General features: G+C 46.4%; 3 protein-coding genes and 1 pseudogene across 3 annotated transcripts; 3 read left to right on the top strand and 1 right to left on the bottom strand.

The window, feature by feature from the left end:
- The first annotated feature begins 28,501 nt into the window (after positions 1-28,501).
- On the top strand, positions 28,502-30,399 carry LOC123451150 (nuclear poly(A) polymerase 4-like). Its single transcript, XM_045128155.1, has one exon. It carries the CDS (start codon positions 28,600-28,602, stop codon positions 30,235-30,237), a length of 1,638 nt encoding a protein of 545 aa, XP_044984090.1. The 5' UTR covers positions 28,502-28,599; the 3' UTR covers positions 30,238-30,399.
- Positions 30,400-40,224: 9,825 nt separating this feature from the next.
- Positions 40,225-41,300, top strand: LOC123451149 (protein GLUTAMINE DUMPER 2-like). Its single transcript, XM_045128154.1, has one exon. It carries the CDS (start codon positions 40,413-40,415, stop codon positions 40,878-40,880), a length of 468 nt encoding a protein of 155 aa, XP_044984089.1. The 5' UTR covers positions 40,225-40,412; the 3' UTR covers positions 40,881-41,300.
- Positions 41,301-61,827: 20,527 nt separating this feature from the next.
- On the bottom strand, positions 61,828-65,193 carry LOC123450241 (annotated as a pseudogene).
- A 2,276-nt stretch (positions 65,194-67,469) lies between these two features.
- Positions 67,470-69,364, top strand: LOC123447799 (transcription termination factor MTERF15, mitochondrial-like). The gene has a single exon (XM_045124475.1). The coding sequence runs from the start codon at positions 67,585-67,587 to the stop codon at positions 68,557-68,559; it is 975 nt and encodes a 324-aa protein (XP_044980410.1). The 5' UTR covers positions 67,470-67,584; the 3' UTR covers positions 68,560-69,364.
- The last annotated feature ends 2,725 nt before the right edge of the window (positions 69,365-72,089 follow it).

Genomic DNA, 72,089 nt, shown 5'->3' with positions numbered 1-72,089 from the left:
AAATTGTGTTCTCCCCGACTGTACACCGTTGCTACAGTTCGTCGTTTCGAGACACCATGTGATGATCGGGTGTGATAGACTCAACGTTCACATACAACGGGTGCAAAACAGTTGCGCACGCGGAACACTCGGGTTAAGCTTGACGAGCCTAGCATGTGCAGACATGGCCTCGGAACACATGAGACCAAAAGGTCGATCATGAATCATATAGATGATATGATTAGCATAGGGATGCTTACCACTGAAATTATGCTCAACTCACGTGATGATCGGACTTGAGCTAGTGTAAGTGGATCATGAACCACTCAAATGACTAGAGAGATGTACTTTTTGAGTGGGAGTTTAGCGAATAATTTGATTAAGTTAAACTCTAATTATCATGAACATAGTCTAAGTCCACTTTGAATATATTTGTGTTGTAGATCATGGCTCACGCGACAGTCACCCTGAATTTTAATACGTTCCTAGAGAAAGCTAAGTTGAAAGATGATGGAAGCAACTTTGTAGACTGGGCTCATAATCTTAAGCTAATCTTACAAGCTGGGAAGAAGGATTATGTCCTTAATGCTGCGCTAGGAGATGAACCACCCGCTACGGCTGATCAGGATGTTAAGAACGCTTGGTTAGCACGTAAGGATGACTATTCAGTAGTTCAATGTGCAGTCTTGTATGGCTTAGAACCGGGACTTCAACGTCGCTTTGAGCGTCATGGAGCATTTGAGATGTTCCAGGAGTTGAAGTTTATCTTTCAGAAGAACGCCCGGATCGAGAGGTATGAGACCTCCGATAAATTCTATGCTTGCAAGATGGAGGAGAACTCGTCTGTCAGTGAACATGTGCTCAAAATGTCTGGGTACTCAAACCGTCTAGCTGAGCTCGGGATTGAACTCCCGCAAGAGGCTATCACCGACAGAATCCTTCAATCACTGCCGCCAAGCTATAAAGGCTTTGTGTTGAACTACAACATGAAAGGGATGAACAAGTCTCCCGGCGAGTTGTTTGCGATGCTGAAAGTCGCAGAGCCTGAACTCCATAAAGAGCATCAAGTGTTGATGGTGAATAAGACCACTAGTTTCAAGAGAAACGGCAAAGGCAAGAAGGGTAATTCAAAGAAGAGCGGCAAGCCTGTTGCCAATCCGATGAAGAAACCCAAAGCTGGACCTAAGCCTGAAACAGAGTGTTACTATTGCAAGGGTATGGGTCACTGGAAGCGCAATTGCCCCAAGTATCTGGCAGATAAAAAGGCGGCCAAAGAAAAATCAGGTATATTTGATATACATGTTATTGATGTGTACTTAACCGGCTCTCGTAGTAGTGCGTGGGTATTCGATACCGGTTCTGTTGCTCATATTTGCAACTCGAAACAGGAACTGCGGAATAGACGAAGGCTGGCGAAAGATGAAGTGACGATGTGCGTAGGAAATGGTTCCAAGGTTGATGCAATCGCCGTCGGCACAGTTTCACTTCAGTTACCATCAGGATTAGTTATGAACTTGAGTCATTGTTATTTAGTGCCTGCGTTGAGCATGAACATTATATCTGGATCTTGTTTATTGCGAGACGGTTACTCTTTTAAGTCAGAGAATAATGGTTGTTCTATTTCTATGAGTAACATCTTTTATGGTCATGCACCCAATGTGAGAGGATTGTTCATATTGAATCTTGATAGCGATACACACATACATAACATTGAGACCAAAAGAGTTAGAGTTAACAATGATAGCGCCATATTTTTGTGGCACTGCCGCTTAGGTCATATTGGTGTAAAGCGCATGAAGAAACTCCATGCCGATGGACTTTTGGAGTCACATGACTTTGATTCACTTGACACGTGCGAACCATGCCTCATGGGCAAGATGACTAAAACTCCGTTCTCCGGAACAATGGAGCGTGCAAGTGACTTGTTGGAAATCATACAGACCGATGTGTGTGGTCCGATGAGCGTAGAGGCACGCGGCGGATATCCTTATTTTCTCACCTTCACTGACGATTTGAGTAGATATGGTTATGTCTACTTAATGAAGCACAAGTCTGAAACATTTGAAAAGTTCGAGAAATTTCAGAGTGAAGTTCAAAATCATCGTAACAAGAAGATCAAGTTCCTACGGTCTGATCGTGGGGGTGAATATCTGAGTTTCGAGTTTGGTGCTCACTTAAGACAATGTGGAATTGTTTCACAGTTGACACCGCCTGGAACACCACAGCGTAATGGTGTGTCCGAACGTCGTAATCGTACTTTATTAGAGATGGTGCGATCTATGATGTCTCTTACCGATTTGCCGTTATCGTTTTGGGGTTATGCATTAGAAACAGCTGCATTCACTTTAAATAGGGCACCATCAAAATCCGTTGAGACGACACCATACGAACTGTGGTATGGCAAAAGGCCAAAGTTGTCGTTTCTTAAAGTTTGGGGATGTGATGCTTATGTCAAAAAGCTTCAGCCTGAAAAGCTGGAACCCAAAGCGGAAAAGTGCGTCTTCATAGGTTACCCAAAAGAGACAGTTGGGTACACCTTCTATCTCAAATCCGAGGGCAAAGTGTTTGTTGCTAAAAACGGAGCTTTTCTCGAGAAGGAGTTTCTCTCGAGAGAATTGAGTGGGAGGAAGATAGAACTTGACGAGGTTGTCGAACCTCTCATCCCTCTGGATGGTGGCGCAGGGCAAGGGGAAACCTCTGTCGTTGCGACGCCGGTTGAGGAGGAAGTTAATGATAATGATCATGAAACTCCGGTTCAAGTTTCTGTCGAACCACGCAGGTCGACGAGACCACATGCTGCTCCAGAGTGGTACGGTAATCCCGTCTTATCAATCATGTTGTTGGACAACAATGAACCTACAAATTATGAAGAAGCAATGGTGGGCCCAGATTCCAACAAATGGCTAGAAGCCATGAAGTCCGAGATAGGATCCATGTATGAGAACAAAGTGTGGACTTTGGAGGTACTGCCTGAGGGCCGCAAGGCTATTCAGAACAAATGGATCTTTAAGAGGAAGACGGACGCTGACGGCAATGTGACCGTTTATAAAGCTCGACTTGTGGCAAAGGGTTTTTCACAAGTTCAAGGAGTTGACTACGATGAGACATTCTCACTCGTAGCAATGCTTAAGTCCGACAGAATCATGTTAGCAATAGCTGCATTTTTCGATTATGAAATCTGGCAGATGGATGTCAAAACGGCGTTCCTTAACGGTTTCCTTAAGGAAGAATTGTATATGATGCAACCCGAAGGTTTTGTCGATCCTAAGAATGCTAACAAGGTGTGCAAGCTCCAGCGATCCATTTATGGACTGGTCCAAGCATCTCGGAGTTGGAACAAACGCTTTGATGAGGTGATCAAAGCATTTGGGTTTATACAAGTGGTTGGAGAATCTAGTATTTACAAGAAAGTGAGTGGGAGCTCTGTGGCGTTTCTAATATTATATGTGGATGACATATTGCTGATTGGAAACAACGTAGAGTTTTTGGAGAGCATAAAGGATTACTTGAATAAAAGTTTCTCTATGAAGGACCTAGGAGAAGTTGCTTACATTCTAGGCATTAAGATCTACAGGGATAGATCAAAACGCCTGATAGGACTTTCACAAAGCACATACCTTGATAAAGTTTTGAAGAGGTTCAAAATGGAACAGTCGAAGAAAGGGTTCTTGCCAGTTTTACAAGGTACGAGATTGAGTAAGACTCAGTGCCCAGCAACTGATGAGGATAGAGAGCATCTTCCCACCGTCCCCTATGCTTCAGCCATAGGTTCTATCATGTATGCAATGTTGTGCACTAGACTGGACGTTAGCCTGGCCATAAGTATGGCAGGTAGGTTCCAAAGTAATCCAGGAGTGGATCACTGGACAGCGGTCAAGAATATCCTGAAGTACCTGAAAAGGACTAAGGAGATGTTTCTCGTGTATGGAGGTGACGAAGAGCTCGCCGTAAAAGGTTACGTCGATGCAAGCTTTGACACAGATCCGGACGACTATAAGTCGCAAACCGGATATGTATTTATTCTTAATGGGGGTGCAGTAAGCTGGTGCAGTTCCAAGCAAAGCGTCGTAGCAGATTCTACATGTGAAGCGGAGTACATGGCTGCCTCGGAGGCGGCTAAGGAGGGTGTTTGGATGAAGAAATTCATGACGGATCTTGGAGTGGTGCCAAGCGCACTGAATCCAATAACCTTGTTCTGTGACAACACGGGTGCCATTGCCTTAGCAAAGGAACCATGGTTCACAAGAAGTCCAGACACATCAAACGACGCTTCAACCTCATCCGCGACTACGTCGAAGGGGAGGACGTAAATATATGCAAAGTGCACATGGATCTGAATGTAGCAGACCCGCTGACTAAACCTCTTCTACGGGCAAAGCATGATCAACACCAGAACTGTATGGGTGTTAGATTTATTACAATGTAATTCGCATGATGATGTGAGGGCTAGATTATTGACTCTAGTGCAAGTGGGAGACTGTTGGAATTATGCCCTAGAGGCAATAATAAATATAGTTATTATTATAATTCCTGTATCAAGATAATCGTTTATTATCCATGCTATAATTGTATTGAATGAAGACTCATTTACATGTGTGGATACATAGACAAAACACTGTCCCTAGCAAGCCTCTAGTTGGCTAGCCAGTTGATCAAAGATAGTCAGTGTCTTCTGATTATGAACAAGGTGTTGTTGCTTGATAACTGGATCACGTCATTAGGAGATTCACGTGATGGACTAGATCCAAACTAATAGACATAGCATGTTGATCGTGTCATTTTGTTGCTACTGTTTTTCTGCGTGTCAAGTATTTGTTCCTATGACCATGAGATCATATAAATCACTAACACCGGAGGAATACTTTGTGTGTATCAAAAGTCGAAACGTAACTGGGTGACTATAAAGATGCTCTACAGGTATCTCCGAAGGTGTTCGTTGAGTTAGTATGGATCAAGACTGGGATTTGTCACTCCGTGTGACGGAGAGGTATCTCGGGGCCCACTCGGTAATACAACATCACACACAAGCCTTGCAAGCAATGTAACTTAGTGTAAGTTGCGGGATCTTGTATTACGGAACGAGTAAAGAGACTTGCCGGTAAACGAGATTGAAATAGGTATGCGGATACTGACGATCGAATCTCGGGCAAGTAACATACCGAAGGACAAAGGGAATGACATACGGGATTATATGAATCCTTGGCACTGAGGTTCAAACGATAAGATCTTCGTAGAATATGTAGGATCCAATATGGGCATCCAGGTCCCGCTATTGGATATTGACCGAGGGGTCTCTCGGGTCATGTCTACATAGTTCTCGAACCCGCAGGGTCTGCACACTTAAGGTTCGACGTTGTTTTATGCGTATTTGAGTTATATGGTTGGTTACCGAATGTTGTTCGGAGTCCCGGATGAGATCACGGACGTCACGAGGGTTTCCAGAATGGTCCGAAAACGAACATTGATATATAGGATGACCTCATTTGATTACCGGAGGGTTTTCAGAGTTACCGGGAATGTACCGGGAATGACGAATGGGTTCCGGGAGTTCACCGGGGGGGCAACCCACCCTGGGGAAGCCCAAAGGCCTTGGGGTGGCACACCAGCCCTTAGTGGGCTGGTGGGACAGCCCAAGAAGTCCCTATGCACCATAGGAAGAAAATCAAAGAGAAAAGAAAAAAAAGGAGGAGGTGGGAAAGGAAAGAAGGACTCCACCCACCAAACCAAGTAGGACTTGGTTTGGGGGGGAGACCTTCCCCCCTTGGCTCAGCCGACCCCCTTGGGGCTCCTTGAGCCCCAAGGCACGGCTCCCCCTCTCCCACCTATATATACGGAGGTTTTAGGGCTGATTTGAGACGACTTTTCCACGGCAGCCCGACCACATACCTCCACGGTTTTTCCTCTAGATCGCGTTTCTGCGGAGCTCGGGCAGAGCCCTACTGAGACAAGATCATCACCAACCTCCGGAGCGCCGTCACGCTGCCGGAGAACTCTTCTACCTCTCCGTCTCTCTTGCTGGATCAAGAAGGCCGAGATCATTGTCGAGCTGTACGTGTGCTGAACGCGGAGGTGTCGTCCGTTCGGCACTAGATCGTGGGACTGGTCGCGGGACGGTTCGCGGGGCGGATCGAGGGACGTGAGGACGTTCCACTACATCAACCGCGTTCACTAACGCTTCTGCTGTACGATCTACAAGGGTACGTAGATCACACATCCCCTCTCGTAGATGGACATCACCATGATAGGTCTTCGTGCGCGTAGGAAAATTTTTGTTTCCCATGCGACGTTCCCCAACAGTTAGCTCCGAAACGACCTATAGTTAGCTAGGGTTCCACCTAGATGACATAATTAGCTTAGTTAGCTCCTAAATGGTCTATTTAATAAAACATGACCTATACTTAGCTAATTATCCTTGAAATGACATAATTAGCTCCAAAAAAAGGCATTCTTAGCCAATTTAGCCCGAAGAAGGGGATAAGAGGAGAAGAAAGAGGAAAAATGAAAGGAAGGAAGAAGAAGAAGAAGAAGAGAAGAAGAAGAAGGAGAAGGAGGAGGATAAGAAGAAGGAGAAGAAGGAGGAGAAGAAGGAGAAGGAGCTCCTCCTTCTCCTTCTTCTTCCTCCTTCTTCCTGCTTCTCCTTCTCCTTCTTCTTCCTCCTTCTCCTTCTCCTTCTTCTTTTATTCTTCTTATCCTCTTCCTTCTCCTTCTCCTCCTCCTCCTCCTCCTCCTTATTTTACTTCTTCTTCTCTTTCTCTTCTTCTACGTAGCTTAGACTCATCCAAGAAAGGCTAAATTGGCTAATTATCCTACAAAATGACATAATTAGCTTAGTTAGCTCCAAAATGACCTATTTAATAAAAAATGACCTACGGTTAGCTAAGTTCTCTCCTAGATAAACTAGGAGTGTCCAACATGGAATTCACAAAGTTGGTCAGCGTGCGGTTTTTCCTCTCAGCAATCCCGTTTGATTGGGGCGAATAGGGAGGTGTCCTCTGATGAATAATACCGTGTTCATCACAGAACTCATCAAATATTTTAGAGAAATACTCGCCACCACGATCCGACCTAAGACACTTGACCTTACTATCTAATTGATTTTCTACTTCAGCCTTATAGATTTTAAAGTAGTCTAAAGCCTCATCTTTAGTTTGCAACAAATAAACATAGCAAAATCTAGTAGCATCATCAATTAACGTCATGAAATATCTCTTTCCACCTTTTGTCAACACACCATTCATCTCGCACATATCAGAATGTATGAGTTCTAGAGGTGCCAAATTTCTCTCCTCGACTGCCTTGTGAGGCTATCGAGGCTGCTTAGATTGCACACAGCTATGGCACTTAGAACCTTTGGCAACAGTGAAAGTAGGAATTAAACTCAAGCTGGAAAGTCTACTCATTAAACCAAAATTAATATGACATAAACGCGAGTGCCACACATTAGCATCCGAATCCACACTGCCACAAATATGGTTTACTGACTTATTACAAAAATCCGATAATGAAAAGCGGAACAGGCCTCCGCACTCATACCCTTTACTGATAAATTGTCCAAACTTTGACACAACTACTTTACTGGACTACAAGACTACCTTAAATCCATCTCTGCAAAGAAGAGATCCGCTAATGAGATTCTTGTTCATAGTAGGGACATGTTGCATGTTCCTCAGCTGCACAATCTTCCCCGAAGTAAACTTCAGATCTACCGTGCCAACACCACGAACAGTAGCATGTGATCCATTCCCCATTAAGACGAAAGAATCCCGTTCGACATGATAAGAAGTAAACATAGAAATGTCAGCACACACATGAATATTAGCACCGTATCAATCCACCAACAAGGAGATTGAAAAACTGAAAGAACATACCGTAAATTACCATACCCATCAGTATTGCTAGCGGTCACCATATTGACATTCTTGGCCTTCCCTTTCTTGTCTGCACGATCTGGGCAGTCCAGAGAGAAGTGGTCGGGCTCTCCACAAGTGTAGCACTTTAGCTCAGCTTTGTTCCTCATCTTCTTCTTCTTCTTGAAAGAAGTAGTCTTGGTGGGAATGTTGAAGGCAGGTTTTCTCTTGGCCTTGCTCTTGCCATGGTGATGGTTTTTCTGCACCATGTTAGCGCTAGACTAACCTTCACCACCTCTCTCAGCAGTGTCATTAGCCCGAGCCTTGTACTCAACATAAGGAGACGCTATCAGGTTTTCAACTGATATCTCCTATCTCTTGTGTTTGAGAGTTGTGGCGAAATTCCTCCACAAGGAAGGTAGCTTCGCAATAATGCAGCCAGCCACAAACTTGTCAGGTAAGTCACACTTAGAGTGCTCAAGATCCTTAGCAATGCACAATATCTCATGAGCCTCTTCGATTACAGAACGGCTGTTAGCCATCTTGAAGTCATGGAAGCTCTTGATGACCCACAAGTATAGGGGATCTATCGTAGTACTTTCGATAAGTAAGAGTGTCGAACCCAATGAGGAGCAGAAGGATCTGACAAGTGGTTTTCAGCAAGGTAATCTCTGCAAGCACTGAAATTATCGGTAACAAGTAGTTGTGTGGTGAGATGATTCGTAGCAAGTAGCAAGTAACAACGGTAACAAAGGTGCAGGAAAGTGGCCCAATACCTTTTGCAGCAAGGGACAAGCCTGGACAAACTCTTATAGGAGGTAAAGCGCTCCCGAGGACACATGGGAAATTCTGTCAAGCTAGTTTTCATCATGTTCATATGATTCACGTTCGCTACTTTGATAATTTCATATGTCGGTGGACCGGCGCTTGGGTACTGCCCTTACTTGGAAAAGCATCCCACTTATGATTAACCCCTCTCGCAAGCATCCGCAACTATGAAAGAAAAATTAAGACAAAGTCTAACCATAGCATTAAACTAGTGGATCCAAATCAGCCCCTTACGAAGCAACGCATAAACTAGGGTTTAAGATTCTGTCACTCTAGCAACCCATCATCTACTTACTACTTCCCAATGCCTTCCTCTAGGCCGAAATAATGGTGAAGTGTTATGTAGTCGACGTTCACATAACACCACTAGAGGAAAAACAACATACAACATATCAAAATATCGAACGAATACCAAATTCACATGACTACTTATAGCATGACTTATCCCATGTCCTCAGGAACAAAAGTGACTACTCACAAAGCATAATCATATTCATGACCAGAGAGGTAATGAGTAGCATCAAAGATCTGAACATATAATCTTGCACCGAGTAATCCAACTAGCATCAACTACAAAGAGTAATTAACACTACTAGCAACCTTACAAGTACCAATCGGAGTCGCGAGACGGAGATTGGTTACAAGAGATGAACTAGGGTTTGGAGATGAGATGGTGCTGATGAAGATGTTGATGGTGATGAGTCCCCTTCAATGAGAGGAGTGTTGTTGATGATGATGGCGATGATTTTCCCCTCCGGGAGGGAAGTTTCCTCGGCAGGGTCGTCCTGACGGAGTTCTAGATTGGTTCTGCTCAAGTTCCGCCTCGTGGAGGCGGCGAATCCTCCGAAAAGCCTACTCTTCATTTTTACTGGAATGAAACCCTTCTTGTAGCAAAAGAGGGGGGCCAGAGGGCCAAGTGGGATCCCACAAGCCCCCTAGGCGCTGCCAGGGGGAGGCCGCGCCTAGCAGGCTTGTGGCTTCCAGTTGGCGCCCCTCTGGTACTTCTTCAACCCAGTATTTTTTATAAATTCCAAAAAAAATCCACGTTGATTTTCACGGCTTTTGGAGTTCTGCAGAATAGGTATCTCAAACTTGCTCCTTTTTCAGGCCAGAATTCCAGGTGCCGGCATTCTCCCTCTTCATTTAAACCTTGCAAAATAAGAGACAAAAGGCATAAGTATTGTACCGTGAAGTGTAATAACAGCCCAAAAAGCGATAAATATCAACATGAAAGCATGATGCAAAATGGACGTACCAACTCCCCCAAGCTTAGACCTCGCTTGTCCTCAAGCGAAAGCCGAGATCAATAAACATGCCCACATGTTTAGAGAGAGAGAGGTGTCGACAAAACAAGATACGAACATGCAGGCATAATGATCATAATTAGAACAACAATACCATCATATAATCTCTCATGCTAAGGTGACAATTCCTTCACAAAGTAAAGTATGGATCAAGAACCTTACCGAGAATTAACAACCGATAGCCTTTAGTCATTGAAGCAATTGCAATTAATCACAACATCGGAAAGAGTCAAATAAGATCTTGTAAAACAAATCCACATACTCAATCATCTTTTTGTCTTCTACAATTGCTACAACTCACGTGGTACTCACGAGATCAAAGTTTCAGTCGAACACAGAGAAAGATAGGGGTTTATAGTTTTGCCTCCCAACTATTTACCTCAAGGGTAATGGCAAGAATAATAATTTATGAATAGTTACCTCCAAATTGACATATGAATATAGATCTTTCCCTAGCATATGACATTAGCCAAGATAAAGGCGAAATAAGGAATTGGTGAAGATCACCATGACTCTTTCAAGGGAAAAAAGTAAAGGTACAAGATAGGCCCTTCGCAGAGGGAAGCAGAGGTTGTCATGCGCTTTTGAGGTTTCGATGTGTGTCCTCTTAGTGTGAAGGAACGTCACTTTATATTGCCTCCTGTGATAAAGAACTTTATTATGTAGTCTGTCGCTTTTATGTCTTCCTCATCACAGGTTCGTACAAAACTTATTTTCCACACACTAATAGATCAGACATATTAAGGGAGCAATTTTTATTGCTTGTACCGATGACAACTTACTTGAAGGATCTTATTCAATCCATAGGTAGGTATGGTGGACTCTCATGGCAAAACTGTGTTGAAGGTTTATGGATGCACAAGTAGTATCTCTACTTGGTGCAGAAGTTTGGCTAATATGAGGTGGAAGCAATCGTCACATGCTAAGGGATATCTAGTCATATAAGATTGTTCGGAACCAAGCAAACACAATTCATTATGTTGTCTTCCTTGTCCAACATCTAATTCTAAGCATGTAATAGTTTAGTGAGTGTTCATAATCATAGATGGTGTCAAAGATGATATATTTATATGTGAACCTCTCCTTCTCTATCACTTCCTATTAGTTGCAACAGTGACCAAGGTCTACGTTTGTCTACCCTCAACAATTTTCAATCATCATTCCTTTTATATGTGAAGACATCACTTCCCATAAGATCATTACATGATCTTTCATGCTTTTATTCTTTTATCATTCTTTTGATCATGGCATGAGGCAAGGCCCTTAACTAAGACACTCTTTATTATATGGCTCACGAGCTTGAATACATCGGGGGTGACACAAAGCAAAACTCAAGCCTAAAACACTAAGAACTTTATTCTACTAGAGAAAGATAAAACCAAAAAGGATCGAACTAAGAAAAGGTAAAGGAAAAAGATGTGATGGTGATACGATACCGGGGCAGCTCTCCCAAGATTGGCACCAGCCAAGGGGATTGGCCATACCCATGCTTAGTTGTCTTCCTTTGGAGGTGATGGTGGTGGAGTTGTTGCAACATGGGTTTGATCCTCTGTCTTCCAAGGCATAGGTGCTCCATCATGGAAAGATGACCGAGTCTCCGGAATCCTCCAATCTGCAGCCAACCGTATTGATTTAAATATATACTCATACTCACAGATTTGGTTCTGCAGGTCATAGATCTGGGCTTGGAGGTGATCAATTCTGTCATAGAGACTGGAGAGGTGCTTCCCGATGTCATTGGCATCGATCTTGTGCTTGTTGGTGAACTCCGTGATCATCATGTGGTTGGCGTTGAGTCCACGCTCCACCATCCCTTGGCACTTGAAGACTTGTTGATCCATTGCTTCGAGCCTCGCCTCCATGCTTCTGGTCTTCTTGGGCCCCTTAACATCACGGATGTGCAGCATACCCTCACGCATCTCGATAGATTGAGGGTGTTGCAGCACTACTGCGACGTAGGTATTGATGACCTTCCCAAAGATCTTGTCCTTCAGAGCTTTTGGGGACGCCACAGCGATCTAGATATGTCTGCACAACAGCTTGAAACGAAAACAGAGGAAATTTGCGTGATACGAGGGTCAGACCCTTTGGGAGAATATATAATTATTTTTTCCCGACCAGAAGGAGTACTCCGCAAGAAAACGGAGTCCGGGAGGCACACGAGGTGGTCAAAAGCCCCCCAGGCGCGGCCAGGGGGTGGCCCACGCCTGGCAGGCTTATCGCCTCCTCGTGCGCTTTCCGGACTACTTTAAATTTTCCTATTTTTTCAAAAATTCCAAAACGGAGGAAAAATCCTACTGAAAAAGTTTTGGAGTTTGGTTACTTACCAAATCACATACCTCTTTGTTTTCGGAGTCTGAAACAAGCTGATAAATATCCCTTATGCACTCCTCCGGAGTTATGGTATTGATAATATTGCTTTCAACATTTATGGGAGTACCTGAGATATAATGCTTGATTCTCTGCCCATTTACCACTCTCGGAAAATTACCTTCCGTGTTGTTGATCTTGATGGCACCGGAACGATATATTTCCTCAACAATGTAAGGACCTTCCCACTTGGAGAGAACCTTGCCCGCAAAAAATCTTAAACGAGAATTATATAGCAAGACATAATCACCTACATTGAACTCACGCTTTTGTATCCTTTTATCATGCCACCTCTTAACCATTTCTTTGAACAACTTGGCATTTTCATATGCCTGGGTTCTCCATTCATCAAGCGAGCTAATGTCAAATAACCTCTTCTCACCAGCAAGTTTGAAATCAAAGTTGAGCTCTTCGATTTCCCAATAAGCCTTATGCTCTAGCTCAAGAGGTAAATGGCATGCTTTACCGTACACCATTTTGTATGGAGACATGCCCATGGGATTCTTATAAGCAGTTCTATAAGCCCACAGTGCATCATCGAGCTTCTTAGACCAATTCTTTCTAGACCTATTGACAGTCTTTTGCAGAATTAATTTAATCTCTCTATTGCTTAGCTCTACTTGACCACTGCACTGAGGATGATAGGGGGACGCAATTCTACGGTTGACATCGTACTTAGAAAGCATTTTACGGAAAGCACCATGAATGAAATGTGAACCACCGTCGGTCATCAGATATCTAGGGACTCCAAATCTAGGGAAAATAACTTCTTTAAGCATCCTGATAGAGGTGTTGTGATCAGCACTACTAGTTGGGATAGCTTCTACCCACTTAGTGATCACTACTAGTTGCGCCATTAGCAACCCATCATCTACTTACTACTTCCCAATGCCTTCCTCTAGGCCCAAATAATGGTGAAGTGTTATGTAGTCGACGTTCACATAACACCACTAGAGGAAAAACAACATACAACATATCAAAATATCGAACGAATACCAAATTCACATGACTACTTATAGCATGACTTATCCCATGTCCTCGGGAACAAAAGTGACTACTCACAAAGCATAATCATATTCATGACCAGAGAGGTAATGAGTAGCATCAAAGATCTGAACATACACTACTAGGAAAAGGGCTATAGATAATATAGATACTAATGGCGCACCAGACAAGTGGTGCACCACTACTATATAGCAGTGGCGCACCATGTGCACGTGCGCCATTAGTGTGATGGACACTAATGGCGCACAACACACACGGTGCGCCACTACTAACAAACTTTTTTTCCAAAAGTACTAATGGCGCACCGGGGCAGAGTGCGCCATTACTAGTTTAACTAGTAATGGCGCACCACTCACCCAGTGCGCCACTACTATAAAAATTTTTTTTGCAAAACTACTATTACTCGTCACCTAACCTTCAAACCAACCCATGACTCCTCTCTTGATCCCCAACCCCAGTCTCAGCTGCCGACGGCCTCCTCTGCCCCAACCCCAGCCCCGCCGGCCGCCGCAGCATCCCTGTTCTTCTCCCACCGCCTCACCGCCGAGACGCGCACGCGGTCTCCCCTCCCCTCAGTGACCGCCGCCGGAGCCTCCGCCTCCACCCGAGCTCCAATCTCTCTCTCCATCTCAGCGCCGCCGCCGGTCGGCCCCCAGCTCGATCCCACCGGCCCGGAGGAGGGGTAGGCAGCGGGCCTGGCGATGGCGGCGTCATCGTCTTTGTTGGCGACGTCCGCGAGGAGGCTGCCTCGGGGCAGCCCCCCGAAGCACCGCCAGGACGGCACCTCGCCGCTGCCGCTCGGCATGGACTGGAGCCCGCCCCCCAAACGATGGGTAAGCTCCCGCGATCCACTCCCCCCTTCCTGAATCCCCCGACCGCCTCGTTCCCGCCCGCGCTCTGATCCGTCCGGTGGCCGACGCCGCGCCGGCCGGCCGGCCAGGTGGAGAAGGGGGCCTCGTGATCCCGCGCCGCGAGCGTCAGATTCGGCCAACTATATATTGTAACATGATTATGTTCTGAGATTTCTCTGTATACCGTGTTATAGTAACATGTTGTATCTCCCCTTGTGAGATATATATTGGTTTAACTTAATCCTTGCAAGTTTTATTCATATGTTTAATACTGTTGGAAAGAAATTAAGAATACAGGAAGAGCTGCATTAGTGAACAGTCGTTGCCAATTTATCTTTTCTGGTGCAGTTTTCCAGCTTCTGGTTATTCCAGGAACTTCAGTTAGCTAAATATATGTTGCAATTATTAGTAGTGTTCTCTTACTCAGATACGTGGATGTTCTGGCTTGCATCAATCAGCTTTTGTTCATATCACCATGATTCATTTTACTGAACTAGAACTCTCTTCTTTTTGTCTTGCTGCGATTGCAGGTTCTTGGCTCTCTAGGTGGGCCTTCTTCACTATACAATAGTACTATCCTAAGATCCTCCGATTTTCCTGACATTTTCTTGCTCCAAATCCCATCAGCATTATTCTTGCATTATGCAATTGCTCCTAGAGACATCCTGCAGCAAGTCGATGTAATGGAGTCTCCAAATTTTTTTATCCTCGTACACCAACCACCGCAATGGCGTTCCCTACCCAACCTGTTACTCTCACATGCCTTACGCTGCTAGCTGTCTTGTTGATCGCCATGGCAGCTGATAAAGACTCCACGGCCTCTGGCCACATAGATTGCGGAGAATCAAGCCAAAACATTGATGATAGTGGTCGTACTTGGGATGGGGATGCTGACTCCAAGTTCGCGCCATCAGTAAAAGGAGTTGCAGCCACTGCTCATTTCAATGACCTGCACCACATAATCCCTTGGAGGACTGCACGCATCTTCACTTCAAATTACACCTATTACTTCCTTGTCAGCCTAGGCCGCATCTTCTTACGCCTCTACTTCTGTCCGGGTGAGTACTATGACGACGATGGAGACTATGCTATCTCCAATGCCTTCTTCGGTGTCACGACAGGAAATCTTGTCCTCTTAAATGATTTTAATGTTTCACAAACAACACAGGATATCAGTTTTGCCTACCTTGTGCATGAATTCTGAGTGAACGTTTCTTTAGGCAGCTTGGACCTCCCTTTGCCCCATCAGCACATCGGAATGGTTCTTATGCATTTGTGAGTGGCATTGAGATTGTGCCCATCAGCACATCGGAATGGTTCTTATGCATTTGTGAGTGGCATTGATTAAATAAGGATTCGGCAAGCTACAAGGGGAGATACAACATGTTACTATATGGCCTAGAGAATGTACAAACATCCTTTTGCTGATTGTGGACAACCAAAGAAGATAAATAATCATGAATAGGAGTGAATGGTTCCTTCTAGTGTTCCTTATTTTTGCCTGTTCCTTGAATCAGGCTATCATGTATGTGACTTATTTTTTTTTACTTTAGTTGATAAGTCAGTACACATCGGCCATATGATTGCTATGTTTTCATTCTTAGTAACAATGGTATGACATGAGCTTATTTAATCATATTCTACTATCGAATGGCAAAGACCATGATTGGGTTGAAACCTCAAGGAATAAATAATCATAGTGATCCTGTAAGGACATTCTGTCTTGTGCCATGGTTGTCAAAGAACATGGATGTTTACTTATTTTTCTTGCTACTATTTGAGACGATTTTTGGTCTTCAATTTAGTCCTTTTCTATGTATGTCTGGTATGAACCTGCAATCACAAAGCAAAGTGTTTGCATAGTACACCTGAAGCTCGGTGTGTCATTGATATTCCATTTTGTCTGTGAGGCTGGTGGCGGAGGGGACTAGGAAGTCTTCTTTGAGTGAAAGAACAAGATGTATTTCTTGCTTCAAAAATATTTCTGCAGGTACTGAAGTGGTTTGAATTGGAAATAATTTGCTACTGGTTATAGTATATCTGTTGTTTCTTCTCTTCATCAATATTAATTCATGGTTACAGTTAAGAGGTTTATATGGTACATTTATTTTCCTCAATGGAACCATGTTGAAACAATAGTTAGTGTCAATTCATGCTTGCTTATGATATGGATCTGCATTTTTGGACATAGTGAACTGAACCAATAGTTATTTTTGGAGCTGCATTAAGAGGTTATCAAAATTCGTAAGCAACTTGTGCATCTTTTGCGACGAGACACACTCAGGATGCACCAATGGTTTTTTCTTGATGCACTATTGCTAGATATTGTTTGGTAATATTCCTTGCTATATTGATGGACCTTAATGCCAATCATTGAAAAAATTAGAGATTTCTCACACCAATATGTTTAATATCTATGTAGTCTTTTTCCCAAAATGGACGGGCGTGGGAACACGCGCCATCATGGTCTAGTTATTTATATTTCTTAGCTTCAAGTTCAAACTTATATGTTGATGCTTGTTGACTCCTGTGCCTTATCGATCGTTCGCAATTTAACTTTGGATACTAATGCGTGTGCTATTGAACTTATAGGTTTGCATCACGGATACCATCGACGGTGGGCATACATGTTGTGGTGGAAGCTCATTGCATATTGTAGGTTGAACTCATGCTTTTGTTTGTTAACTCTTGTTGCATATGTACACATGTTGTGAACCCTCCTTGAATATGTACGCGTGTTTTTGTGAAACTATGTTGGATATGTATGCATGTGTAGACTTTGAACTCATCATCGGTTTGTTATTTTTGTGAACTTGTAATATATTGGATATGTATGCATGACCATTTCATTCGTGAATTCTTGTTGCATATGTACGCATGCTTTTCTGAAACTATATTGTTGTTGTGATCTATCGGATATATAATATATTGTTGTTGTTGTGATCTATTGGATATGTAATATATTTTTGTGATCTATATTGTTGTTGTCGTGATATATTGGATATGTAATATATTGTTGTTGTTGCTCATTGAAAAAAAATTGTTATTGCGCGCTATAAGCCGTGTGTCCCAGGCATTGGCACCCGGTTTATAGGGTATCTGGGGTTGTAAGCCGTGTGTCCCACGCATTGGCACCCGGCTTATAAGTTTTTTCCTGTAGTGTATACTCTCTATATTATGTGCAGTAATATGTTTTGTAACCTGTGCAAATATCAGAAAAGAAAAAAATACCTAATATTCATACTAGTGGCGCACCACTCAACACTTTAGTGGCGCACTACAAAAAGCACACTAGTGGCGCATCGTCAACTAGTGCGCCATTAGTAAGCCAGAGCACATGGGTAAATATGGCCCCTGGGAGGCATACTAATGGAGCACCATGGGCTATACTAATGGCGCACTGCCTGGTGCGCCATTAGTATACCAGATACTAATGGGGCACCTGTGGTGCGCCATTAGTAAAAAATTCTAATGGCGTGATGCTAGTGGCGCACCTGTAGTGCGCATTAGTAGCCAAAACAGGTGCGCCACTAGCAGGCCTTTTCCTAGTAGTGATATAATCTTCCACCGAGTAATCCAACTAGCATCAACTACAAAGAGTAATTAACACTACTAGCAACCTTACAAGTACCAATCGGAGTCGCGAGACGGAGATTGGTTACAAGAGATGAACTAGGGTTTGGAGATGAGATGGTGATGATGAAGATGTTGATGGTGATGAGTCCCCTCCGATGAGAGGAGTGTTGGTGCTGACGATGGCGACGATTTCCCCCTCCGGGAGGGAAGTTTCCCCGACAGGATCGTCCTGCCGGAGCTCTAGGTTGGTCCTGCTCAAGTTCCGCCTCGTGGCGGCGGCGAATCCTCTGAAAAGCCTCTTCTTGATTTTTTTTCTGGAACGAAACCCTTCTTGTAGCAAAAGAGGGGGGGCAGAGGGCCAAGTGGGAGCCCACAAGCCCCCTAGGCGCGACCAGGGGGAGGCCGCGCCTAGCAGGCTTGTGGCTTCCTGCTGGCGCCCTTCTGGTACTTCTTAGGCCTAGTATTTTTTATAAATTCCAAAATAAATCCACGTTTATTTTCACGGCTTTTGGAGTTGCACAGAACAGGTATCTCAAACTTGCTCCTTTTTCAGGCCAGAATTCCAGCTGCCGGCATTCTCCCTCTTCATGTAAACCTTGCAAAATAAGAGAGAAGGCATAAGTATTGTACCGTGAAGTGTAATAACAGCCCAAAAAGCGATAAATATCAACATCAAAGCATGCTGCAAAATGGACGTATCAGCTCTCCATGATGTACAGTTCACTCCCAGCATCTGCTACACCGAACTTAGCATTCAGTGCCTCCCAGAGCTCTTTGCCATCTGTAATGTGCATGTACACATCAAACAGCTTGTTGCTAAGAGCACTCAGAACGAGTCCCACAAAGGCAGTATTGGTTTCCTTGAACTTGTTCTGATCCTCGTCAGATATAGTTCCTTCAGGTAAACCCACACTAGCCTCGAACACTTTCAGAGATCGAAACCACAACGTGGTCTTGTACTGCCATCTCTTAAAGTCCACACCGGTAAACTTGTCCGGCCTCGGCGCATCAGATAGATGTGCCATGTTTAACTCAGGAAATTGCCTATAACAATAATTAGGTGTTTGGATTGTTGAGTAAATAGGCACAATTTACATGATTAATTCCAGAATATAAAGCATGACGATACTAGCTACTAACATGTGAAACTCTAACATACTAGATGCAGTAGTCAACATGAATAGCAGCAACACGGTATAGCAAAACATATACGCATCTAACATGTTCATCAGGCCAACGGGAACACGACACATGTATCGAACGTTTGCAGATGAAGCAGATGTGTTCGGTGCAGCTATGTAGTTGACGATGACGTTGGCGATGACGGGATGAAGTAGACGATGCTTGAGGCGGTGGTACACACCACCGCCCGACTTGCTAGGTAGACGACCCATTGTGGAAGCAGCGAGCAGTCGCGCAGAGCGCTTCCCAAAAACCTAATTAGCCCTCTCCCGTACAGGATCACAAAGGCGACTGGTTCCAGAGACTTGCTCTCCCGTTCGCAGGTGGACGCCGGCACTCGGGATGGAATAGACTACGGCGGCGGCGCAAGGAACGAGGAGGGGCAAAGCCCTAGATTAGTTTCGGTGTGTATACAACACCCACGGCGCGTGCCTTTTATAGTGCGATTCGAAAAACCCTAACGGGTGCGACGTGGCCCACGCCGCACATGAGAGTCGGTTGCAGCACACAATTCAGGAGCAACCCGAACCAGCCCAGCTGTGACGCGTCCGTCACGACTACGAATTCAGTTTTCCAAAACAGCAAAATAAAGACAAATGTTGTCTCGGCTCGAGGCACGAATTCACGAAACGCAATCGAGACGAGAAGAGCGAGCGGAGGAGGAGGAGTGCGCGAGAGGCTCTTCTCTTCTCACTCACTTACAAGTGCTACAACACTCCACCTTATAAGGTGGTGTACATCTCCTCCAACTTTTCATGTGGGACTAAACTTCCCACTCCCATCACTTGCTTGTACACATGGGCCACTTTGAGATTTCAGGATTTGCTAGTTGGGCTGCCCCAAATATGGGCTCAAATTCTAACAAAAACATGTCCATCGGACTCCGTCGTTAATTCTGATGACTCATCGTGCGCCGCTTATTTCGTGCGCCCGCTCCCGCACGCTGCACATTTGAGCGCCCGCGTCGCACTTTCTCCGCCCGAGCCGGTTTCGCCCCGCCCGCCGACGTCACACAAACAAATTAAGAGGAGGAGGAAGAAACATCTTCGGATGAGGAAGAGGAATCGGAGAAAGAGGGGGACACAGATGAGGATGCGACATGATTGTTGATGTGCCATTTGTTTGTGTTAACTTTTATGTCATGAACTTGGTTGGGTGATTTTGAACTTGGTTTGATGATGATGTGATGTGTCATGATTTTGAACTTTTATGTCATGATGAACTTGGTTGGGTGATTTTAAATTATGTCATGTCTTGTTTTGATGTTTAAAATATTATCATATTGTTAAAAATAAACATATTGCAAGCGTCAACTGCTCGTATGATGTGTAGTTTAGCGCGCCTGTTGAAGCGGCTCGCGCGCGCTATTTTTTTTGCGGCGATTGCTGGAGGTAGCGCTCTCCGACGCGTTAAAAGTCGCTATTTTGATACGTCAAACTGTTTTTAACATGCGGGGTGGTTGCACGGCTGTTGGAGATGCTCTAAATGTAGCACCGTTGAATCTTGTTCGTCTTTAGTATTTCTGTAACTTAATTGTCTCACTCGAATGCTAGTCTGCGTTGCCGCGTTGTCGGGCGACACGACCCACGTTTTGCGTCCTAGAATACAAAACTATGTGGAATTCAAGTGTCTCTGGATCTGGTACAACCAAAGAAAGCAAGTTCTAAACTTTTTGTGCCTAGAATATAAACGTGTCCGTATTATTTTTCTAGTCACTAGTTGTACCCATTAATGGCCTCAAGTACATTAGAGGGGTTAGTAGTCCTTGTGGTAGTCGGAGTTAGTTAGGATAAGTAGAGTACGGTAAGTCATAGCAGAGGCATGGGAGGCCACTTAGGTTTAGTGTAGTGTTGAAGTAGGCGAGTATATGCATGTATTGATGTAGGTTCAGTGTAGTGTGTTGTTTGTAGTTCATGAATTTTTTAGTGTGGTTGTTTGATGTAGTTCTAAAAGACTTTTTGCTAATTCATGGAGAATTTCAGTGTAGTAAATCTTTTTGTACAAAAACATGCTTGTAGTTCATGCCATGAGACTAGTCATTTTCTTTTTGGATCTATCTAGTGAGTATGAGCTGCTTGCTTGATGCAGTATTTCTTCCATACTAGGAGTCTGCACTTTTGATTATTTTTCTGATTATCTAAGAGGATCGGTTTCAGTTTTTTGTTTAGCCGACAGTTTTGCCTTAGTCATTTTCAGTGTTCAACCAGCAGATTTACATGTTGTTTCGATATATGTTCTTGATTTTTTTTTGCCGCCCATGCTTCATTTATAAATGGTTCTCTTTTCTAATTTCATTTAGTTTTCTTTGTGTTCATTTCTTTCTGACATTTTTTAAATAGGATGAGTGGAGTTCTTGATATAGTTCTAACAGGTTTTTTGCTGCGTAATAATTTGTACAAAGGCATTTTGTAGTTCTTTTATAGTTGTTGATCGAATCCACTTTATAATATTAGCCTTTTGATGGTAAATATTTTATATGTTTAATTGGGAAAGTTCTTTGAGGATGCCACTTTTTTTTTCTTTTTTTGCATCACCAGGATGCTTCCCCCGATTTGCTTTTCGCATTGTGAGAGTGACAATGTTCGGAGCTTCGGCATGTAACTTCGCAATGCCGAAGAAACTTTCATAGCGAATTTTCTGCAATATTTTTTTCATCTTGCCCCTAGTGTTATAATCTTTTTTCTGTTGGTTTTTAAAATTTCTTTTTCCTATTTTTTGCACGAGTTCATATCTGTTTTTTTCAGACACTTCCATGCTCTGCCAAAGACCAGTTCCCCTAGCACCCGTGTGGTGGTGTCCTGAACTTCAAAGCGCACGGTCGCATATATGGTGTGGATGTGTACATGGGGCACAAAACCGCACACATTGGGGGTAATGACTGGAAGGAAGTCCATCAAGGCTTCAACATTGGGTATGGGTATCTTGTCATCCTTCACATGACTAATCGATCACCAAGGCGGTTTGCGTGCTCCATGGAGGGCTAGTGGCTCAGTTCGAGTTGAAGTTGAACTAGTTGGCGAATTTTCAAGGATGAAGAAGAGCAAGGCTATGTTTCCCAGGGTGTTGTAGTTGATTCCAATGAGTAGGAAGGAGAGCAACGCGCTGCATCACAGGTAGCTCACGAGGAGAACAATGGTCAGAATATGGAAGAAGCTCATCGAGGTATCATGTACAGAAGGGATGCCGATATTGTTGAGGCTCAAGGAAGAAGGTTGGCTGGTTGAGTATGCTTGTCGTCATTGATGGTGGGAACATTGATCGTCAACACTCGAGTCGAAAATGGATGGGAGGGCTTTGTTTTGTCGTAGTTGTTGTTCACCCAGTTGCAAGTCGGATGCTGACTCACAACTCGAGGCCACAGTTTCAGAGTCAACCATGGACTTAGAAGTGGGGGCGCTTTTTTTGTTAGTCCAACCTAGTTGCAAGTCAAGCCTCGACTTGCAACCGACCTCGTTTTTTTGTAAATGTAGGTTGCCCGAGTTGCAAGCTGACCCATGACTTGCAAATTGAGGGCCCCGAGTTGAAAGTCAACAATCGACTTACAGCTGGTCGGGCTTTATTTTGACATAGTTGTAGTTGACCCATTTTGCAAGTCGGGCCCTAACTCGCAACTCAAGGGCATAGTTGCAAATATGACCCTAACTTGCAAGTGGGAAAGGGCTTTATTTTTAAATGGTTGTTTGTCGAACCTAGTTGCAAGTCAAGCCTCGACATGCAAGCTAACCCTTGAATCGCAACTCAAGGTCCCCTAGTTGCAAGTGAACCTTCAACTCACAAAACGATGTACTTTGTTTTTTCATAGGTTATAGTTGAACCGAGTTGCAAGTGAGACCTTGACTCGCAACTCAAGGACGCAATTTTGTAGTCAACCGTTGACTTGTAAACTAGGGGCTTTTTTGTTAGTCAAAAGTAATTGTAAGTAAGGCCTTGACTTGCAACCCGAGCCATAGTTGCAAGTCCACCCTCAGCTCGTAACAGGGTGGGTTTACTTTTTCTTAGTTGTAGGTTGCCCATATGCAAGTCGGCCTTGACATACAACTCATGGACCGAGAGGATCGAGTTGGAAGTCAACACTCAACTCACAAGTGGGGGTTTACTGTTTTGTAGTTTGTCCCAGTTGCAAGCCGACCCCTCACTTGCAACTCAAGGCCACATATTTAAGTCGGACCCCTCACTTGTAACCGGGGTGCTTTGTTTTTCTTGGTTATTGTTGAACCTAGTTTCAAGTCAAGCCTCGACTTGCAAGCCTTCCCTGACTCGCAACTTGAGGGCCCCTAGTTGCAAGTCAACCTTTGACTCGTAGCTGGGAGCTTCGTTTTTTCATAGTTGTAGTTGACCCGGTCGCAAGTCTGACCTTGGCTCGCAACTCGAGGCCATAGTTGCAAGTCAACCATTGACTTGCAACCACTTCTTTGTTGAACCTAGTTGCAAGTCAAGCCCCGACTTGAATCTGGCCCCGATTTTTTGGTAGTGGTAGGTTGGCCCAGTTGCAAGCCAGCGCGTGACTCACAACTTAGGGGCCCCAAGTTGAAAGTCAACACTCGACTCGCAAGTGGGTGCCTTTGTTTTATCATAGTTGTAGTTGAGCCAGTTGCAAGTCAGACCCCGACTCGCAACTCGAGGCCCAAGTTGCAAGTCGAACCCTGACTTGCAACTTGGGGGTATGTTTTTTATGGTTATTGTTGAAAATAATTGCAAGTCAAGAATCGACTTGTAAGATGGCCCCTGACTCACAACTCGATGGCCCATAGTTGCAAGTCGACTTTCAACTCGCAACTTTGGTGCTTGTTTTTCTGTAGTTGATAGTTGACCTATTGCAAGTCAAAACTTGACTCGCAACTGGAGGCCAAAATATTTTGCAGTAAACCATCTTACTTCCAACCGGGAGCCTTATTTGGTAGTCAAACCTAGTTGCAAGTCAAGCCTCGATTTGGACCTATCCCTGACTTTTTCAGTTGTAGGTCGTCCGAGTTGCAAGCCGACCCGTGACTCGCAACTCGAGGGGCCCAAGTTGGAAGTCAACGTTCGACTCGCAACTTCGGGCGAGTGCATTGGTTTGTTGTAGTAGTAGTCAATCTAGTTGCAAGCCAGCCCCTAACTCGCAACTCGAGGGCAACTTTGTTTTGTCGTAGTTGTAGTTGACTCAATTGCAAGTCAAACCCTAACTCGCAACTCGAGCCGGAAGTTACAGTTCAACCATTTGACATCCAACTAGAGGGAGGGGCTTTGTTTTTCGCATTTTTGTTGAACTCGGTTGCAAGCTAAGTCTCGATTTGCAAGCCGACCCCTGACTCATAACTCAAGGGCCCTAATTGCAAGTCAACCTTTGACTGATAACCAAGTACTTGTTTTTTTGTAGTTGTAGCTGACCGAGTTGCAAGTCAGACTCTAACTCGCAACTCGAGGCTGAAGTTGCAAGTCAGCTTTTGACTTGCAATTGACTTGCAATTAGGGGGCTTTTTGTTAGTTCAACCTAGTTTAAAGCCAACACTTGACTTGCAATTAGGGGCATTGTTTTTGTCGTAGTTGTAGGTGACTCTGTTGCAAGTCGTCCCCATGACTCGCAACTTGAGGCCACAATGTTGGAATTATGCCCTAGAGGCAATAATAAATATAGTTATTATAATAATTCCTGTATCAAGATAATCGTTCATTATCCATGCTATAATTGTATTGAATGAAGACTCATTTACATGTGTGGATACATAGACAAAACACTGTCCCTAGCAAGCCTCTAGTTGGCTAGCCAGTTGATCAAAGATAGTTAGTGTCTTCTGATTATGAACAAGGTGTTGTTGCTTGATAACTGGATCACGTCATTAGGAGAATAACGTGATGGACTAGACCCAAACTAATAGACGTAGCATGTTGATCGTGTCATTTTGTTGCTACTGTTTTTCTGCGTGTCAAGTATTTGTTCCTATGACCATGAGATCATATAACTCACTAACACCGGAGGAATACTTTGTGTGTATCAAACGTCGCAACGTAACTGGGTGACTATAAAGATGCTCTACAGGTATCTCCGAAGGTGTTCGTTGAGTTAGTATGGATCAAGACTGGGATTTGTCACTCCGTGTGACGGAGAGGTATCTCGGGGCCCACTCGGTAATACAACATCACACACAAGCCTTGCAAGCAATGTAACTTAGTGTAAGTTGCGGGATCTTGTATTACGGAACGAGTAAAGAGACTTGCCGGTAAACGAGATTGAAATAGGTATGCGGATACTGACGATCGAATCTCGGGCAAGTAACATACCGAAGGACAAAGGGAATGACATACGGGATTATATGAATCCTTGGCACCGAGGTTCAAACGATAAGATCTTCGTAGAATATGTAGGATCCAATATGGGCATTCAGGTCCCGCTATTGGATATTGACCGAGGAGTCTCTCGGGTCATGTCTACATAGTTCTCGAACCCGCAGGGTCTGCACACTTAAGGTTCGACGTTGTTTTATGCGTATTTGAGTTATATGGTTGGTTACCGAATGTTGTTTGGAGTCCCGGATGAGATCACGGACGTCACGAGGGTTTCCGAAATGGTCCGGAAACGAAGATTGATATATAGGATGACCTCATTTGATTACCGGAAGGTTTTCGGAGTTACCGGGAATGTACCGGGAATGACGAATGGGTTCCGGGAGTTCACCGGGGGGCAACCCACCCCGGGGAAGCCCATAGGCCTTGGGGGTGGCACACCAGCCCTTAGTGGGCTGGTGGGACAGCCCAAGAAGGCCCTGTGCGCCATAGGAAGAAAATCAAAGAGAAAAAAAAGGAGGAGGTGGGAAAGGAAAGAAGGACTCCACCCACCAAACCAAGTAGGACTCGGTTTGGGGGGAGACCTTCCCCCCTTGGCTCGGCCGACCCCTTGGGGCTCCTTGAGCCCCAAGGCAAGGCTCCCCTTCTCCCACCTATATATACGGAGGTTTTAGGGCTGATTTGAGACGACTTTTCCACGGCAGCCCGACCACATACCTCCACGGTTTTTCCTCTAGATCGCGTTTCTGCGGAGCTCGGGCGGAGCCCTGCTCAGACAAGATCATCACCAACCTCCGGAGCGTCGTCACGCTGCCGGAGAACTCTTCTACCTCTCCGTCTCTCTTGCTGGATCAAGAAGGCCGAGATCATCGTCGAGCTGTACGTGTGCTGAACGCGGAGGTGTCGTCCGTTCGGCACTAGATCGTGGGACTGATCGCGGGACGGTTCGCGGGGCGGATCGAGGGACGTGAGGACGGTCCACTACATCAACCGCGTTCACTAACGCTTCTGCTGTACGGTCTACAAGGGTACGTAGATCACACATCCCCTCTCGTAGGTGGACATCACCATGATAGGTCTTCGTGCGCGTAGGAAAATTTTTGTTTCCCATGCGACGTTCCCCAACACACAATTGCAAGTCGGACACTAACTTGCAACTACGACGCGGGGGGGGGGGGGGAGGATGCTTTGTTTTTTCGTGGTTATAGTTGAACCTAGTTCCAAGTGGAGCCTGGACTTGCAAGCTAGCCCCGGAATCGCAACTCGAGGGCCCCTAGTTGGAAGTCAACCTTTGAATTACAAGTGGGTGCTTGTTTTTTTCGTAGTTGATAGTTAACCGAGTTGCAAGTCGGACCATGACTCGCAACTCGAGACCATAGTTGCAAGTCAACCACTGACTTGCAATTTATTGTTGTACGTATTTATATATTGTTTGAAGTGGTTTTCTACAAGATTTGCAAAACAGCAACATATACTTTCTTATTATTTTTCTTTTTTGAAATCCAACCCAAATAAATTTGTGTGGCTCACGTTTTCGCCCGCATTGTTTGAAATGGTGGCGCACAGAAGAGTGGGGGCAGAGACGGGGACGAGAAGCTCGAAGGCGACGTCGTTCGAGGTCGTTGGCGACGAGCCCCCTGCCATGGGCACCGTCCCCGAGCTTTGCGCGTCAAACGTCCCGTTGAAAGGAGTAAGTGATTCACATATTCTCGAGCCCTTCCTCCCTTTTTGTTTGAATCTCGTTCGCCTCCGGAGTTAAATTTTGCTCTTCAATTCGTTGTCGGCGCTGCACACAGCGCGGCCGTAGGTGTTGCGAGGGGACATGATATTTTGCGCGGGCTGGATTGGTTGCCCGTGCCTTCGTTCCCCTCCGCACGTGGTAGTTTGAGAATAAGCTCGTTGTGTAGCTCGGGGATAGGGGTGGGGTGGGTTAAGGGTACTAGTTGCAGCATCCCTGCAGGGTTAAATCTTTCGGAAAGTCGTGCCTGTGATTATGTGGCAACGTAGAAACTTTGTTTAACATCCGGTTCTAGATAACTTGAAGTAAGCTTAATTAAAAACTTGCTAACTGAGTGCGTAACCGTGACTATCTCTTTCGTGAGCTCCTTCTCCGATCGAGGGCACGATGGGGTTATGTCTGACGTAAGTAGGTGTTCAGGATCATTCATTTGATCATTAGTACTTCACGTCCGTTATGTGTAGATCATCCCCCTCTTTTATTTTTGTACTCGTAAGTTAGCCACCTCAAATAAATGCTTAGTCGCTTCCTGCAGCCTTACCACTTAACCATACCTCATCCATTAAGTTTTGCTAGTGTTGATACCTTTGGAAATGAGATTGATGAGTCCCCTATGGCTCACAGATTACTACAACACCAGTTGCAGGTACATGTAAAGAGTTATTTTGACGTGAGCGCGTTGATTGTGTTATTTGGAGTTTCTTCTTCTTCATCATCATCGATCTAGGATAGATTCTAGGTCGGCAGCCTGCGATAGCAAGGATAGACGTCGTTCTTTTATCGTTTGTTTTCGTCCGTAGACGGACCCTGCTCTTCTTCATGATGATTGTATGTATTATATCGATGTGACTCTGATGTAGCTCGTGACAAGTGTAAGCCAATTCCACATACTCATCTTTTCAGTACATGTACTTGTAACGATATCCATTCTTGCGGAACGGCGAGATGCATTTCTATCCCTGTCAAGGCCCTCGCAGCAAAATAAGGATAGAACCGCAACTTGAGCGTTACAACTATCTGTTGCCATTCAGAGGAATGACTTGCCAATTATAGTTGAAATGGACTCCGTCGTCGCTGTCAAGCTGATTCAAGCTTTGGATCTTGATAGATCGATTTATTCTTTTGTGGTTAGAGAGATTAGGCACCTTACGTCTCTTCGTGATTCCTATGTTATTCATGTACTAAAACACAATCAAAATAAAATTGACGATAGCTTAGCTAAATTTGCTAGACTAGAGGAGGGTAGGACGATGACCTGGATCGGTTATGTTTCAACTGATCCTTTAGAGCTAGCCAATTCTGATTGTACGATCAGTGTGTTTTGAGTAATATAAGAGTTTATCCGCAATGTTTTTTTTGCAAAATCAATGGAAAGTTGCTTGTATTCAGAGGTCCGAGATATATAATCATCCATGAGCTGAAGCGAAGGAGGAGTCGGATTCAACCTGTGCCCTGCTGCATCCCAAAACTTGCCACAGGGAACTTGATCTTGCTCAAACCATTCGTTTGCAACACGTACGCAACGTGTGGGCCAGTTTCTGAATCCGAATTCGATCCCGACCAGAACTTCCCGTCCCACTATCATAAATAATCTAGTACTGTAGTACGTATGAGCGTTCTCTAGTGCGCGGCTTACCGGTGGCACATCCGCGATCATGTCGGCGATCTCGCTGGTTGGCCCGACGCCGGCAGACCTCGAGAGCTCCACGCAGTTAGAGAGCCTTCTCCGTGAGGCCGGCCTGTACGAGACCTCCGACGAGCTGGCGGCCCGCGAGGACGTGCTGCGCGATCTCCAAGCCATCGTCGACCGGTGGGTGAAGCGCGTCACCGCTCAGCGAGGGTTTCCCGACGGCATGGTTGAGCAGGCCACCGGCCTTGTGATTCCGTTCGGTTCCTATCGCCTCGGCGTGCACGGGCGCGGCTCCGACATCGACGCCCTCGTCGTCGGCCCCTCCTACATCAACCGCGACCACGACTTCTTCGCCGTGCTCGGCGGCGTGCTGGCGGAGACGGAGGCGGTGACGGAGCTGCAGCCCGTGCCTCGCGCGCACGTGCCCGTCATCAAGATGCGATTCCGCGGCGTGCAGGTGGACCTCCTGTACGCCAGCGTGAGCCTCCCCGTGGTGCCCAGGGACCTCGACCTGCGCGACCGCTCCGTTTTCCGCGGCATGGACCTGGCCTCCGCGCGCAGCCTCAACGGCGTGCGCGTCGCCGACGAGCTCTTGCGTCTCGTCCCGGACGCCGGCGCCTTCCGCACGACGCTGCGATGCATCAAGCACTGGGCCAAGGCGCGCGGCATCTACTCCAACGTGATGGGGTTCCTGGGCGGCGTGGGCTGGGCGATCCTGGTGGCGCGCGTGTGCCAGCTCTACCCCAACGCGTCGCCGAGCATGCTGGTGCCGCGCTTCTTCAAGATCTTCGCGCAGTGGAAGTGGCCCAATCCGGTGCTTCTACAGGACATCGAGCACGACGACGGCGGCGAGCTCGCGCTCCGGCTGCCCGTATGGGACCCGCGGCGGAACCCGCGGGACAAGAGCCACCTCATGCCGGTCATCACGCCCGCCTACCCATGCATGAACTCGTGCTACAACGTCTCGCACGCCACCCTGCGGACCATCACGGAGCAGCTCCAGATCGGCAACGGCATCTGCCACGAGATCCTCAAGGCCGGCGGCGCCGTCGGGTGGGAAGCGCTGTTCCAGCCGTTCCAGTTCTTCAAGGCGTACAAGAGCTACCTGCAGGTGGACGTGAAGGTCGCCGGAGGGGAGGCCGACCTCCGGGAGTGGAAGGGGTGGGTGGAGTCGCGGCTGAGGCTGCTGGTGACCAGGGTCGAGATGGCCACGGGCGGCATGCTGCTCTGCCATCCCAACCCGAAAGCCTACGCCGCCAAGCCCCATGATCACCACTGCACGGCATCGTTCTTCGTGGGCTTGTCCAAGCCACAGCTACAGCAGCAGCAGCAGCCTCAGGTGCCGTTCGACCTACGCGCGACGACGGAGGGGTTCAAGCAGGAGGTGTACACGTACGAGTTCTGGAGGCCCGGGATGGAGTTGGAGGTCTCGCACGCCCGGAGGAAGGACCTGCCGTCCTACGTGCTGGATCAGATCCTCCCCGCTGGGCATCTCAAGAGGAGGCGCGCCGCCGAGAGCGACTCTCCTCCGTTGTTGTCTGCTCCCGGCGACTCCAGGGACGTCAAGAGGGCGGCGGGAGCAGGATCGTCGCCTGAGAGGAAGAGGCAATGCTGTCCCAGCAGCAATATCCACCCCAGCGCTTCAGTACAGGGCGTTGTGTGAGAGCAGATGAACATTCAGAGCAATCGCCAAGGCATGATCAGGCCAAGCCGCCAGCCCAAGTCTTCAAGCGAAATCTTGTCAGGCAGATGGCATGATCCAGTGGGAGACAGAGAGAAGGGCACACTCTGCGCCCGGCGGAACACCGTGTACAGATTCAGATTCAGATATCTGTTGCGTAGCTTTGTCAGAGAAACAATTTTGTATGATACACTATCAATCAAGTTATCAACTATGTACTCAAAACTGGTGTCAGCATCACCGAATATAAACATTGTACTATTGTCTATGTTTATGTGCTTCCTCAGTTCTTCACCGCAAGTCTTCCATATGATGTCAAGGCAGAGCTCCTGCCATGATTTCGCTGTTATGTCCAGCAAATCTTATCATAACTAGAGATGCCCCGCGCGTTGCTACGGAAAAATATTAAAAAATTAATGTTAATAAAAAAACATTATAAAAATGCCTTGCTTAATTACCTAGAAAAAAAATTCATGCATGAGGGTATGTTTTGCATGAAAAGATTAATAAAAAAAGTAACTTATGACTACATGCATGATTTGATGATGTGGCAGAGGAAAAATAGATAATGGGTTTTAGCTATTTAAGAATAGAAGATAGGGTGGGCGAGTAGCCCCGTGTGGAGTTTGCTTTTGTTTTGCCTCAGGTACCAACAAACGACACCAGCCGTCGAGCTCGTTGTGGGTTGTGTTTCCGCAGGCACCAACAAACGCAAATTCAGAGAGTGTTCAAGCTAGTTTTAAGCTGTGGATTCACTCTGTTGATTTTCACTTTTTTTCATGTCCCAGGTATGGGAGTTTGAATCCCACATTGTTGATTTCATTTTGTTCTGTAAGTTAAGAGTGTTTTTTTTTGTAAATTCGCACTGTTTTTTATTTTCGGGCAGTAAATTCAGAGAGTGTGCACATTCAGACAATATGTAACTCCAGTCAGTGTTCGAAACGAAAAGAAAACTATAATTAATGGCCGAGGGGGTTCGTTTACAATGAAGTTGCAGTGTTTTTTTGCAAGTGATTTGAATGCAACTGAAATGATAATTTTGGCTCACCACGATGGGTGAGGTGGGTTGGGGAGGTTGGGACGTGCGAGGGGGGTGACGATTTTGCCTGGGCCCGAGCGGCCAGGGAGCATTTTTTTAATTTGTGGTTTGTGTGTACTTCGCTGTGCTTCGACGGGCACCAACGACGCTGTGTTTTGCTTTTGATTCAGGTTTTGTCAATCAAGTGAAAACCCAAGTTCGGACCATGTTTCAGACGGTCCTCTCCTCACCCATCAACTACCACAGTGATTTACTCAATTCTAGGCTTTAGAGGAGTTTCCATTTTTCCAGTGGTACTCGTGATTTCCCTTGTTATATAAACTAGCTACCAGTTTTTTAGGCATATGTTCTGCTACACAAACTGCACATGTATGTATGCCGCAGAGCCGCATTTGTCCTACCGAACGTGGATGTTTCTACTGAATTTTTGGTTGTAGTTTTGTTTGATACCCATGTTGAATGCGTTTCCTTTATTTTGGTGCTGGCAGGAATCGATCTGCCAGCATCAAAAGTGGGTTCCTAAACATATAATAAATGAAGCTTATTAGTTAGTTACCCATAAAAAAAAGGCCTGCTCCTCCCCACTCCCTCCCCCTCCCAACCCTAGCCGCCACTCTCCCTCCCCCTCCCTTCCTCGCCGCCGCGTGAGGCAGCCGCCGGCCAAGCCCGGGGCGCCAAGGATCATGGCAGCGGGGCCTTGGCTGCCCTGCCTCTGCGTGGAGAACTTCGGATCTGGAGCGGCGGCTTCATGGGCGAGGCACGGCAAGCTAGCAGCCGTGCGGGCGGTGGATCTGGCGTCCGGGCCGCACGGCGGCGGGATCCAGTGGTTGTTGGCGGCCGGCGGCGGCTTCTGCGGTGGTCGGTGCGCGCGATCTGGCGCATCCCCTCCTTCCATGTCCGGCGTGCGGACTAGCCTGGTCGGGCCGCGCTTCCTTGGGTCGCCGGTTCTGTACAGGAGGCGCTGCTGGTGACGGGGATCTAGTTCGGGCGAAATCGCTGGCCGGCCATGGTCGGCCGCGTCGACGGCGACGCCTGAGGGCGCTGTTCCCCTCCTAGGAGGCGTCGGTATGGACTGACCCCCTTACTTCCCCTCCCCTTAGGTCTCCCGGGCGAAAGCCCTAACTCTGTTGGGCGGCGGCGGCGCTCACGGCGTCGTTCCCTTCTTGAAGGCGCCGCTTTGGGAACCTTGGGGCTGGGTGGCGCTTGTGGGTGGTGGGCGACGGCGGTGGTGCGGCCCTATCCTAGCATGGATCTACGTCCGCTGCTTGGAGATGGACTCGCGTAGGTGGAGGTCGTCGTTTGGCGTCTTGGTGGCATCGATGGCGGAGGCACCTGCCAACGCTAGCACCTCAATCTGCTCTGAAGATGAACCGGTGAAAGATGGTGGCGGCAACACATGTGAGTGCGTCAGACCTGCCCTTGACCCGGTATGTGGCTCGGTCGGGGCCTCTCGCTTTAGATGTTAGGCTTAGGTGAGAGGTCTGGGTTTTTGGCTCAGCTTGCACCCCTTCATCATATGGATAGGAGTAGCGACAAATGTTGTCAAGATGGCGGATTCAGGCATATTATTATACTACTTTGTAAGATTTTCAAGAATAATCAATAAAATTGTCGCATGCATCTTCCAGATGCAGAGACCGGGGGTCATCCTCCTTTTCTAAAAAAAACCCACACACAAAAAATAAATGAAGCTTACTAAGCTTTGTATTTTTTGTTAGGATACAAGAAAACTCATGAACCTGAGGAGGCAATGAGTAGGGGGGAACATTGGCACATTGTTCAGTTGTTCTGCATTCCAGAAAAGCTAGGCTCAAACATATCTACAGGATATTGCGACTGCCCATGCTGCAACCAAGAATACACAGTGAGTTGATTTTTCTGTTTTCCTTTTTTTGGGTTCATATGAATTATCGAAGAGGAGCCTCACTTGCCTGAGTACCAATGTAGGCCCCTGCAAAGATATCTTCAGGACCTGCAGCCAAATAGGTTTCCAAAATCAAAATTATGATGTTAACAATCATTATTTGCTCTGCTTATATTTTCTTTTCTCTGAATGTCGTGCTTAACAGACAAAATCAGAAGGCCACTGAAGATATTGATATATTGTTGTAACTTAGCAAGCTGTTTCCTAAAGTGTTCCCCTTTTTTGTGCTTTTCCCAGGAACAAATGAGGATGCTCTCTTTGAGGTGTCTATTCAACAAATGATGCAGCATTTTGGCATTACTAGAAGATAAAGGTTTTTTATGTACAAGTATCTAGGTTAATTCTTACTTGAGAATACGGGGCTACTTGTTAAGTGTTTTTTCAGTTTTTAGCTTGTCAAAACACTTGGACATGGTTAGTAGGCTATCTGAATATGCAAAAACTGAAGAAACTAATTTATGTTGTGGTCGATACACTGCGTATAGCTGCACAAACACACCGGTATGAAGTCATTAAGGCACACACGCACACGCACACGCACACACACGATCGATGCACGCTGTATTTTCATGCACTATTTTTTCTTGCTACATGGTTGTTTGTTTTGTTTCTAACGCCCACACACATACTACTATGAACTGATGTAGCTATCTGTTCACTGAGTTTTCTCCAAGACCAGCAACACAGAAGTTGTCCTACGATGGGAAATCAGGAGGAGTATCATGTAACTACAACCGCGCAGAGAAAGGGATGATGTGCTATCTGAAATAGGCAAATTTTCTGGACACACACAAGGGGATGGGTTTGGCCAGCAACAAACAAACAAGCCTAGAGGTCGTCCGGGATCAGGAGGTAGGAAGCAATTTTAGTTGTGTGTGTCAGAGGTAGGGGGGTGGGGGTCATAATGTATGATGATGTCATATTAGATGTGAGGTATTATCTTACATCTAGATGTGACATAGTTGGACCCCGAATTTATTCAGACAAGAAAAAAAATCGCAGCCCATGGCCTATGGAGCACGAATTTCACCGACTTTCTGTTAGGAAATAGGTGCTTTTCGGTTAGTCTTAATTCAGATTAGCATCATCACAAGATTACTGACATAGAAAACCTCATATGGAAAATTAGGAACATCTAGCATGTAAACGTATGGACTAAAAATACATGTCAACAAAGAGATATTCAAAACATACACGTTCATCAGAAACTCCTGGTAGACATTGTGGATGTAGTCAAACTTGAACGAGTAATCTTGCCAAGACGCTTCCCAAAAACCTTACACCTCTCATCCGGTTCAGGTTCTCAAGGGACGCGGTTTCAAAGGCCAGCTCTCTTGGAGAACTATACGCACGCAACCACTCGGACTAGGAACTCCACTAGAGTGTGTATGTTTTGTGTACTGCTATGTGTTCTGCATGTAACCTTTCTCCTCTGCATCTCCTTTACATAAAGCAGACGCGTGAAAGAGTGAAGACATGTAATTGGCACATGATGGAAGTATTCTTTAGGGGCGGGTTTGGTTCCCTGCATTAGGCCCAGCCTAGCCCGTGCGGGAAGAAAATGGTCCGTTTGGTTGCCTGCGTTTACTGTGCGGCCTGCATGGCACGAACCTTAAAGCAACTCCAGGCCAGACCCAGGGGGAACACCCGAATCGGCAGTAGCTCGCGAGCCTCGCTCAAGTGACGCAGGGGAGGGCGACACGCTTCTCTCCTCATGCGACCAGGGAGATGGCGTGAGCTCGCTCGCGTCGCCGAAAAATCGGCGGGAGGATTTCGGCTCACCTTCCGCCGAGTCCGCCCCTATTTAGCCCCCTCCCTCACCGCCCCAACTCCCGCCACCATTGTCCCCCCTTTCGAGCTTTCCCACCGACGCGCATCGGCACCGACGAGCAGGTAAGCGGCGCATCTTCATCGGCCGACGGTCCACGGCGTTGGCGGTCCTTCACCGACCGGCGGTGATCTTCTACGACTGTTCCCCCTCGTCTTCGATCTGCATCCATGGCATCTCTGAGTTCAATCCCCCTTTCTCTCTGTTCCTTCTAGCTAGATCTGAGCTCCAGCTAGGGTTTGATGTACATGCATGGTTGATTAGTGCTCTGATCTGTGAGCTCATATCGTTGATTGCTATGCTCCGGTTGCAATTTGTGGCGGGGTTAGATGTTCAAGCATATGGTAGGCTAGATTAGTAGTAGAGTTTGAAGTTGAACCTTGTGCTTGTGTTTATTCGTGCTTAGATTTGTGATTTGTAGCTATTGGTGGTTCATTTGTAGCATGCTCTTTGTTGTAGATGTATGTTCCTTCTTATAATTGTGCGGTATGCTTAGTATGTACTTGTATGCTCCTGCTTTCATGGATTGTCCGGCATGTTTTGTGCTATGCTTACTGTCAATGTGTGCTACGATTGTAGGACATGACCACACAGACGCAAGATTTAGTCAGGCCCTTGTTCTGTCGGACAGCCAGTTCCCTCCATCGTTTGTCGAGGACTCGCAACCTATGTCCGAGATGGCACCTGATTCAGAGGTGTTCGCGTCTAATTCTGTCTATGTACCAGTAGTGCTCATTCAACAAACTCATCCTGCTGCTATTACTGCAACAGCAAAGGCAACGAAGGATGGTAGGTCAAACAACATGAAGTGGCAGCCATTCATGTCCACGTTCGTGTTGAACAAGATGTGTGAGCTCATCTCTAGTGGAGTTAGGACTGACAAGGGCTTCAAGGAGGTGCACTTGAACATCGTTGCGAAGCAAGTGTTCGAGTTCTGTGGGCAGGACGTGTCCGCCACCCAGATGTACAACCACCTGAGGAAGTGGAGAAGTCGATGGATCCAAGTGTCCAAGCTGGGAGACCTTAGCGGCGCCTCATGGGATGAGAACACTTGCTCCATAGTTCTAGAGGCAAAGCGCTACGCCGGCCATGTCGCGGTTAGCTCACAACCCTCTTCCTTTTCATAATCTCCACCATTGCCTACTCCTAATCGCAACTAACAACACTTGTGTTTCATTCTTAGGACCACCCAAGGGACGCTGAGTTCCTCAACACACCCATACAAAACTACAGCCAGATGCAGCACATCTTCTCCTTCGGGCTCGCAACAGGGAAGCATGCCATGGGCTTGGGGGAGCCTCTTGGTTCTCCCATGCCAGACTTCCCTGCGACCCCGGGTGTCGAGGTCATTGATGGCCCTGACAAGCACTTCGAGAAGCCCTTCGACAAGCCCTTCGACAAGCTCTTCGAGAAGCCCTTCGAAAATCCCTTTGACCCCGTCCATGATAGGAAGAGGAAGAGAGGAGGCCTGATGGAGGAGGAGATCAATGTCTTTTGCAGTATGACTAAGGCGGTGAAGGAGGTGGCAACAACCATCACGGAGTGCAAGCCCCTCGACGTCCACCCTGGCCCGTATGGCGTTGTCATGACCCAGGGTGGCTTCAGCGACGAGGCTCTCATGGCAGCTCTCAGCCACCTGCTTGACAACAAGGCCCAGGGTGTTAGGTTCGTTGCCATGACAGACGCTCACAGGGTGATGTGGCTGAGGAGCTGGCTGGGCAAGCACTAGTACTAGAGTAGTGCTGCCTGTGAGCGTGCATGATCCCCGACGGCGATGGCGATGACGGTGGCGACGACGATGACGACGTACATTTTGTGTGGCTAGGGCTGGAAAACTATTTGATGGTTTGTATATTTTGATGAGGTGGTATATACTAACCCCTCACGATGATGGTGAACTTGCGATGGTAGGACGACACCCTCTTTTAGATGTGGTGGTAGGATAACATGATGGTAGTGCTATGTAGAACTTGCTATGCCGTATGATTATGCATGCTTTACTTTTTCTCTTCTACTTGTGTGCTTCGTTGATTTGCTGCTTCAACTCTTGATCTTGTGCATTGCTAGGGCAAGTGGTATACCGTGTTCATCGGTAAGGCTCCAGGGGTTTACAGTTCATGGAAAGAAGCCAGTGCACAAGTGGCATCGTATAGCAACAACAGACATAGAGGGTTCAAGACTAGGCATGCAACAGAACAAGCTTACTCCGACTGGGTGCTAAAGCACGGAGGCAACAATGTTGACAGTGGCAAGGTTGGAGTTGTCAAAGTGGAAGGTGCTACGGCGGATCGTCAGTTGGGGATAACTTCATCATCTTCGCCGAGTTCATCGACATTGCTACGCTGTGGCGCTGGTGTGCTAGGTGTGTTCATTGTGGGTAACCTCACCAAATAGGGTACAAGGTAAGCACACCGTGTACGTCGTATGCAACCAAACATCATGTTCATGTGCCGCCTGGCCAATGCAGGCAACCAAACAAAGTTCTTGCATATTACCTAATGGAGGGACCCTATATGCAGGTAACTAAACAACTTGCAGATGACGCATTTAGGATATTTTTGTTCAACCAGGCTAGTTTGATAAGTGTATGCAATGCAGCTACTATTCATTGAAGAACCAAACATGTCCTAGAAGTACAAAACGTCTTCACAATGAGCACGGGGCATTGACAGGTGCATCGAGAGCAAAGTAGTGCATTACCATGTAAAAACTGTAGTTATTCCAACAATTCACATAACAGTACCCATACGAACTTGATTCATGAACGTGACACGCATGCATTATGTGGCGTGCCGTGAAGTGGGTGAGCTTGCACATTAATTATTGAGTAACTAAAAAACATAAATAGAATAAATTTATTCCTTCCTTAACTTGTACTTCAAGATAATCAAGCAATACAACAATTATTCCACCAATCCCTTTATTCCCTTTCAGCATGGTATGTGCCGCAAGTTTCTAGACCTAGCTGTCGCCCACCGCTTCTGCCCACATGCCGCCTCCGGGGCAATCGGCCTCCATGACCGCCGGGCCGCCCGTACCTAGGGTTCGTTCACCGGTCGTGTTGACCGGCTGTCCTAGAGAGTTTTTTCCCAATCTCTTGATCCGGGTTTCTCTCTCTTTTGCCGGTCTCTTGATTAGAGTTCTTCTTTTTTGGTTTTCCAATCTAAGATCAGTTTGCGTCGCCCGCCCCTGTCGTCGACCACCGCGCCTCTACTTCGACATCGGCATGATACGACCTCTACACCAACACTGCGGCCTCACGCAACTCGGCGGCCCTTACTGGTCGTCGACCGTGTGTCTTCCCGTCATCGTCCTGCATCGGTCGTCGTCGCCCTTCTCCGACCGTGACTATTTCATCACCATCCGCCTCCGCCGTCGCTTCGTAAGTTCGCGCATCGGCTGCGTCGGCCCGACTCCCGGCTCCGGTCGCGTCGGCCTCGTCGGCTTCCTTGGGTCGGCCGTGTCAGCCCCGTCGGCTGTCTCTGGCCGGCTGCTCGCTGTTGGCTATGTCGGCCTCATCGGTTGCCTCTGGCCGACTGCCGGCTCCGATCGTCGGCCTCGTCGGCTTCCTCGGGCCGGCTGCTAGCTGTCGGCTGCGTCGGGCTCGCCGACTACGTCTGGCTGACTGCCGGCTCCGGCTGCGATCGTCATCGACGACTTCATCTCGGATGCCGCCACACCGCCTCCATCGAGCGACGTCCCCGACCTCGCGCGCGGTCGGATTGATCACCCGCCCGTCCGCGATCCACCTCAGCTACGTCGTGCGACCGATCTGGCCCATCGGTTGCGCGCGCCTTCACCGATCCCGTGAAGACTGTCCTGAGTAAAGCGCCCCTCCACCGATCGAGCACGGGGCTGCCGCTGCGTCACCCCATCGGGCCACAGCACCGCCGCCCCATGGTTCTCCTCGCGGTTGCACCGACACCGATCCACCGCTACTCCTCCCTTTCGGGCTGTAGCGCGGCGGCATGCGGTCCCCGCCGCCGCCCGAGGCCGTCCCCGTGACTGCACTGACTCGTGCACCGCCGATGTGCCGCCCTTTCGGGCCATAGCGTCGCGGCACGCAGTCTACGCCACCACCCAGAGGTCTTCCCGCCAATTTTCTCCGCAACCGTCGTCAAGTCCTTCTCTGCTAGCCTCCTCGACATGGCGTACAAGTTGTGTGCAGGTCCCCGCCTATGCATGCCCGATGCTGGCAACACCGCCGCGTCCTTCGTCCTCAGTGTGTTCCCGGGCCTGGCAAACCTGAAGCGACGCATCGTCAACATTGTATTCGTCAGTCTATGCATGCCCGGTGCTGGCAACACCGATGCATACCTTCTTCCATGAAGTGTCCCCGGGCTTGGCAAACCCGGCGCAACGCGTCGTCAACTACGTCTCCTTCCCGGCGCATCACTACTTCGACACCACTGCGCCCATGACTGACTCGACGCCTCCTTGCGTCCGCTGCTTCACGGCGACTTCCTCGACACTGGCTACCCTGACTCGACATCGACCACGACGTTCTTCGCACGGCTACCTCGACCAAGGCTACACCATCCTACGCTCTCGGCTACCTCGACAAACGCACAAAGGGCTACCGCCTTACTTGAGCAACCTCGTCGGTTTTCACTCCAACCACATCTTCCGCGATACATCGACCGTTACGACTGTGGGGGGAGGACCGTCGTCTTACCTTCGTGTTCTTCTCCAGTCTCACCGTCTGCGTCGCTACCATTGTGACCGCGGAGGGATGTTGAGTAACGTGATTGACTAGAATTTGTTCCTGCCTTGACTTGTACTACAAGATAATCATGTATATATATATATATATATATATATATATATATATATATATATAGACACACACACGAGGCTTAACTAATACAACAATTATTCCATCAATCCCTCTGTTCCGTTTCCACACCGATGATCTCTTTGTTCATGCTACAAGGAGCGCTAGAACAATCACCACTTCAAAAATAAATAAAAAATTGAACATCGAATTTGTTTTCTTGCCACAACCTTCACAAATGTCATTTCATAATGAAACTTTGCAGCCGTTCAAACATTTTTCAAACTTTTTCATCAGAAATTTCTAGATTTTTTTTACATATTTAACTGTTCACTTTTATATGAGCTCAAGCTGAGAAGGACAAGGTGGTCTCGTATTCTATTTTTTTTTCTTTAGCAAATCCACCCCTGCCGTGACAAATTCCGTACCTTCTTTTCCGTTTCGCTCCTTATAAATGACCCTCTAACACTTCACTAGGCCCCCCACGCTATTATACCAAGTACTACTAACAACCGGTCAAGAACAGCAGAAAACCAACTCACACATACTCCCACTGCTGAGGAGTAACATATCGACAAGAAGTGTAGAAACGATGAGACCAGGAGCGGGTTTCAATGCGACGGCCGCAGCAACGAAGGCTGTGGCAGCCCCACTGGCCGCCGGCGCCGCGCATTCCGCGTGGCACTCGCCGGTGCCGTACCTCTTCGGCGGCCTGGCCGCGATGCTCGGACTCATCGCCTTCGCCCTTCTCATCCTCGCATGCTCGTACTGGAAGCTGTCCGGGTACCTGGAGGGCAGCGCCGGCCGCGGTGAAGACGAAGGCTCCGCCACTGACGGCGCCAAGCCGGTGGCCTCGGACCTGCCGCCGCCAGCGTGGGAGGAGAAGGTACTGGTGGTCATGGCCGGGGACGTGAAACCTACGTACCTCGCCACGCCCATGTCAAGCAGAGACCGTGGCAGCAAGGGAGAAGAGGAAGAGAAGAAGGTGTCTACAGTCGCCATGGCTAGCATCAAGGATGCTGATAATGGTGAGCAGTCAGAACCAGAGAGAACGAGATGACCGCCACATCGCCGAGGTGTGAGTTTTGCATCTTCTTGTTCTTCTTTAGGCTTAGGTGACCTGGCGGTTAAGCCTTTGATGCTCTCAAATACTAGGAGAAAGTTCATCTGCAGTTCCGGACTATGCAGGGAGCGTAACCCTCATCAGAGTCATGTTTTTACTGGGTTTCCCTTCAGTTTTTGCAGTGACCAAATGGATTAGATCAGCAGAATTGCTGACAGTCGCTACAAGAAAACAGCAATCAAGGTCATTTTTTTGTGGAGTTATCTCTAACTTTTACCATAATTCGAATGGAATTACAGCATGAGAAATGCACCTTTTGATAAGCTTTGTTGTCACCTGCGAAATAGTTGGTGCTCCATTTCCTTTCCTTTTGTTTTCTTGCTCTGAGTAATGGAAATGAGCATATTTTTCTTCTTTCTTCCCCTCCTTTCTATGACGGCCAATAGGCGTGTGTATTTGTGGAGGAATCAGCAGGTAGGGCACACTCTTGGCATGTATGAGTAAACCAAGGGCAAAGTGGACGGGAATAAATAGTTACAGGCAGGACAGGACGCGGTGCGTCGATGGGCATACTTCTCATGATTGCGAATATGTGATATGATCAGGGGGATACTCTCAGGAGAGGAGACTTGCTTGAGCTGCATGTTTCCTTGTGGCCAATATTGTTTTCAGGATATCCAGAGTCAGCCAAGCTCGGGAGACAAGGTGTAGTGAACAGATTCTTGAAGACGATGTAAGACGTCCTCCATGATGTGAACTGCTGACCTGTACGTATCACTAGGAGTCTAAGGATGAATGTATGCAGCTATCACCAAGGGTATGATTAGTGCTTGGAATGGTACCTTGGCGCCCAGAGCAAACCACGTCAACAAAAAGTTTGAAACGGCCGCCGGTGGCCGGAGGTGTGGTGATTCTGTCAGAGCAAGACGAAGGTGATGCAAAAGTGACCCACTCCAACGAACGCCACTGAGCTCCCGGAGTTCCTCGGATAGACCAGCTGCTATCGCCTATCGCAAGTTTGTGCCCTTCTACGGGATCATCGCCAAGCCACTCAGGGACTTGCTCGGCAAGAAGGCATTTGTTGTTGGTCCAAGAAGGCGCAAGCGACCTTCGACCTCCTCAAGCGCGCCATGATCAATGCACCGATTCATGCACTACCCAACTTTGAGTTGCCCTTCTCCAACAAGACGGACGACGTGTGGCATGAGTATATCTGGCCATCTCTCGGGCCGGGCCGGGCCTCGGGCCAGGCCAGAGCAAGCCCGACGCAGAAAACCTAGGCCTGAGCCCGGCTCAGCCCGGCCGTCGGGCCTAGATTTCAGGCCCAGGCCCGGCCCATCACTGCTAATTTTCGTCAGGCTTCGGGCCTCGGGCCAGGTCCCTTCCTTAAAACGCAAAAACAACAAGTCCAAGCCCAACCCAAAATACTCTTCGGGTTCAAAATTCAGACCCTAACCCGGCCCATGGGCAAGGTTGGGCTGGGCCGGGTCGAGCTTTTTTGGGCCGGGCCAACCGGGCCGGGCTGCTCATGGCCAGATATAGGCATGAGCATTGGCACTGTGTTGATACAAGAGGGCCATCCCATGCCTTATTTCAATAAGGCTCTCAGCATGCACAACCAACGGTTGTTCACCTATGCGAAAGAGTTCCTCACTCTTATGATGGCAGTGCATAAATGTCATGTTATTACCTTTAGCGCGGCCCCTTCATCATCATCAGGCCACTAGAGTATATGCAACTTAGGTGATCAACAACTAAGACAGAAAGCTTGTTGACTAGTTTCACTACAAATGTGGCATCAAGTGTTGAATATATATTTGTGCATGTATTGTGTCATAGGCCCACCTCCTAGTTCCTTGTATAGTTGAGATAGAGGCCCATCTTATACCTATATATACGTGTCTAGTGCATCCAATCAATATTGAGTGTTGCACATCTCAAACCTAATTCTCTACATGGTATCAGTTTCCTCCACGTTTGGAAGTGGACGGCCAACGACATCTACTCGGTGAGGTCTTGTTATCGGGCAACCTTCCACGGATCATTGACATGCCATTCATGGCAGCTCATCTAGAAGGGTTGGGCCCCTCCGAAGGTCAAGTTCTTTCACTGGCTAGCGAACCTAGACCGATGCTGGACTGCGGCAAGGCTCGCGCGCCGAGGCCTTCCCCACCACACCCGCTGCCTGCTATGCGACCAAGAGCCGGAGACCATCCAACACCTGCTGCTCACTTGCCCCTTTGCGCGGCAGGCCTTGCACGAGACACTATCCTCGGTGCGTCTACCGGCCCCGTTGCCGGAGCACGATGCCTCCATCCAGGACTGGTGGATGAGGGCGAGGGATGCCACTCCACCATCGCTCCGCAAGGCACTGAGATCTGCCACGCTGCTGGTGCCCTGGATGATATGGAAGCATAGGAATGCGTGTGTCTTTGACCATATACCTCCGTCGCTCGACGAGCTCTTGGATAGGATCAAGGATGAGATAAGGTATTGGGCTAGTGCCGGGAACAAAGGGCTTAGGGTAGTCTTGCCCCCATCCTGAGATGTCCACTAAACCACCCTGTAACAATTGTGTAACCACCTCTTAGGAGGCTGTAATCTCCCTTCTTTTCAATACAAAGAAACGCAAGGCTCTTTGCGTTTTCTCGAAAAAAAAGTTTCCTCCACGTTTCTGACCTAGCCGCTGCCACCGCACCATCTCTCGCGCAGCCGCCGCCTCTCTCTGCCACTACACCCGTCGTTGCCGCCGCCTCTCCCTGCGTTGCCGCGGCCGCCTCGTCTCGCCGCCTCCCGTCTACACCACTTTCGCCACCCCACCCCTTCATCTCCCGCCGCCACCGCTCGCTCGCTGCCATGGCCTCTCCGCGCTCCTCGCTCTCCTCCGGTAGCAATACATTCGCTGGCCCGGATGTCACCCTCGTTCGCGGTCTCAACATCTTCAACCTCGTGCTGGTGGTTCTTGACCAGTCCACTGGCTCCTACTCCGCCTGGAAGAGGTACTTTTCCTTGGTTTTCCGTGAATACCTTCTCCACGGTCACATCGATGGCACCGTGGATTCGGCACACATGGTGAACGACGAGGAATGGATGATCCTCGATGCCACCATCATCCGCTGGTTTTAACTCACCATCTCCAAAGATCTCTTCCACACGGTGGTGTGCGATGATGACGACGCCTACGCCGTCTGGACCAAGCTCAACGGCCTCTTCACCGACAACAAACTCCAGCGCGAGGTCCTCCTTCACGTCGAGTTTTATGGGTGCCAGCAACTTGATTCATCCATTGATGATTTTTGCATGTGCCTCAAAAAGCTTGTCGATGAGCTCCGTGATCTTGGCGAGACGATCAGCGACGAGCTCCTCATCACCACTCTCACCGCCGGCCTCAACGACAACTTCAGGAACGCCGCCTCCAACCTGACTCTTATCCCGGAGCCTACCTTCTCTAAGGTGGTAGCGTACCTCAGGCTTGAGGAGAGGTGCCTGAAGATGGCGCGGATCCAGGTCACGCACACGGCCCTTACCACCGCCACTCCCAATGGATCGGCTCCCCCGCGGCCGCCTCCCCAGCAGCCGGCTCCCTTTTACCGCCGCAGCCAACCCCATCTGGCAATGACCGCCATCACGACGATCGTGCGCGGTGGGTGATACGTCTCCGTCGTATCTACTTTTCCGAACTCTTTTGCCCTTGTTTTGGGCTCTAATTTGCATGATTTGAATGTAACTAACCCGGACTGACGCTATTTTCAGCAGAATTGCCATGGTGTTGTTTTTGTGCAGAAATAAAAGTTCTCGGAATGTCCTGTAAATTTACGGAGATTTTTTCTGGAATAAAAGAAAAATACCTGCGCAAAGATCCACTCGAGGAGGTGGACCAGTGGCCACAAGCCCACAGGACGCGGCCACCCCCTGGCCGCGCCGTGGGCTTGTGGGGCCCACGTGGCTCCACTGCCCCCAAGTTCAGCTCTATATCTTCCGTCTCGCCCGGAAAAAAATCAGAGAGAAGGTTTCATCGCGTTTTGCGATACGGAGGCGCCGTCACATCCTGTTCTTCATCTGGAGGGCAGATATGGAGTCCGTTCCGGGCTACGAAGAGGGGAAATCGTCGCCATCGTCATCATCAACCATTCTCCATCGACAATTCCATGATGCTCTTCATCGTTCGTGAGTAATCTCATCGTAGGCTTGCTGGACGGTGATGAGTTGGATGAGATCTATCATGTAATCGAGTTAGTTTTTGACGGGGATTGATCCCTAGTATCCACTATGTTCTAGATTGATGTTGCTACTACTTTGCCATGCTTAATCCTTGTCATTAGGGCCCGACTGCCATGATTTCAGATTTGAACCTATTATGTTGTCGCCAATATATGTGTGTTTTAGATCCTATCTTGCAAGTTGTAGTCACCTACTATGTGTTATGACCCGGCAACCCCGGAGTGACAATAGCCGGAACCACTCCCGGAGATGACCATAGTATGAGGAGTTCATGTATTCACCACGTGTTAATGCGTTGGTCCGGTTCTTTATTAAAAGGAAAACCTTAATATCTCGTAGTTTCCATTAGGACCCCGCTGCCACGGGAGGGATGGACAATAGATGTCATGCAAGTTATTTTCCCTAAGCACGTATGACTACATACGGAATACATGCCTACATTAGATTGACGAACGGGAGCTAGTTACTTATCTCTCCGTGTTATAGCTGTTACATGATGAATCATATCCGTCATACTCATCCATCACCGATCCACTGCCTACGAGTCCTTTACTACTGGTCCTCGCTACGTTACTTTGTCTAGGCTTGTCCCTTGCTACAAAAGGGATTGGGCCACTTTCCTACTATTGTTGCTACTGTTGTTACTCTGCTACTGTTGTTCCTTGCTACTTCGCTATTACTTGTTGCAAGATCCTTTTTCATCACCGTTGACAGGGAAGAATATTTCCCGTCCACGTGCAACCTACTGGCGCCATTGATACAACAGTTAGGAATAGTCTGCCGTCAACAGATCGTTTCTGGCACCGTTGCTATCATACCACTTTGCTACTAATACTTTGCTTGCAGACACTAATCTTTCAGGTGTGGTTGAATCTGACAAACTCAGCTGCTAATACTTGAGAATATTCTTTCACTTCTTCTTTGGCGAACCAACAAATTTGGGTCGAATACTCTACCCTCAAAAACTGTTGCGATCCCCTACACATGTGGGTTATCAAGGCTTTTTCTGGCGCCGTTGTCGGGGAAGCACAACTATATTCTCTGAGTCACTTGGGATTGACGTCTTCTGATCACTATGAGGAATCTGAAAGATCCAAGAACTAAAATCCTACCTTCCACTACGAGGAGAGGTAAGGAACTGCCATCTAGCTCTGCACTTGATTCACCTTCAGTTCTGAGTAAGTTTGCGACTTCGCCTCCTGCTAGAAATCTTGATATGTTGCCTGTGCTTGATGATGCTATGCTTGATACCATGCTTGATGATGCTATGCCTGATACTGCTTTGCCACTTGGTGCATTCCTTGATGCACAAATTGCTAGAGTTGCTGCTAGACGCGATGATACTTCTGAAACTGGTGATACTATTGAAGTAGAACCTGCTACTATGCCTCAATTGCCTGATATACCTGATACGCGCTATGTTATGGAGAGAGAGATAGCTGAGGACTTTCTTGCGTGTAAGGATAGCTATGATGTTGAGAAACTACTGCGCAAGTGGAAAGAAAAATCTCTGAACGCTAGGATGAAATACGACCCGAAGTTTGCCACTTCGCCTATCTTTGTGACCGATAAGGATTATGAATTCTCTGTCGACCCTGAGTTAATCACTCTGGTCGAATCTGATCCTTTTCACCGTTATGAGTCTGAAACGGTTGTAGCCCATCTTACCAAACTGCACGATATAGCCACCCTATTCACTAGTGAGGAACAGATCCGCCACTACTATATGCTCAAGTTGTTTCCTTTCTCGCTAAAGGATGAGGCTAAGACTTGGTTCACTTCTCTTGCTCCTGGTTGTGTGCGTAGCCCCCAGGATATGGTCTACTACTTCTCTGAAAAATATTTCCCTGCCCATAAGAAGCAAGATGCCTTGCAGGAAATATACAACTTTGCTCAAATTGAAGAAGAGAGTCTCCCACAAGCTTGGGGGAGGCTCATCCAGCTGCTGAATGCTTTGCCTGATCACCCTCTTGAGAAGAATGAAATACTTGATATCTTCTATAATGGACTTACCGACGCTTCCAAAGACCACCTAGATAGTTGTGCCAGTAGTGTTTTTAGGGAACGAACTGTAGAACAAGCTGAGATTCTATTGAATAACATCTTGTGCAATGAGAATGCTTGGACTATTCCCGAACCACCTCCTAAGCCAACTCCGAAGAAAAGAGGTATTCTATTCCTCAGTCCTGAAGATATGCAAGAAGCCAAGAAATCTATGCGAGAGAAAGGCATTAAATCTGAAGATGTCAAAAATCTACCACCTATCGAAGAGATCCATGGTCTCGATAACCCGATACAGGTTGTAGAAGTAAATTCTCTGCGTAGGTTTGATGAGAGTGATATTCCTTTTGATAAACCTGCTAGCCTATGCTTGGATGATTTTGATAACTTCGTTGCCAAACAACAGAGTTTCAATGATTATGTTAGTAGACAATTGGAAAAGAATGCTCGTATGCTTAGTCATTTAAGTGCTTGTGTGGACAGAAATGTCAATGATCTTAAGCTTCTTAGTAAACATGCCTCTATGGTTACTACTCAGGTAGAACAAGTACTTAAAGCTCAAAATGACTTGCTCAATGAGTTGAATGACAATTCTGTCAGAGTCGTTACTAGAGGCGGTAGAATGACCCAGGAACCTCTGTATCCTGAGGGTCATTCGAAGAGAATTGAACAATATTCTAAAGGAGTTAGCACTAATGCACCTAGTCATCCTAGAAAGAAGAAGAAAGATGATAGGAACCTGCACGCTAGAAACCCTGTTGCTGCTACACCTGAGAGTCCAAATGATGCCTCTATCTCTGATGCTGAAACACAATCTGGTGATGAACATGAGCCTAATGATAATATCAATAGTGATGTTCATGAAGATGCTCAACCTACCAATGATAAGGATGTGGAGATTGAACCTAGTGTTGATCTTGATAACCCACAGCCTAAGAATAGAAGATACGATAAGAATGACTTCACTGCTAGGAAGCATGGTAAAGAAAGGGAACCGTGGGTTTGGAAACCTATGCCCTTTCGTCCCAAACCATCCAAGAAAAAGGATGATGAGGATTTTGAGCGATTCGTTGAGATGATCAGACCTGTCTTTCTGCAGATGCGTTTGACAGATATGCTCAAAATGTCTCTGTATGCTAAGTACATGAAAGATATTGTGACTAATAAGAGAAGGATACCTGAGGTTGAGATTTCCACCATGCTTGCTAATTATACCTTCAAGGGTGGAACTCCCAAGAAACTAGGTGATCCCGGTGTGCCCACTATACCTTGCTCCATTAAAGGTAACTACGTTAGAACTGCTTTATGCGACCTTGGAGCCGGTGTTAGTGTTATGCCTCTCTCCCTTTATCGTAGACTTGAACTGGATAAGTTGACACCCACTGAAATCTCTCTGCAAATGACCGACAAATCAACTGCTTTCCCTATCGGCATGTGCGAGGATGTGCCTATTGTGGTTGCTAACACCACCATCTTAACAGACTTTGTTATCTTGGGTATTCCTGAGGACGATGCCATGGCGGTCATCCTCGGAAGACCCTTTTTAAACACTGCAGGGGCTGTTATAGATTGCAACAAAGGCAATGTCACTTTCCATGTCAACGGTAATGAGCATACGGTGCACTTTCCGAAGAAACAATATCGAGTACATTGCATCAATGCTATCGAAAAAACTTCATCGATTCTTATTGGGAGCTTTGAATGCCCTATTCCTCGTGTCAATATGAAGTATGATTTGCTTGTTGGGGAGATACAAATCCCCATTGAGGTAACCTAATGACTATTCGAAAATTCTCCGTTCTCTTTTGCGATTCGAAAAGGTTTGTCGAGGGGATTTGATCAACCCCATTGACGGATTTCTTTCGATGACCATGAGATGGATGAATCGAGGAGTCACAAACCTCTGTTCCAAGCTCTCACTTTAGGTTGCTTAGAAGAAAAATGATAGGTTTAGTTTAGTTTCCCCTGTTTTCCGTTTTAGCGTCCGGTAGAAAAGTACCCTGAAAATAAAAGTTCTCCGAACGTCCTGAAAATCAAGTATGCTTTTTTCTGGATTTTTTGGAAAATACTGGGACAAAGAGTCTGTCTGGGGCCACACCAGTGGGCCACAAGCCCTAGGGGTGCGGGCACCCCCCTGGCCGCACCACCCAGGCTTGTGGGGCCCACAAGCACCCCCTCCACTCATTCTTTCTCTCATCCACTTCTCCTACCTCCGGAAAAAATCGTTTCGCAGCTCAAACCCGTGTTCTTGCTCCTCTTGCTGGGATTTTCGATCTCTTTGCTCAAATCACCATTCTCCGAACTGTTTTGGGGAAATTACTCCTTGGTAAGTGACTCCTCCATTGGTCCAATTAGTTTTTGCTCTAGTGCCTTATACTCCGTGTATTTTTGCTGCCTTGGTGACCATGTTCTTGAGCTTTGCATGATGATTCTAGCTGGTCCCAAGTAGTTTTGATGCGTAATATGTCCTCTAGGCACTTGTGGGAGTAGTTGCTACGAGTTTTGTTGAGCCTTGTTCACTTTTCCTTAGAGTCGCTAAAAATTTCAGAAATTTTCAGAGATAGAAAAGGGAAAAGATGAGGAGCTTTTTAAGAGGCTCGTCAAGCCGTGACCCCAAGGATGATGGGAGTGATAAGAAGCCCAAGTATTTGGTCCCTCGAGTCGCAGAAGTCCGAGCGTGCGAGTGGCCAAGCGACGTGTTCTTACGCGCCGCTGGAATTTACGAGGACTTTTATCACTTGGTGGAGAACGCAGGACTTATCGCCTTCGTTGAAGATAAGTGTCCGCAATACCTCCTCCTCACTAATATCTTCGTACAAAGCTTTAACTTCTATCCGAGGAAGAATCCTCCTATGGTTGAGTTTAAACTTTATGATATCCGCCAGCGCATGTCACTCTAGGATTTTTGCAATGTTTGCAAATTACCTTACGTTGGGGATATTCATGAACCTCGTCCACGGGACTTGGAAGCTTTCATCGGTACAATTGGTGTAGGAGAGGAGAGAGGAGTGTCTTGCGCTAGAGCTGCTAGCATTCATTGTCCCGTGCTTCGGTACTTCTCATTATTTGTGGGAAAATGTTTGATTGGCCGTGGGAAAGCTGGGTCACTTAGTTCCCCAGATCTTGCGATCTTGCGCGAAGCCCTTTATAACGATAAAACTTATAGCTTGGGCGCTATAGTAGCTCAACGGTTGAACCTGAACCGTTCTAAAGGTGTTGTCTATGGAGGTATCTATGCTACCCGTCTTGCCAGAGACTTTGAGATACCCATTAGACTAGAGGAGGAAGAAGAGGTTCTTCTTCCCGAGAGATATCTAGATTACGATAGCATGGTTCGCCATGACTTTCTTGATAGAGATATAAATAGAAGGATGATTTATAACCTGGTATTTAGTCAGGGTACTCGTGAGACTATTACTTTGCCTGCTCCATCTTTGTTCAATCTTCATGCAGGCAGGTATATCATTATGCCCGTGCCCGAGCCACCAGTCGAGTACCAGACGCCAGTTTATCAGTGGGAGCCAGAGGAGCTCACACAGGAGTGGCATCCTCAGTCCACTCGAGAGTATCCCGGAGCTGGTTATTTCCCTCCTTGGGAGTACACCAACTTAGGCCAAAAGCCTAAGCTTGGGGGAGTACGTGTTCTCACCGACTTTGCATTCTTGCTTATGCTTTCACTTTGTTAGCCGGTGTTCACACTTTGCCACTATATCATCCATGTTAGTTTATTTCTCTTTCTCGTTTTCTTTCGTGCGTCTGTCTAGTTTGAGAAAACCCAAAAATATTTTATTTTTCTTCTCTTGCTTGTTGGGAATTTTCCCGTGTAAATAGTTTTCTTTTTCTTTGGGTCAAGGTAGAAGATATTGGTTACAATGTTTAGTGGCTCTTGCATGCATACCTATTTAGCTTCCAAAGAGCCATACTACTTTGTCTTCTCCTTTGTGTCTGCCTGCAGATTCCAGCTTTAGTCCAATGCACGAGCACGCTTATTATTGTTCACATCGTTCGGTCATGCAAGTGAAAGGCAATAATGACGATATATGAAGTGATTGAGCCTGGAAAAGCTGGTATGAACTCGATCTATTTTGTCTTTTGTAAATATGACTAGCTCTTCATGCCTGATTCAGCTTTGTTGTGAGAGAACCATGTTTGCAATGACAACTTAGAGATCATAGTTGCTTATGCCATGCTTACTTAGCTAGGAGATTATAATGATTTGTCTTGGTTGCCAACATGAATGTTGAGATGACTATGATGTAGTATGATAGGATGGTATCCTCCTTTGAATGATTCAAGTGGCTTGACTTGGCGCATGTTCACGCATGTAGTTGAAACAAAATCAACATAGCCTCTATGATATTCATGTTCATGGTGATTTATGTCCTACTCATGCTTGCACTCAATGTTAGTTAATCTCAATGCATTTTGATGACTGTTGTCGCTCTCTAGTTGGCCGCTTCCCAGTCTTTTGCTAGCCTTCACTTGTACTAAGCGGGAATACTGCTTGTGCATTCACTTCCATAAACCCAAAGTTGTTCCATGTGAGTCCACCATACCTACCTATGTGCGGTATCTACCTACCGTTCCAAGTAAATTTGCATGTGCCACTCTCTAAATCTTCAAGAAATAATATGTTTTGCATGCCCGAACCGCTCATGTGGTGAAAGGGGGCTATTGGTATCTTCCATGCTAGGCGTGTTATCCTCGATATGTGTTTATTCACTATCATTCACGAGAAAGGGGCCGGTAATTGGAATTCCCAGTTCCATGCTCAAATCGAAAAGATAATTGCAAACAAAACTCCCCCAGGATTGATGTTGGTATGGACGGTACCCGAGGATTCGGCTAGCCGTGGATTGATTAGTGGTGGGGGAGTCAAAACTTTACTTTTCTGTTTGGGAACCGCCTATAGCATGTGTAGCGTGGAAGATGTTGAGAACTCTTAGTCATTGCATTGACAATGAAAGCATGCCACCCAAAATTATTATCTCTGTTTTCAAAGCTTGAGCTCTCGCACCTCTCCAAATCAATGCTTCCCTCTGCGAAGGGCCTGTCTATTTATGTTCCTGTTGAGTCATCCTCCTCTTACAAAAACACCAATTAGAGAGCACCTCTGTCATTTTTATGCTTTGCTTTTAACTGTGTTGAGTATGAATGTGACTGGATCTTCATTGCCTTGAATTACAATGTTTAGTCAACCCTTGGTCTTTGTAAGTGCTCTGCATTTATGTTTTGTGGTCTCAGAAAGAGCTAGCGAGATACCATCTATTTGTACTGCTTCATGTTGTTTTGATTGAAGTGTTGACGTTTGAGGCTTACTATTATTTGCTCGCTAGTTGATTATGCCATTGATATGAGTTTACCGTGAGACCTAGATGTCATTTGCTTATGTGGTTTGCTTGTGATCTTGCTGAAATTCTGGTTATGAGTTAGACATAGTTGCAACAACAAGATCAAACAGAGTTCGTCAAAGTTTTTCTTTTGTCTCTTTCAGTTTGTCAACTGAATTGCTTGAGGACAAGCAAGGCTTTAAGTTTGGGGGAGTTGATACGTCTCCGTCGTATCTACTTTTCCGAACTCTTTTGCCCTTGTTTTGGACTCTAATTTGCATGATTTGAATGGAACTAACCCGGACTGACGCTATTTTCATCAGAATTGCCATGGTGTTGTTTTTGTGCAGAAATAAAAGTTCTTGGAATGTCCTAAAAATTTACAGAGATTTTTTCTGGAATAAAAGAAAAATACCTGCGCAAAGATCCACCGGAGGAGGTGGACCAGTGGGCCACAAGCCCACAGGCCGCGGCCACCCCCCTGGCCGCGCCATGAGGGCTTGTGGGGTCCACGTGGCTCCACCGCCCCCAAACTCAGCTCTATATCTTCCGTATCGCCTGGCAAAAAAATCAGAGAGAAGCTTTCATCGCGTTTTGCGATACGGAGGCGCCGCCACATCCTGTTCTTCATCTGGAGGGCAGATCTGGAGTCCGTTTCGGGCTACGGAGAGGGGAAATCGTCGCCATCGTCATCATCAACCTTTCTCCATCGACAATTCCATGATGCTCTTCATCGTTCGTGAGTAATCTCATCGTAGGCTTGCTGGACGGTGATGAGTTGGATGAGATCTATCATGTAATCGAGTTAGTTTTTGACGGGGATTGATCCCTAGTATCCACTATGTTCTAGATTGTTGTTGCTACTACTTTACCATGCTTAATGCTTGTCACTAGGGCCCGAGTGCCATGATTTCAGATCTGAACCTATTATGTTGTCGCCAATATATGTGTGTTTTAGATCCTATCTTGCAAATTGTAGTCACCTACTATGTGTTATGACCCGGCAACCCGGAGTGACAATAGCCGGAACCACTCCCGGAGATGGCCATAGTATAAGGAGTTCATGTATTCACCACGTGTTAATGTGTTGGTCCGGTTCTTTATTAAAAGGAGAACCTTAATATCCCGTAGTTTCCATTAGGACCCTGCTGCCACGGGAGGGATGGACAATAGATGTCATGCAAGTTCTTTTCCCTAAGCACGTATGACTACATACGGAATACATGCCTACATTAGATTGACGAACGGGAGCTAGTTACTTATCTCTCCGTGTTATAGTTGTTACATGATGAATCATATCCGTCATACTCATCCATCACCGATCCACTGCCTGCGAGTCTTTTACTACTGGTCCTCGCTACGTTACTTTGTCTAGGCTTGTCCCTTGCTACAAAAGGGATTGGGCCACTTTCCTACTACTGTTGCTACTGCTGTTACTCTGCTACTGCTGTTCCTTGCTACTTCGCTGTTACTTGTTGCAAGATCCTTTTTCGTCACCGTTGACGGGGAAGAATATTTCTCGTCCACGTGCAACCTACTGGCTCCATTGATACAACAGTTATGAATAGTCTGCCGTCAACAGATCGTTTCTGGCACCGTTGCTATCATACCACTTTGCTACGGATACTTTGCTTGCAGACACTAATCTTTCAGGTGTGGTTGAATCTGACAAACTCAGCTGCTAATACTTGAGAATATTCTTTCGCTTCTTCTTTGTCGAACCAACAAATTTGGGTCGAATACTCTACCCCCGAAAACTGTTGCGATCCCCTACACATGTGGGTTATCAGTGGGCGTCAGCAGCAGCAACCCAACGACGCCCTGGGTGGAACTGCTCGCCCTTCACAGCAGCAACCGACTCCATGGTACGCCGGACAGAATCTATGGACCGGCGTCGTGCATGCTTATTCCATGCCGGTTCCTCGTGCTCCTGCTCCCGGTCTCCTTGGACCCCGGCCCCTGTTGCACAAAGTGTTCTACGCCGCGCCACAGTCATGCGTGGCACCGTATGGCCCTCTCTCGCTCGGCCAACCGGCGCACTCACGTGGGCTGCCGCTGCCCTTGCCGGCCCAGCCCCAACTCCTGGCTCCTGCGCTTCCTCCGACTCCCTGGGACCCGGCCTGCTAGCGGCGTTGCACTCCACCCCTACACCGACAACCTACACTGGCGATGGTGACTGGTATATGGATACCGGTGCTACGGCTCACATGGCTGCTCATCCTGGTACACTTCGCACCTCCTATCCTGTCAACACCTCTACTGGTATCACCGTCGGTGACGGTTCCTCTCTACCCATTACTCATATAGGACATGCATCTTTTCCCTCCTCCTCCACACCACTTTCTTTATCCAACATCTTAGTTTCACCCGACCTTATCAAAATTCTTGTTTCCGTTCGCTACTTTACACGTGAAAATCCTGTTACTGTTGAATTTGACATGTTTGGTTTTTCTGTCAAGGACGCCCGTACCCCGATGGTGCTTCACCGATGTGACAGTCCTGACGACCTCTATCCTGTTGGCTCAACTACCTCCTCCACCTCCGCCGCTCCTATTACCCTCGCCACCGGTGTGGACCTTTGGCATGCTCGCTTGGGTCATCCCAACCCAGCCACCCTTCGTCACATTATTGCAGTTTTTCTTTCACATGTCCCCTCGCTCCGTCGCGTGCATCTTATTTGGCTATCCACCCAACACCAAAGGATACCGCTGTTATGATCTCGTCTCCCACCGTGTCTTCACCTTGCAGCACGTTTACTTTGACGAGAAGGTGTTTCCATTTTAGTAGGTACGTGTAGCTCTCGCGTCACCGCCGGCCACCCCCGGCCCTTCGACACCATCCTGTGGTGGACGGTCTCGGTTGGCCTTTGGACCACCGCCTGGTTTCAGCGCTCCTCTCGCCATGGACCAGACTTCCAACCACGCTTCTTCAACAACCGTGGATTCGAACTCCGGGTCGGCCGGCTCCTCCGGAGCTGACTCCTCCATGATCGACTCCTCCGTGGCCGGCCCATCTCCAGCCGGCCCCTTCGCGGTCGGCCCCTCTGCAGTCGGCCCCTCTGCTGCCAATTCTTGTGCAGCCGACCCCTCTACAGACGACCCCTCTACAGACGGCTACTCAAAAACCAGCCCCTCGGTAGCCGGCCCCTTGGCAGTCAACCCCTCCGCAGCTGCCCCCCTGACATGAGCTAGGGCTGTTGCCCACTGGCCGAGCCTACGGTACTTGAGCACGAGTATCTTCTTGCAGCATCCACCTCTGAGCCGTCACCACTTCCTATTTCCGTGCGGGCACCCCTCCGTGATCCTCACTGATCCTCACTCATAGCTGCGATGCAGGAAGAGTTTGACGCCCTTCAGTGGAACCGCACCTGGACTTTGGTTCCGCGGCCTCCTCGCGCCAACGTCATCAGCGGCAGGTGGGTATTTCGCCATAAGACCCGCTCAAAAGGCACTCTTGAGCGCTACAAGGCTTGTTGGGTGGTATGTGTTTTCCGTCAGCGAGTTGGTATCGACTTCACCGAGACGTTTGCGCCGGTTGTGAAACCAGGGATGATCCGCACCATTCTGAAGTTAGCGGTATCCTGTGAGTGGCTTGTTCATCAGATGGATGTCTCCAACGCCTTCCTTCATGGTCAGCTTGCTGAGCAGGTTTACTGTGAGCAACCCACTGGTTTCATGGACGCCGCTCATACTAGTCATGTGTGCTTGTTGTCCGAGTCTCTCTACGGCCTTAAGCAAACTCCACGCGCTTGGTACCATCGTATCGCTGGTTTTCTACACACACCGGGCTTCTGTGTTACTCGCTCGGACACCTCTTTGTTTGTTCTCCACCACGGCGAGATGATTGCATATTTTCTCCTATATGTCGATGACATCATCCTAACGGCCTCTTCCGCAGACCTTCTTCAGCAGATTACTATGCGGATCCGTAACAAGTTTGCAATCAAGGATTTGGGAGCTCTTCATTTCTTTCTTGGCATTGAGGTTGTTCAGCGACCTGACGGCTTCTTTCTCCATCAACAGAAGTATGCGCATGAGCTGCTTGAGCATGTTGGCATGCTTAACTGTCATCCTATCGCTACTCCTATTGACACGAAGGCCAAGGTTTCTGCTCACGAGGGTTCACTGGTGTCGGATGCTCCATTCTATCACTCCATTGTTGGTGCTCTTTAGTATGTCACACACACCAGACCAGACTTACAGTATGTTGTGCAGCAGGTGTGCCTCCATATGCACGCCCATCATGATTCCCACTCGACGCTTGCGAAATGGATTCTCTAGTATATCCGTGGCACGATGTCCCTCGGACTCACACTCACTGCATCTCCTTCTTTGGATCTGGAGGCCTATTCTGATGTTGATTGGGCTGGTTGTCGTGATACACGATGCTCCATGTCCAGCTATTGCGTCTATCGTGGTCCTTCACTCGTCTCATGGTCGTCCAAACAAGAACCCACCGTCTCGCGCTCTAGTGCTGAGGCCGAGTACCGAGCAGTGGCTAACGCAGTTGCCGAGTGTTCCTGGCTTTGACAGCTTCTACAGGAGTTGCATCATGGTGTCACCAAGGCCGCGGTTGTCTACTGTGACAATGTCTTTGTTGTGTACCTTTCTTCCAACCCCGTTCATCATCGTCGGACGAAGCACATCGAGCTTGAATACACTTTGTGCACGAACAGGTCGCCCTTGGTCACATCCGGGTTCTTCATGTTCTGACCGCACAACAGTTCGCCGATGTGATGACTAAGGGACTGCCCACTTCCACCTTTGAGGAGTTCCGTTCTAGTCTCTGTGTCTCTGCCGACGCTTCGACTGCAGGGGTTGTTGAATATATATTTGTGCATGTATATTATGTCATAGGCCCACCTCCTAGTTCCTTGTATAGTTGAGGTAGAGGCCCATCTTGTACCTATATATACGTGTCTAGTGCACCCAATCAATATTGAGTGTTGCACAGCCCAAACCTAATTATCTACATCAACAATGGTGTTGTGGATGCCTAACGCACATGGACACGACCATCAGCCTCAACGCCCTTTTCCAATGCCAACCCACCTGTGGTGCAACAGGTGGCAAACTCCTACACCACTAATTCGGACGCTCGGGGCATGCTCGCATGGCTAGCAGTCCACAATCTCGATGAGGGTGGGTACGAGGATTACAAGGGTCTCATCCAACGCCAAGGACGCCTATGGATTGGCATTAAAACACCCCGATCAAACCCGTCGGTTCCTGGTCGTTGCACCTGGGATCTTGATTGGCCCCCACATACCAACACTAGTCTTTCCCGCATCTCACTCGTGCGGACCTGGATCAACTTCCCGGATGATCACCCATGCTCAAATTTCTTCAAGCCAAGCACACTTGACTTTAAGGGTTTTTTTGGATGGGCTCACAAAAAAGAAGATGCACTTTGTTGATATGGGTAGCCTATCATTTGCATTAAACCGTGATGTCACATACCCCCCACCCACCCACCCTCTCAAAGGAAACAACATCCTTGTCGGCCCAGCAAGAACGTTACCTTCTGGCACACACTAGTCGAATTCCCGTGTGTTGCCACGGGATAAAAATATAGGTATGAAACATTTTTTTTAAGTCAACAATATTTATCGAACAAGCTGTCATGATTCTATCTCATGTCCACTCTTCTCGACAATAATTGTGTCTCCAGAATTATCCTCTCCTAAAAGAAAACATTATTCTTACCACACTTTCCATCGATCTAGAATTATCCTCTTCTAGAAAGAATACATTCCTCCTCACCCCACTTTCCATCGATCTAAAATTATCCTCTCCTAGAAATGAGACATTAATCCTCACCCCACTTTCCATCGATCTTCAGTCTCGCCAGTTTGTTTAAACCTCCTGTTCAAAATTGTATACTTGTACCCATTTTTTATTGAATGAAATAATTCTTTTTGTCTCCTGTTTTGGCATTGGTGAGTTTAACATTTTGGAATATTTTATTAGTAATCTTATCTTCATCTACTTGCCCTAGCATTGTTGGTTACTTTTTGTGCACTACATAGCAAATGGATGAAACGGACCGCGAGACATGAAAGCCCATTGTATGTATGATTAAAAATGACATGGTTGTAAACCACATATTACAAATAAAGATAACATGCATTCCATAAAAATGCTACCTTCCAACATGTCCACTGTCCAAAGAAAGCACATAATAATCACATAATACAGCTTGATCAAAATTCAGGAAACATTGATAGAAAATTACAGACAAAAACATGACACACCGTTTTTAAAAATAAGTGAAATACTCAAAAGAATTAGCGAACTGCACCGGAAACAAATTAAGTGGTACTAAAACAACATTCACCATGATTATTTATTGTGCTAGTAATTAAAACAGGTGCAAGTTTTTTCTTCATGTGAGAGAAAAAGGTATATTATAAAAAGGTTGTCTCATGCATACAACAGATAGCCAAAGGAAAAATACACATGAAAACCCCCAGCACACATGACATTCTTGCATAGCGTTACTCAAAAAATATCCTCGCATATCATGAACTACACATTGCTTGGCTAAAAGGACTTAGGCATAAACTACGAAGCTACCTCCCACACATCCCATCTAGTGCATCAAACACTCATGAAGCATGGTACCTACAGACGCACAACTAAAATGTTGGCTTGTTACTCACACTTTGTTCCTCCCATGACCTCCATGCAACCCTCCAATAACCCCTTTGTCTGTCGTGTGCTTCAACTCTCAACTTAATATGGCATTTCTTTGTCTTTCCAACAAACTTGCATTTGGTAGTGAAGCTGCGAGCGTGAGTACTTGTCCTGTGGTTGTAATATTTTGCGACAAATTAACAAAATGTAAGTGGAGATCATAACGCTACACCATATTTTTAGGAGCAAATGATTTGTCATGAAAGTAATATTTGTACATGAATCGGGTTTGCATTTTAGTTTTTAATTAATAGGCCTATCTTGATAAAAAAATCATGGGCACACAATTCAAGAGGAACATGAGAAGCAAGCGCCATTGCTCATATTAAAGAAATGTCTCTTGAAACATATTATTTCACTTTGGCTTAGACACACCAGGCAAAGGTAGTTCAAGAACGAACAATGTAAAGAACCGTGAGTAATAAATTTTCAGCGGACCTAGAAAGAGTGGTTGCCAAGAAAGCCTAGTAAAACTATTAATTAGTCATTCCATGTTGTAGCACATAAGAAATTTAATTCCTTCCAACATGTAGCACAAAGACTAAGTACTCTTATAGAAACATATACAACAACAACAACAACAACAACAACCAAGCCTTTCAGTCCCAAACAAGTTGGTGTAGGCTAGAGTTGAAACCCATAAGATCTCGAAGCCAAGTCATGGCTTTGGAACGTGGATAGCTAACTTCCACGCACCCCTGTCCATGGCTAAGTCTTTGTCGATATTCCAAACCTTCAGGTCTCTCTTAACGGACTCCTCCCATGTCAAGTTTGGTCTACCACGACCCCTCTTAACATTCTCAGCACGCTTTATCCGTCCGCTATGCACCGGCACTTCCGGTGGCCTCCGTTGAATATGTCCAAACCATCTGAGACGATGCTGGACCAGCTTCTCTTCAATCGGTGCTACCCCAAGTCTCTCTCGTATATCGTCATTTTGTACCCGATCCTTCCTTGTGTGGCCACATATCCATCTCAACATGCGCATCTCTGCTACACCTAACTATTGGATATGTCGTCTCTTGGTTGGCCAACACTCGGCGCCATACAACATCGTAGGTCGGATAGCTGTCCTATAAAACCTGCCTTTTAGCTTTTGTGGCACTCTCTTGTATAGAGTACGCCAGAAGCTTGGCGCCACTTCATCCACCTAGCCTTGATTCGGTGGTCCACGTCTTCATCGATATCGCCATCCTTCTGCAACATGGACCCCAAATATCGAAACGTGTCTCTCTCCGGTACCACCTGCCCACCAAGGCTAACCTCTCCATCCTCGTGCCTAGTAGCACTAAAACCGCACCTCATGTATTCAATTTTAGTTCTACTGAGCCTAAAACCTTTCGATTCTAGAGTCCGCCTCCATAACTCTAACTTTCTATTAACCCCCGTTCGGCTATCATCGACTAGCACCACATCATCCGCAAAGAGCGTACACCATGGGATATCTCCTTGTATATCCCTTGTGACCTCATCCATCACCAAATCAAAAAGATAAGGGCTCAAAGCTGACCCTTGGTGTAGCCCTATTCTAATCGGAAAGTCATCGGTGTCGCCATCACTTGTTCGAACTCTTATAGAAACATATACGTCAAATAAATATAGTGGAAAGGCTCAACGAAAATAATGACATGCCCGCAAGAGAGCTTCAGCCTCAAGAAATGATATTGACCTTAATCAACATCGTATAAACAATATTATTATTACGTTTTCTTCAACATGGTACTCTATGTAAAAGAGAGCCAATTAAGTGAAAGATAACCAATTATCAAAAAGTAGTGCTATCTCAACATGATAGTCACCGTACATGCATCTAATTTTGTTCGAGAAAACCAAAACCTGACCATTTGACCATCTCTCCCAAACCTCCAAGTTATGGTCATGGTGCAAAGGTGCTAGCTAGATAGTGTATTTTTATCAAAAGATGGAATCAAATGCCTTAAGCACTTAAACTATAATAACTTAATGTCGCCTCCCTCGGCACTTGACTTGCTAAAATTATGTTATCCACAAAATGGTGAGCCTAAAAACCAACCTTCAAATTCATCCAACTTCATAAGAAAAGCTTAGTTCCTCCTAACTCTAAACACAATAACAAATCAAATTTTTTGAACTCAAAAGGATGAAAAATTGACAAATTTACCACAATACTAATGCATTAAGATAAATACCAACCACATATATCAATTGCCGGAGTAGCCATCGATGACATCGAGCTTCGAGATCAAGTGGTTCTCACTGCTGGTCAGAAGCATGGCCAGTCAATGAATGCAAACTAAGGTACTTATTTAATCTAAGATCTAATACCACAAATGTTCCACCTAGGCGGTGCATTTGTTTCCCCTGATTTATGTGTGGCATAAAATTGTTTTTATGATAGCTGGAGGAGATAGCGCAGGATACAACGATGACTCAAGGTAATATGCAGGAGACTGTGGCGCCAAGACCACTCGAGGAGTGGGGCGGTAGCATCGATCGCATTCCTGCTAGGAGTGTGTTGGTGCCAAATATTAGAGAGATGACTCATAAAAAAATAAAAGTGCCGAATTATTTTCAGAATACACGGAGTTACCATACATTAAAATTCAAATGACCTTACAACATGAACCTCAAAGAGGCTTGGCGTTCATGACAACCTTGAGAATTTTCTTTTCCGTTTTATGTTCAACAACTTAGATTAGAATTCAACTTGCAGAAGAGCTATGTGTGCTCCACCTTACTTTGTTCTTTTAGCTTCTCCTTGTCCGTCCATCTCTCTAGCTTATCCACTCTTTCATTCATCTGCAGATCATCACATATGATTTATAGGCATATTTTCATACTATGTAGATCTCATCTAGCTTTAATGCATACACGCCTAATGCAAATCTTAAAAAATGCAAGGAAACTATTGAGGGAGAGGTTAAATTATGGGGGTCTGGCGGAATCGAGCTCGAAGGCTCTGCAACCTTGGTCTATGCAAACATGATCATCAGAAGGAGTAAACATAATCCTAACCAGGTTACCATCTGCAAACGTACAACTTATCGAACACCCCACAGACAATTGCACTACAAAAGCAATCTTTATACTACAACTTGTAAAGACTATAGCTCTCATCTACTTTGTTTAGAGACATAGCTTACCACATGTTGTACTCTTTTATCATTCCAGCTGCGTCCACACAGCCTTCCGTTCATCTCCTTGGACTTTGTGTGCGGTGAGACTGTCAAAGGAAAAGAAGGAAATCAGTATACTAAGTTGACAAATTAATAAATTTGATGACAATACACAACGGTCATTTATCTCTCTCTAATCAGCCCTTGGGACTCTGAATTTTTGTATGCACACGCACATAGGATGATCTAGAGATAGGGGCTGATACTTCTGTTGTGATTCTACCTATTAGTATTACTCTTACACCCACATGTGCTTTCAATCTCATGTACACCTACTTGTGTTCTAATTGGAGCACATATGTGTTCAAATGGGAATAATGATGCAGAAAAAGTTAGGTTGAGGAAATGAAGATTAGTTATAATTCCTGAATCATGGAAACCTAAGTAGTACATATGCAGATGAATGTTATGGTGCTCATGTGAGTTGAAAAAGCAGCAAGTGTCAAGTTACTTACCAATTTCCATCATTTGTTGCTTCATCATACTTATATTGCGAATGAGGGATATGAATTGAGCAGTTCGAGTTTCAAGCTTTGTCACTTTTATCTCATCCGTAATGGAACCTTTCTTTTGAACCTGAGTCTGAAATTTGAAGACCAGAGGATTAAAAACAATAAAGGTGCTAAACTACAATGTAAGTATTAAAAGCCAAATCTCACTGTTTCCTTGTCGACTTCACCATAGTCCATTTCAAGCCATGTGTATTTCTTTGCATAACACTCGAAATTTTTGCGGTTGGACCAACTGTTCTTAGTTTTGTCCTCAAACTCTCCTTCGAACTCATATATTGCTTCGTCTCGTGTTGAATAGGGATGTAGCTTTTGTTGACCTCGTGCCCCTACTCTGCCCCATCTATTGAAAACGATGAAGCTTCCACCAGCATCAGATTCTACAGTTAACAAACACTATTTAATTTTCTATTTTATGTGACCCATCATTCATAGATTCGTGGTGCTAGTGCTAGTAAGCAACAGTGACTTGCAGTTGCAGGACGAACCTAAAGCTTGAGTTATATAAAACATATTACTGTTGTCTCCAACATTAGTCTGGTTCAAGGTGGCATCATAAATCTCGTCACCCTGCAATAAAATATGTATAACGAAGATGTGAAAAAAATAGTAGAAAGAACAGATAATTGATCAAGGTAGCTATTGTACATACTGAATACTAAGATGAATGCTTTGTAGCTACTGTGCATAATGAATACTAAGACGATACAAGAAGGATGCCATTCATTTTTTTGTCGGTCTGTTCTCTTAACACATGGTAAATTAGGCCTGCTAAGCTGGTATATTTGGGTGACGCCATAGTATATCACATCTATGAATATTTACAGCCAAAGTGACAACCAGAACATGATGTAATGCATCAGATACCATATGAATGAGAATATTAAATTTGGTTAGAGGAATTGTCTAAGTTTGACATTCATGGAGAGATCATGTTTTGCTCTGAACTCACCCATCATGCATACTGCACAGGAAGTAGGTGTTTAGTGAACCATGGTTTCAATTGAAGTGCACACATCCACGGTACAATATGGGTAAGAGAAAATAACCAATAATGAACTCACGCACCACTTTCAATACATGATAGGTCATTTTTATATCATCAGGGATGTGCTCATCCAGCACTGCAGCACCTTTCTTCATAGCTTTGACAATCTTCTCCTTTTTCACCTCCTCTTAAACCTCCCCAACACCACCTACACCAACAAAATACATCAACGACCATGCCAAAAAACTATTGCACGGGTAAAGTTCAAACCTCACCCTCCGGTGACCAATACAAGAAATTAATAGATCAACAAACCTTTTGTAAGTTTCTTCTTGTCTTGGAAACCACCATCAGCAACTGCTGCAGAATTAGCAGGGGTTAATAGCAACCTCTCAATAACATCCTTCTTGATCCCATTTGACGCGAGTCCCCGTGCCTTGGCCAAAGCCTGCAGCTCCCGGTAGCTCGTGCCCTGTAACTGTGCCGCATCCAGCATCACATCTGTGACTATATTTTCCTTTTCAACTCCTCAACCTTCCCATCATCAACTGCACCAATACACAGTGAACAGTTAATTCTCATGTAAAGTTCAGATCCTACCACTCAATAACCAATATAAGGAAATTAATAGACAAACAAACCTTCTACTACTTCCTTCTTGTCCTGAATACCACAATCCACAACAGAAGTACCACGGATGGAGAGCAACCTCTGTAGAACATCCTTCTTGCCCCCATTAGCATTGAGCCCACGTGCCCTGGCCAAAGCCTGCATCTCACGATAGCCCATGCTCTCTAGCTTTCCGCATTCGACATGTCATTTTCCTCCTCGACTTCACCTTCACCATGCCGTTTCCTCTTCCTTTTGCTCTTTCCTTCCGCTTTACCATCAATGACCACACCGCCTATGCCATCTAAATTACACATCTCAGCTGCAGAAACCGCCTCCTTCTCTTCCTTACAGATTGCAGCGTCCAGCCTTAGCACCTGGTGGAAAGGGCAATGCAGGAAGTAAGTCACAAGGACAATCCCCAAATATGCCAATATTGAAAGCGTAAAGATACACATCACAGTCGCAGCTAGATGACGCAAACAGACAGAGGGCAAAATGCAAGTATAGACCGGAGAGAAATTCAGAAGGGGGAAATACACATAGCATTGCTGATCCTGTCCGTGACTGTGCTATTGCTGCTGTCTAAGGCAAAATTCAGAGAAAAGGAGCACAAACAGCTTGTGGCTGCTACTACCACCTCCGCGCATTCAGCCAGCCGACAGCCCATGCCTACCACACGCGAACCCCGGCAGCCGGCCGCCACCCCTGCTCGTCCTTGACCTCTGGCCGCCGCACACACTCCATCCACCGACCCAGCGCACCTCAGCCCACCGAGCCGCACATGCACCAGAGCAGCCATCGCGCCTCGCTACGCCGCCGCCACCGGAAGAGAGACACGAGGCGAGCGGTGCAGCGAGAGGGAGATGCGGTACAATGAAACACACATCAGCCCCGAGGCTGCGTACCCAACGAGCTGACTTCCCTGTCATCCAAACGACCAGAGTTGCCACCCTACCAAATTACCCGGAGTCGCCACTCCGACTTAGAAACCACAGCAACTGACACACATCGGCCCCGAGACCACACTCTACACGAGCCGACGACTCTACCGGCCACGCGTCCAGAACCGACACTAGAGTACTTGTTTTTCTTAATCAATATAATCCAAATATCAACGCAAAAAAGTTCTCATCCCCTTTATCTTAAAAAAGTAGTTATTACTCCTCAATTGTCTCATACCTAGCCACGTATGCCGTGTCTGGTGTGCAAACCCATTAACACCTATCCCCAATGTGTCATGGGCCCGTCCCACATGGCTAAATGGGTCATGCCCGACACGTTTGAGGCTAGGCCGATGTGCCAGTCCGAAGAGCAACTAGTTAGTGAGCACTTCTTCAAGAGCCTCCGAGTGATCACCCTCGCGCGTCGTCACTTGGCGCGTTCTTAGCCTTCGGCATGTGTCGCGCTCTGAACGTTTCCTTCGTATTTTGCTTTTTTTATTTTTTCGCACGTGTTTTTTGTTTTTTAGAGTGTTTTTTTTGGGTTTTTTGGTGTTTCGGTTTTTCATCGGTCTTTGTAACTTTTGGACAGAAAAAAAGTTCAAATTTTTTTCGCGAAAAAATCGCGTTCTCTGTTTTTTTATGAAAAAAACACGTTTTTTGTTTTTTTGCAAGGGACATGGTTTTGCTTCCGCGAGAGGCACGGTTTTGCCTTCGTGGGAGGCACGGCTATGCCTCTCGGAAAGAGAGGAAAAACGTGTTTGCTGTATTTTTTTGCGAGAGACAAGGTTTTGCATTCGCGAGAAGCACGCCGTGCCTCTCGAAAAAGGAAAAAACATGTTTTCTGTTTGTTTTTCGTGAGAGGCACGATTTTGCTTACGCGAAAGGCACAGTTTTGCCTTCGCGAGAGGCACGTCCGTGCCTCTCCCGAAAGTGAAAAAAAATGTGTTTTTTTAGAGAGGCACGGTTTTGCCTTCGCGAGAGGCACGCCCGTGCCTGTCCCGAAAAGGGGAAAAACGCGTTTTCTACTCTCTTTTTTCCCGCGAGAGGCGCGGTTTTTCTTTCGCGAGAGACACAGTTTTGCCTTCGCGAGAGGCACGACCTGTGCTTCTCGGAAAGGGGAAAACATGTTTTCTGTATCGAGTGAAGCACGATTTTTTCATTCAGTTTTTTTCTTTCAGTTTTTTCGTGAAAAAAAGTTCGTCAAAACCTATCAACATGGGATCTAGTTTTGATGATCTCGACGCGAGAAAGCCAACCGTGTAAACGGTTCAAGATTTGGACGCACGATTTAAGAGATAAAACGTTTTGAAAATACAGAACAAAAAAAAAGAAAAACTCCCAGGTTGCGACAAGTGACACGCATGCAGTGCGTCACTTGTCGCAACCTGTGAAGGTGGGAGTAATTGTTGAAAGGTGTACTCGCTAAGTAATGATTTTAGACATTTTTATTTTTTCAGGATTATTTTTAATATACAGACCCAAAAGCATGCTGCCCATAAGAGATAAACGGGCCCCGGGCCGGCCTATTATTATCTTTACCTAATAATAAAGAGGCTATCGCTTTCGTTGGAAAACCCACCGAGGTGATTTTATAAAAAAGTCCTTACTGTTTATGACATTAAACTCGTAGTATATATTAAATATTTTTTAAAATACTCATATCTTTTAAACCGTAACTCCAAATTTAACATATTATACATGAAATTTGATTAGAAAAATATGTAGAATTTAAATATGGTATTATTTTATCTATTAAACGTTTAATAAAAATACTATCTAGGGTGCAATCTTAATAAATAAGTCATTATTCGTCTTTCTTTCATACCGGTACTCATCCGGGTTGGGTATGAACACGTCAACAAAATCAGGATTACAGATGAAACTGAAGGTCACTTGACTGATTCTTTATACGTATTAAATCTACATGCAAGCCGTGTTAAAATAGAAGACCTGTGAAATTTTGAACTGCATTTTTTAAGATAAGACCATCTTTATTTGTATCGTAACTATAAATTCTCAAATTATAGACATTTTTTATAAATTAAAAGCGTGTGCCGTGTGGTATTTCTTTCTTCCGTTGCAACGCATGGGCCCTTTTGCTGGTTTTTAACTAATGTGCCGTGCCTGGGCCTGTAAGCGTGGCACGGGCCATTTTGGTCAGGTCTGCCCCTCACGCATGCGTGGGATCCCCTGCTCCCTGCTACCTCAGAGGAACCAAGCCGGTAGACGCGGCGGCGCTCGACCTCGCCATGGCTTTCGCTCTACGAGCCCTTCACCACCGCCTCCCCCGCTCCCTCCACCACTCCAATACCCTCTCCACCTCCGCCTCATCTCACGACCTCCGCGAGCTCCTCCGCATCCAACGCATCCTCAGTGACCCCGCAGCAACCACCCACCCACCGCAAACGCAACCACGCCCACGAGCCGCCGCCGCCACCGCCGACCTGCACCATCTTCTCCACCGCGCGGCCGGCCTCACCACCGCCGAGGCCACCTCCCTGCTCCGCCGCGTCCATAACACCCACCGTCTGGGCCACCTTCTCCAAGAACTCCGCGGCCTGCGCCTCCCGGCGGACGAGATCAAGAACGCCCTCGGGTCCGACCCCGACGGGCTCCTCTCCATGGAGCCGGGCGAGCCGTCCCGCCTCGTCGAGCTCCTGGACGAGCTCCGCTGCCGGGCGGCCATCAAGGACCAGGTCCTCTCCCACGGCGTGCTCGGCGCCGCAATCGCCACGAGGCGGCGGGTGGAGCTCCTGCACGAGCGCGGGCTGAGCCGGCGGGACGCGCTGAGGGTGATCTCCGTTGAGCCCCGGGCAATTTTATATAGCCTGGAGGATGTGGAGAGGAAATTGGAGTTCTTGGTGGGCAGGATGGGGTTTGAGATTGGTTGGCTGGTGGAGTACCCAGAGTTCTTGGGGATAAATCTCGACAGGTCGATCATCCCGCGGCACAATGTGGTGGAGTATTTGGCGTCGGTGGGTGGGCTTGGGGACCCCATTGAGATGAAGCATTATGTGAGATTCAGCCGGCTCAGGTTCTACAATCTGTTCGTGAAGCCATACCCGGAGTGCGAGAGGATTTTCGGGGGCCTGGTCAGGGAAAGGAAGGAAGAGGTGAGGCGGCAGCATCCGGTGGGGTTGTGGAAGCTGTTTAAGCCCACGAAGCATGAGAGCACTGAGGAGAATGTGAAGGACATGAAGTTGGTTGTGGAATCACTTCATTAGCTCTGTTGAGAATGCCAACTGGTACCGATTTTGAATTGTGTTTGATATTGCGCAAGTGCATGTATGAATTGCAATGCATTCTGCCAACCAAATAGCATCTTGAACAAACATGTAACAAATTGGAGTTCTGGGACACCACGTCTTTGGAAGGTATTCCAGCATAGACCACAGCCTTGATTAAAGCAAGTCCTAGAGCCTACCTTAAGGTTGAGGTCAATTATAATGCCCTGATCATGATATGGTGATCAGAGCTGGTCTCATTGGGAAGCAAAAAAGATAGTTTGATGAGAGTCAGAGCTGATCTCATTGGGAAGCAAACAAGATAGTTTGATGAAAGCTGGCAACTTATGGAAGGCTCATTTCAAGTTAGAAGAATCTATGATCATTGAGGAAAAATATTTGATAGGTCGCCACATTGATTATGTATCTGGAAATAGAAAACAGCAGATACCCAGCTTTTGAAAATGTCATTGGAAGTGAGGAAAAAAATCATGGTACTCTCGTTGCTGCTCCATGCATGATCTGTTTAGCACGGATGATGTAGGATTTGTAAAATGGTCAGGCTTCCTAACTTGTACTCCATCTGTTACCATAAGGTTGGTAGTCACTGCATAGAGACTTGATGCCTTTATTTCTGTAGTCTTCAGTTTTTAGTTTCTCTAGTGGAGCACCTGGTATGCACTACTGATCTAACTCTTTTCTCCATCGTATTATTTATTTCATAGGAAATGCCAAGCTGATAGTTGCCATTCCCAATGCATATAAATACATGAGATGTGACTCTTGGTTCTTCTGACTTTCAAAAGCTGACCTCTATCTGTCATATTGCTCACTATCCTTTATGCACAATATCAATAATGATACAGTACTTACTTTTCGTTCTTGAAAATTTTCATGTTGCATTTAGAAGTTAAAGTCTGTTTGTGTTTTATAACGTCATTCTTAAAATTATTAAATTGTGTTGATCTATCGCATCGTACATGTCCTGTTGTATGGGGATTCTGGTTTGGGTACAGTATTAACTTTTGGAGAATATATTAGCTTGATGAAAGCTTACTGTTGAACCCCACTGGCATATTGAAAGCTGTTCTCTTCACATGCAAGGAACATTGTTACTGCTGTGATAAGCTGATGTAAAGGCGAAATAATCCATTCTCTTGGTAAGCCATCATAGAGAAGTAGTCATATCTGCACTTCTGCAGAAGAAAAGGTAGAGGGATGAAGAAGCTCTCTCTACTGTTTATAGCCATGGTGATTTGGTGATTTTAGCACTATGCTGTTTAATGCTTGTATTAAGTACGGAATCTGTTCAATGTAATGTTCTCAAGCTATAACCTGTGCATTGGACATGGATCTTCTCTTGTTATAAGTGTGGAGCTTTTCCTTTTTTACCATGCAATAATGTTAAAAATGGAGCTGCAGGAAACTAAAGCAACTAAAGTGGTACGTTGTGCTCCGGGTGTTAGAAGCCAAAGGACAGCTTTGCCCGTAAATTGCAAAGTGGCATAATCTGTATCTCTACGACCATATAAACTGAAGTTAGTGGTGATGACAGCCAGTTCAAGAATCCACTGCATTCCAATCTCTCTCATCCATATAATCTGTATCTCCACTGCATTCCAATCTCTCTCATCCATCAAGAATCCACAAGACCCCTCTCCCTTTGATTAATGAATATCATTACAACGAATTTCCTGGATGCAATTCAGAGTCACATTACGCATGATAGAATTACCAGGTGAAGCGCACAATTCTGATAATGCATAAGCCATGACATTTGACACAAGATTTACGTGAAGAAAACTATAAGATGAGAAACTGTCCGCCAAAACCTAGATATCGGTGGTCACCGTACCAATGCTCGAACCTGAATTACAGAGGGACAATCCGAAGCAAAGAAGGCTTTTGCTGTGTTTGGATGTCTGTATTGAAGGCCTCTATATTGTATTGGTTTCAATTCCAATTCAGCCAGGAAACTGTAATGGACATGAATACAAATTTGGTTGTTTGGATGTTCATTGAATTTGCTCATGGAATCGTCTCGAGGTTTTAATACAGAATCGTGTTTGGATGTCAAACTATGGAATTGCAATGCAACATTACATATGCATCAAAACAGGAACATCACACACAAGCAAGCATTAGACCACATAAGCATGCATCAGACCACATATTTGTCCACAAAATTGCATCATATTCATAGTTTCATACTAGAGGAGTTCCAATTTTTAGGCCAACCTACAACATGAGGATACGTCAGTGGTTAGCAAATGAATAGAACAAAAGGAAATGGGGATGGAAGAACAAGAATTAGAGCAAGGGTTGGCTGGAGCAAGGGAGGAAGTGACTGGCTGGAGCTAGGAAGAACGCTTCGGCGGCACTGAGGCCGCCACATCCAGAGAAGACAGGGTGGCTGAGGAGGGCCGAGGAAGAAGAGATGGGCTCTGACGGGAAGGAAGGGAAGGGTCGGCACCGAAGGGAGAAGAGATGGCCACCGTAGGGGCGGGAAGGAAGGGAATGGCTGGCACCGGAGGGGACTGCAGTCGTCGGCGGGTCAGATGAGATTTGGTCGCGGAGGTAGGGCCATAGAGAATGGGAAGGGGTGGCACCGGTAGAGGGGAAGGGTCGGTGGCGGAGGAAGAAAAGAATGGAAGGGCAGCCACCATAACGGCGCCGCGGGGCATCTGACGGGGCGTGATGTCTACTACGCAACTATATTTTTGTAAACATTGTTGGGCCTCCAAGTGCAGAGTTTTGTAAGACAATAGCAAATTTCCCTCAAGTGGATGTCCTAAGGTTTATCAATTCGTGGGAGGTGTATGATGAAGATGGTCTCTCTCAAACAACCCTGCAATCAAATACAAGAAATCTTTTGTGTCCCCAACACATCCAATACAATGAAAAATTATATAGGTGCACTAGTTCAGCGAAGAGATGGTGATACAAGTGCAATATGGATAGTAGATATAGGTTTTTGTAATCTGAAAAAATAAAAACAACAAGGTAGCAAATGTAAACAACGAGCAAAACGTTGTATAAATGCTTGGTAATAAGGCCTAGGGTTCATACTTTCACTATTGCAATCTCTCAACAATGTTAACATAATATAATCATATGATCATCCCTCAACGTGCAACAAAGAATCACTCCAAAGTTCCTATCTAGCGGAGAACAATAAGATGAAATTGGTGTGTTGTAGAACCACCTCAAAGTTATTCTTTCTGGTCCATCTTTTGAGCTCTTCATATAAGTGTCACAAACAACCCTAGAGTTTGTACTAGAATAACATCCATGATACATATCAATCAACCCTAATGTTACCTAGATACTCCAATGTCACCTCAAGTATCCGTGGGTAAATTATGCGACATGCATCAAACATTTCCAGATCTATCATATTCAATCCAACACAACGAACTTCAAGGAGCACCCCAAGATTTCTATCGGAGAGCATAGTATGAAAACGTGCAATCTACCCATACGCGTAGATCCCCAAGGTCATCGGAATCCGCAAGTTGATACCATCACAT

Source organism: Hordeum vulgare, chromosome 4H, assembly GCF_904849725.1.
Source record: "Hordeum vulgare subsp. vulgare chromosome 4H, MorexV3_pseudomolecules_assembly, whole genome shotgun sequence".
Taxonomy (NCBI): Eukaryota; Viridiplantae; Streptophyta; class Magnoliopsida; order Poales; family Poaceae; genus Hordeum; species Hordeum vulgare.
This window is presented reverse-complemented; position numbering and strand designations above follow the sequence as displayed.

Coding starts and splice junctions, on each gene's coding strand:
- LOC123451150 (XM_045128155.1), top strand. CDS start 28,600: ATGTCGGCGATCTCGCTGGTTGGCCCGACGCCGGCAGACCTCGAGAGC.
- LOC123451149 (XM_045128154.1), top strand. CDS start 40,413: ATGAGACCAGGAGCGGGTTTCAATGCGACGGCCGCAGCAACGAAGGCT.
- LOC123447799 (XM_045124475.1), top strand. CDS start 67,585: ATGGCTTTCGCTCTACGAGCCCTTCACCACCGCCTCCCCCGCTCCCTC.